The 72,089-nt window shown below is 45.6% G+C and overlaps 1 protein-coding gene across 1 annotated transcript; it reads left to right on the top strand.

Annotated features, from left to right (window-relative positions):
- Positions 1-18,631: 18,631 nt before the first annotated feature.
- On the top strand, positions 18,632-71,820 carry LOC147419292 (uncharacterized). Its single transcript, XM_086505514.1, has 6 exons — positions 18,632-18,879; positions 49,701-49,822; positions 50,038-50,127; positions 50,197-50,249; positions 50,349-50,451; positions 71,270-71,820. Exons 1-6 carry the CDS (start codon positions 18,702-18,704, stop codon positions 71,390-71,392), a joined length of 669 nt encoding a protein of 222 aa, XP_086361640.1. The 5' UTR covers positions 18,632-18,701; the 3' UTR covers positions 71,393-71,820.
- Positions 71,821-72,089: the final 269 nt, after the last annotated feature.

The following is a 72,089-nucleotide window of genomic DNA, read 5'->3' as shown; positions in this document are numbered from 1 at the left end:
AGAGAGAGAGAGAACTCCGTTGCTCTCATCAGCTCGCACCCTTGACGGGTTTTCACCCCCATTGCCTTGTGCTCCCCACGCGCTCGCTTGCTAGCAATTTGGTGCTGGTCGAGATCTTTGGCTCTGTCCTTACTAAGGGTGCCTGCACGTGCAACTCTCGACTCTCCTATTCCCCTCCTTCTTCCCCAATTGCATGAACATGCAGAAAACATGCAAGACCAGGGACCGCGCCCTTTTCTCTCAAAAACCCGGCGCTTTGAAACCAATGTAAGACCTAGGGGTGGACATGCATAATGATATCCTCCCAACATACCTACTCATAGCCCTTGGCTCTTGCAAGTAGGACCCCTTAACCTTATGCCCTTGCAGTACGCTCCTGGATGTAGCGAGCCATTCAGACCCCTTTGGCCCTTGGCATGACACTAGTTGTGGTGTATGCATTTTTGTGGGATCGCATTGGAGACATTGTGTGCATGGCCATGGTACATTGCTACATGGAAGAGCTTTGTGAATTTCTCTTGAGATTGATGGTTCTTTGGTAGTAGGAGTGTTATCTATGGCCCCACCTTGGTTAATGAAAGAGCGAGGTTTTGGTAGCAAATTGTGGATGCATTGCAGATTGTGGATTCATGGATTTTTGAGGGAGCCTTCAACAATGGAGAGAATTTTGGAGATTGATGGGGAGTCCTGATGCCTACACTACCATGTATTGCACCTCATACAAGAGATGCTTTGGATAGATTTCTTTTGCAATTTTTGGACTAGATGCCCAACATATTCCATATTTGATTCACACTCCCTATTCCTTGCAGTTTTCATGGGGTTTCAAGAGACAATCAGGCTGCTTGCTTGATGGACTATATTATTTTATATTGGCTCTTGGTTAGCATCTCATGGTGGGATAGTTACGATTTGGCCCACACATTGCTATCTGATCATGCCCGAGTTTGTTTAACTTTGAGATTTTAGACTTCCCATATGCCTTGATGAGGATCATACATTCTTGACTTGGTGGTTTAGGATGCTCTTTGTCTCAGAAAATTCAAGATTTTTGGCCACTCACTCTACAAATGCTGCAACTCATTTGGCTACATGCATTAATGCATCTTCTTAGGCTTGTAGGCAAGCACATGTGATGCAACATTGAGCTATGTCTCACAAGGAGAGAGAGTTACATGATTGTTTGGGTTGCATACATAGACAAATCTGAAAGGCACAGGGAACTGGAACATGCTCATCACTACCAGCCATGCCCTATATAGACCCATGGCCTGCTAAATATAGGGACCCCTTTGACTGCATGACGGTTCAGCAGGAGGTTCAATGAAACCAAGAGTAACACCTTGATTTTTCACATCGTTGTCCATTTGCAATCATCTTGTGTTATCGATCCTATCCAATCATAGTGTGTAGACTCCATTTAAAACACACACGAGCTATGCAAAACGAGTTATCACACCAAGATGTACCCTAAAGAGTACCTCTTTTCACTTTCCATGAAAGTAACTTGCTAAAATAACTAATCAGCCAAGTTTAAGTCCTTGAGTAGTAAACAACCCCACCATAACTAGTGTTCAAGGTTGAGAACTTGATTTATACATGAAGAGACTACACCTAGTCGCAAACATGCTTTAACTTATGGTAAGCAAACTCCAAGTAGAGCAATAAATGCTTACTAATTGGATTGCTTGTTTTTGGTGCTAACGTACGCACTTTGCATATCCTTCAGCACAATATTACACTTTGTTATCTTCCTATCCCCTTAGATAACTGAGGTGTTTTCCCCAAGATGTATAAACGGTCTTCCCAGATGGCCCGTAAACAATGATCACAATATCATACAACATTGGTGAGCAAATAGCGATGGCCTGATGAATAACCATCTTGATTAACGTGAAAAATCCACAAGCACCCAAACCGAGCCATGACCTCTATTTGTGATTGGTAGATCCAAAAGTAAGCTCAGAGAGAGACTCCACATAGAGTGCAAAATCCTTCATAAGCAACAACTTGATGAATATGCATGCCATTCCAAATGAGCCTTTGCTAAACACTAGGGCCCATAACACCTAGTGTGGATGCATTTAGCAAAAAATAGATCCGAACCTGTATATCCATGATCATCCTTGCCAATACTTATGGCGAATGTGATGTGCGTAGCACACAGTAAAGAGGAATCTAAATAGTTCTGAAAAGAAACTAAATACTTTATGATGCAATCATTTCCAAGCCTTGCTAAAACGTTTGAACCATATTAGAAGGTGAAACATTAATCACTTCTAGGGACAAACAATGAAAATTTTTCATTAACAACTTAGAGCCCTGCTATATGTATAAAAAACCATATGTAATATTGTTTAGTAGTACTTGTATATGAACAAGTCATTCTAAGTATCCAACAATTTTTGGCCACCGAAATTGCTCCTGATACGTCGTGCTGTAAATGGTCAAGAAAACAAATGTGACCAGTACCTAGGGACTTTGTCATGACACATATTTGAAATAGTGGGTGCCAGTGTCAGTCCCAGAGATTCATATCCGCCACAGGTGGAATATGTCTCAACTAAGGATGTCTGAAAAAAGAACATCCTACAAGTACAAGATGTACTTGTGTGTGGAGGTAACTGCAAACACTCTATGACAGGAGTGAGAGGGACCCTCATTAGCCTTGCTCCACACTGGCTAAACAAAACTCCTTGAGTCCCTAGACCATGTTGTATCCCATGTGACAACATGTGCCAAATCGAATCCAACAAGTGGGTTCATAACATCATAATGTTCATTGGACACTACGGCCCAAAATACTTGTTCCGACATGCCCTTGGCATGGCCCTAGGTATTGATCTAAAAGTTCAGTTACCCATATTCAAATGCACGGGAGCACGTCCCCCACCTGTGAAAAAACCAAGCAACATTGCACTAGAAACCCAGGGTGTTGCCTTTGCAACCCAAGCCCGTTGGGTAGAATTTACGTAGTCAAACCCCTTGTTAAGACCCTTTGTAGAAACTGCTCAACTAGCAGGTAACGGTAACCAACATAGTTAACCGTGTACAGAATGATGAGAATCAACTTGAAAAGTTGAATTTGTCCGCTACCGCGTGGTAGATTGCGTAATTCTTTCCTTGAAAGTGTAACGAGAATAGATCAAACTGTGATCCTCAATGCTTATGGGGTGATTTAGTAAGCACCCACAGGGTCTTACCCCAAAACTGTACTGCCATAGACACTCGTAGTGCCTGTGTTGGGTAGATCTGTTCGATCGTAAGAACAATCACCTAAGGAATGCCAACAGTTGGGTCGTACCCGAGATCTGACAATGACTCGTAGCCAGCGTGTGTGGCTCATAGTCCTTATGGCAATTAGTGTTCAATCGACAAAACGATGAAGACTAATGTAGAGGGCGTCTTGCCCAATTTCTAGCTGAGAGTTAGAGCACCTTGGCTTAGGCTGACTCATAGACAAGATATGTATCAAAAGCTTCTTATAAATTTTTTATTATTCTTGAGATAAATAAGAAAGAGAGAGAAAGAGGTAGCATGTTGGGTTGAGGAAGGTTTCTTAACCTAATGTAGTGCGTACCCAATCCATGTGCTTGTGTGCATCTTATGTCTGGGTTGTCGCTTATTCTATAAGCATACAACAATCTGTCTTTATGAAGCTCTCATTAATAGAGGCAACAAAAAACGCAAGTCAAATCTTGACCATCTATCGTGTATGGGGTCGTGATTGTACGAGGATGACTTGAATAGGACACTTTGCCGGTGAATCAAGTCCAAGTTTTAGGTTCTTTTTAGTGGTGTTGTGCGTTGACAATAACCAAAAATCATGTCAAACAATCCATAACTTATCTTGTCTGTGACAAAGTGTCTGGTGTTATAGCGGAAGCATATTGCATAAGGCGGTAGGATTGAATCTACCTAGCTAGCATGCTGTGCATGCAGAAATTTAAGCCCTTGGCAAAAGTGATGGTCTCAAACATGAGAGCCAAAACCATAAGTGCCTTGCATAGATGTATTGGTAGGGAGTGATATTCCCTATTTTGCCAGCTCCCCAAACTTGTGTGCCACTGCCCATGGTACCAAGTCATTGGGCAGTACCTTGGCTGTGGCCAATTGTCTGGAGATGTCGAAGGAAAAAACTTGCTCAATGTAGATCATAACTAGCTCTGTTGCGTGGGAGAAAGTCGGTGTATGTATCATATACACGCCTTGAAACATCCTGCAAGCATATGGAGAAATTCCCCAAGGGCGTGTGCTCATAGCATACCCCAAAGAGGAAAAAGCTCAATGCAAGATTCCTGAATTGAAGCCTTGCTCACAGATGGCTCATAGCCATATTTGGCTCTCAGACAGATGACTCATAGCCATATCTGCTGTCTCCTAGATGGCTCATAGCCATATCTGCTGTGCGAGGGGGAATGGTCGTATACACAAGGAGTGTAAGTTGTCGTATACACAACTCACCCTCTTGCTCCATATATGCCCGTCGTTCACGAAATAAAATAACTTGCAAGCCCATTGGCTAATCCCTCCCATAGCATATGCCAAACGAGAGAAGCTGCAATTGAAGACCCCTAAATTGAAGCCTTGCTTCACCAAAACCAGTTAGTTCTAATAGCCAACGGATGCGGCTATTGACATATAGAGAGCACGAGAAAAAGAATCGACCTTGTCGAGCAATTTCAACTGAAATGAACTAGTACTATGTAGCAAGCATCCTCTGGAAGCTGCTAGAAATAGTGACAAGGAGTCGGCCATGCCAAGCAACTTGCCCCCTGCATCAAGTCGAGCAACAGGATGTGCCAATCTCCTTGAGAGTCCAAAAACACTGCAAATTGGCTATGCATTTGCATCAAATTGAACTGCTGACGAGTTGTGGTTCAAGTCAAGGCAGTATAGACTCAAGCCATGCGTGAGTCTAATCGCTATGCCAAGAATGTAAGCCAGTAGCATCATACTAAACACATACATTCAACAAATACTTATCATTTGAAAAGTCAATACGAGCCGTGCTTGTCGGCAATCTTCAAAATTTTAATGCAGCATGGTACGCATTTAGGATCGGCCTTGCCAATCAAGGTTGCCTTAAAAGGCACATGCCATGCCTGAGTTGCCTCTACTACTAGACAATCGTGCCTCGTAGAAACCCTGTAGAGGTTATCTCTATTGGAGCCATGCTCCGTAGTCCAAATCATGGTAATGACTACCAAAATTGGACGTAATATGTTAACTTTGGTCATACTAGACACGTAGGTAATCTCTCAAGTGCACCATGGCCGAGATTAACATAAGAACATACTCTTGCAATACAATTTTGTACTTAAGGCTGTAAAAATTGCAAGAACGTGAAATTCCAAACCTCATAATCCGTTCGTGTCCCTGTCCGAGGTCAAGCACTTTCTTCAGCATTGCCTCCTGGGAAACTCGTAAACATGACCATAGAGCCTTCGCTATCGACTTCTGTCATTGCTATAGTCGAGTCGTAAGATTTTTGCACACCCTGCATAATCACCTGATGCGATTTTTGATGATCGACTGCAGAATATCAAGGTAAATCTCTCCATGAACCGGAGTCAAAATTCAAGGTGACCATCTATTTCTCGGCTGCAGATTTCAGCATGGATTCCCGTATTGTCCCCACTACTTGCATATGTCCTTGGATGCTCATCACTTGCTCGACGTGAATCCTCATCACTTGCTAGACATGGATGTAGAATTTCTCCTTGCAGCATCATGTACGTGCCAAGGTGACCATGCCTTGAAATCCTGCGCATGCTGTAATTGACTTGAGATTACTGAAATTATGCTACTGCATCATCGGTTGCGTCCCCCAACGTGGCGACCTGCCGAGGAACCGATGTTTGAGGCCGATTCAATGGGGGGGGGGGGGGGGGGGGGGGGGGGGTTCCATGGGTTCTCTCCCTTACCCTTTTAAAATTGGTGCCCTAAGGCCTTTGTCTTTGCGCGTTTAAATGGGAAAGAAGGCCAACAAAGCTATGGCGTTTTTCTAAAGACGGCGCAGCCAGAGAAGACAAACTCGTAGCATGGCCTGCACCGCATTTCGGCCCTCGTGGTAGAAACGAACCTTGGTCAACATGGCGAGGCCACCCTGTTTAGAATTGGTTGTGCTTCAAACCATGAAGGTCGAGCTCCTCCCTTGTGCAGTTAAGGGGCGCTTCCCACGGCCTCAACCTCGTCGGCTCTGTGCCTTCAAGGGGCCATGCCCACAACTTCTCTGCTTTCATGTCTACCTCGGCCTCCCTTTTGCAAATGAGCATGCATGGCATGCAAGCATGCTCTTCCTCCTCCTTCTAGGCATGAGAAAGAGAGAAAGTCTCCATAGCCTTGCATAGGCAAAGAGAGAGAGAGAGAGAGAGAGAGAGAGAGAGAGAGAGAGAGAGAGAGAGAGAGAGAGAGAGAGAGAGAGAGAGGAGACCTTTCTTCCATACCCTCCGCACTCCTTCTCCTTCCTCTCCCCTGGCTCTGACACCAGTGAAAGGCATAGGGAACTGGAACATGCTCATGACCATCCATCCATGCTCTATATAGACCCACGGCCTGCTAAATATAGAGACCCCCTTGACTGCATGTCCGTCCTGGCCCTACCCTTGGCATGACAAAATCAAGGATTTTTGAGGAGATGGGTTCCTAGGAGAGCACGAAATTGACATTCAAGAGTAGGTGCTGATCAAGAGACACCTCACCCCTCTAAAGCCAATGTGATGTGATAGCCATGGTGGTTAGAGTGTGCAATAATGAACACTTTTGTGACAACAATTGGGTGCCTAGATTCACAATCAAAGAATGCCCATTAGCCCTAATGAGTAGGTAAAATAGCCTATCTCCTTTGAGGGCACGCCAATCAGCAACAATACCCACATCAATCTGTTGCATATGCGCAAAACCCCCCTCTACAAATCCCATGGGTACCTCCAATGACCTCTGCACCAACCAAGGAAGCCTTTGACAAACAACATAAAGATGTTTCCAGCATGCCAACCTCCTTTCTAGCCCATATCTCCTCCAAGCAACAAGGCATATGTCGAATCAAAGCAAAACAAAAATCCATCCGAATCCTCAACACGCAACACATAAAGGGTGAAAAATGAGATATATCCAAAGATATATCCCATCAACTCCTACAATCCATTGCAAGGGGAAACCCATCCTCTATGTAGCACCCTCCAAAAAACCCTATCATAGAAGCATGATAGCCACTAGATGTCCTAACAATTGTGCCTACTCATCTGTGTTATAAAAGGTGAAGATCTTGTCCAAAATGCATCTATCTTGCACAAATTCTATATGTGAAGGATGAATGAGGTCAGTCAAAAAAGGTCTCAAACACATACTAATCATGCGGGCTAAAATCTTATACACGGGAGACATGAGAGTGATCAGCCTCCACTATTAAAAGGAAGATGCATCTTTGCCTTTCCGTACAAGAAAAATGAGCCCTAAGACCATAGTGGGAGGCATCTCCTTTGTAACAAAAATATGTTGCAAACTAGAGAGCATAATTGAATAGAGAGCATCCAAAAGTTGCAAGAAAAGTTGTGTAGTCAATCCATCCTCTCCCGAATAAGAGACACCATCAATACCAACCACTACATCATGCATCTCCTCCATAATGAAGAGAAGTCTGTAAACTGTGAGTCATAGCTTGTGTAACCACTAGCCGCAAACCTCCTCTCTGGCATGCATCACATGAATAGTCAATTGATCTACAATAAACAAGAGCTCAAAATAGTCTCAAGCAATGTTAGCAACCTCATCAATATCTGTGTGTAACTTGTTTGAAGAATCATGCATGGCCCTAATAGAAGTCCCCATTGATCACTCCTTGAAATGTGAAAAGAAATCCTTATTCATCCTATCAACCTTGGATATCAATGTTGATGCCAAAGCATGATAGGAGAATTCAGATTTTTGCATCTCAATGTTGGTATGGCAGCCTATTTGGGTGGTGGGCTCTTTAATTAAGATGGTGTTCTTGTGTTGACCTTGTTTTCACTGCAGAGGAGGCACCACTTTGGAGGTTGTGGATTTGGTAGGGACGGCCATTGGTTGAGCTAGATTGGGATCTTGGTGAGTGGCAGTGCCCTTATTTAGAGGTCAAGTCCTTTGGGAGAAGGACCATCTTGAGGACATGATGCCCAACTCACAGTCCACATTAGTTAGAGGTATAGTGCATCTCTCCAGCTTTTTAGCAAGAGATTTGGACATGCATTTGGAGCATCAGGATCAGCCATTAGATATGTTATTTCATGTGGATATTTGTGCATATAGGATTTCCTATTGGCACTTGATCTGAGATTACTTGTCATGATCCGACTTGCTAGAGATGTACTTTGAGTCCTTACGGCATTGTTTTTGGTCTTGTCCATATGCTCAACTAGTGTGGAGTGTGATTTTTTGTTTGTTCATTAGAGTGGGAGTTCATAATAGATTTATGACGTGGAGGGCAATCGCATGGCTTTTACAATTTTGGGGGTCACACACCCATTTTTAGGGCTCCTTGATAGGACCGACACTCAAGCTTACATTATTGGGTTGTAAATTGCACAATTTACACATGGTTCTAGATATTTTCCATGAGTTGGACTTCTTTGAGAGGAAAACATATTTTACTAAGATCTACAACATCACTTTATTGATAATGTGTAAGTTTATGTGTGCTCACAATCTTCCTCAACATGGATCAATTTGATAGCCATTCGAACCGAGCTGTTGTATACTCTCTGCAGCCTATGGGATACTTGAGCGGGCTCTTCAAGGGCAATGAAGACACATCGATGGTCTTTCTTGAAGACATGGGCACCAACTTCATTACTTTCTAGTATGGACCATGGACACATCACATGGCACTACGCACCTTGCAATGGTCCATTTTGTATTCTTGACACATTCCACCTTCATGTCCACGTTACACTCTGTACTTCTCATCTTGTACATCCTCTGGGTGATAGGCCTTTGAGCATCCCCAGTGGTCTCTTTGTGTACACAATATACAACCACTTTTTGTGCCAAAAAAAGGAGAGAGAGAGAGAGAGAGAGAGAGAGAGAGAGAGAGAGAGAGAGAGAGAGAGAGAGAGAGAGAGAGAGAGAGAGAGAGAGAGAGGCTACACCATACATAGAATGAGTGGGACTCCCGCCACCTCTAACAATGCTCTCCTACATAAGATTTATGTAATTTTTTAATTCATCATCATTTGTGAGCTTTCTCACAAAAAGTGGATATTCACTATTGTCTTTCTTTGTATATCCACTATTTAAAAGCGAGAAAACACACACAGAAGTAGGGGGGGGGGGGGGGGGGGGGAGAGAGAGAGAGAGAGAGAGAGAGAGAGAGAGAGAGAGAGAGAGAGAGAGAGATGTTACCATATACATGTGGTAGTGATGTGTGTGAACACACTAGGACCACCGTGGCATTTTTCCCTCTATAGGAGGTTTTTTCCCCTGTGCATTGTATATACGCCCATTCATTCTAGGGCTATCTATCTTTCCATTGCACACTAAGTAATACAATCTCTGTTATGTGCCTTGAGCTTCCTTCGTCTTCTCCAAGCTGTGTGCGTTTCTCTGCAACCCTAATTCCAACAATTGGTATCAAAGCAGGTTGCGTCCTCCGGGGCTTAGTCCCCAGCTTGCTCCAGCACACGCTTGCTCACTTTCTCCGATTTCAGTGAGGTTTGGCAAGCGTTCAGATAGGTCGACAAATATTCTGGGCAAACTCCTAGAACTTAGCCTGCTCAAATTTCTAATTCGGGCTTATTTCGGCCTCCGTTTCCACTACAGGCAGGTCTGCACGAGCAATTTCGTCATTGTGTGCAAAATTTTTGTCAGTGCCATTTTCTGCATAACATGTGCCTTACAGTCTTCTACGGTTTGTGCTATATAACACGTGTTGTTCCCGCTTCGTTTCTCCTCTTTTCGGACATTTTTCACATCAGGTGCAGTATTTACCATGGCTGACAACAACACATATGTGTTCAAGATGTTTGGTGCTGATGACAGGTTGGATGGGGATAATTACCCTATGTGGGCTTATATGATGCAACATGTTCTTGTCTCAAAGGGCATCTAGAATATTGTGCAGGGCATTGATGTACGTCCTGGTTCTGAGGATGTAGGCGATGTTGAGGATGTTGCAGGTCTTGCTGCAAGGATTGTTGCTATTAGAGTTGTTTTGCCTACGACAGAACAAGCTCGTTGGGATGTAAAGGATGCGCAGGCTCATGCGTTGATTGTGTTGTTTGTGAAGCACACCATTACTCCTCACATTTGTTCATCGAAATCTGCTGAACACGCTTGGGATATTCTGGCTGGTCTTTATGCAAGCCGGAATGAGGCAAAAATTGCTTTGCTCCGTAAAGAGCTAGAATCAAAGATTATGCATGAGGAAGATGATATGGACACTTTCCTTGCCGGTCTCAATGAGCAACTTATTTCTGCAGAGGTGAAGTCATTTCAGACAGTTCCCTTATGTAGACTGTTCTTGATGCCTTACCAGATTCTTACCAGACTTTTGCTAGTACTTGGAGACTTATGACCCAAGGAAATCCTGAAGTTGTCAAGTTTGATGCATTATGCACATTGTTATTGCAAGAGTCACTTTCTAGAAAAAACAGGACTAGGCAGCGTGCGGTTGAACAGGCTTTTATTACTTCTCAAAGAAAGGGTGGTAACAACAATCCAACCACTTCTTATGGTTCTGCCTACGAGTGGCAAAAATCCTGTTCCTAATGATTCTGCTGGCAGCAATTCGTCTAGAAATTCTGGTGATAAGGGAAAAAAGAAGATGCGTTGCCATTATTGTAAAGCTAATGATCACTTGATCAAGCAGTGTCCTAAATTGAAGGCCAAAGAGGCTAAGAAGAAAGAGGGTGGTTCCACTGCAAATGTTGGTTCCACTACAAATGCAGCCATTGTTGTGTCTTCTATGAAAGGAGACTGTGATGCTGATGTTGATGAGAATGGGCTTTTAGTGTAGAGTGCACTTACAATCCTGCTTTCCATGATGCATGCATGTCAGTTGCTGCAGATTCACATGTGTGGTATTTTGACACTAGTGCTACAAAGCACATTACCTCACATCGTGAATTGTTCACCTCTCTCGAGTCTGTCCCTTATGGGTATTCTGTCACTTGTGCCAACAATGCCTCTTATCCGGTTAAGGGAGTTGGAAAGATTCTGCTTACTGATGCAAATGGCAGTTCTTTCACACTTGTTGATGCACTTTATGTACCTGGGATCAAGAAGAATCTTTTGTCTGTATCTGCACTTGCTAGACTTGGACTTGTAGTCAAATTTGTGGATGACAGATATACAGTTCAAGATCTCCGTTTTGGTGATAAAATTGTTGCATCTGGCCTTTTGTGCCGTGGGTTGTATAAGCTCACTTTGTATGACAAGTGTGGACAAAGTTTTGCAAATGCAATTGTGGATTTAAAGGCTATTTCAGATGCAAAACTATGGCATGCACGTTTTGGTCATATGAATTTTGCCAATTTGCTCCGTTTGTAGAAATCTTATATGGTTGCTTCTTTGCCACCTCATGAAGCACTAGCCAAACATGTTTGTGAAGGCTATATTTTGGGTAAGATGCAGTGTTCTAAGTTTCCAAATGGTTCAGTTAGGGCCACATGCAGGTTGCAGCTTGTGCATAATGATGTTTGTGGGCCCATGCAAACTCCGTCCTTGGGAAAATACCTTTACTTCGTGACTTTTATTGATGATTACTCCAGGTATGCATGGGTATATCCGCTTAAAGCGAAGTATGAAGTATATATGTGCTTCAAAAAATTTCTGGTTGTGGCTGAAAATGTCAAGAAATGTACTATGGACACCCTCCATTCCGATCGAGGAGGGGAGTATATGTCTCATGAATTTAATGCATTTCTAGCTAGTCATGGGATAAAACACCAATGTACAGTGCTTTATACCCCTCAGCAAAATCGTGTTGCAGAGAGGAAAAACAGGTCACTTACGAAAATGACACAATGTATGGTCAAAAGTCAAGCGTTGCCGCATTCATTTTGACTTGAGGCCATCATGTGTGCCACTTATGTATTAAACAGGTGTCCTACGAAAGCTTGCAATCTATTACTCCATATGAAGCATGGCATGATAGAAAGCCTTCTATTGAGCACATGCGTGGTTTTGGCCCTTTAGGATATGCTTTGGTGCCACAAACACAGCGCAAAAAATAGGATGATAAGGCTGTCAAATTTATTTTTGTTTGTTATAGTGCTGAAAGCAAAGGTTACACGTTGTATCATCCACAAACAAAGCGTATTCTGGTTTCATGGGATGTTGTGTTTGTGAAGGATTCTATTCAGCCCTTGTTGTGGTGTACTAGAGACAATAGTGTTAGCTCACAAGACATTTATGACACTTTGTTGCCTCTTTTCAGTGGTGGAAGTACGAATGTAAATTCCAATGAGGCAAATGTACAACCTATGGGGGTTTTTAAAAATGTTACAGATCAGCCTATTACTGATGCAGATGTACATGATGTACTTGATAAGGAAAGGGCTGAAAATGAGCAGGCTAGAGGTATGCGAAAATGGCTAGTGCATACATTGCCTGACAGTAAATTGGATGCACCTTTGTCTAGTCATACTCGTTCAGGCTCTGGCCATGCATCCTATGTATCACATTGTTATGCTTTGGCTGTGTATAGCTTACTTGATGTTGAGGAATCTCTGTCTTTTGATGAAGCACAAAATTCAAAAAATTGGATGGCTACCATGCAATCAAAATATGATGCACTTATAGAAAATGACACATGGACTTTATGTGATTTGCCTTCTGGCAAAAAGGCCATTGGTACGAAGTGGGTTTACAAGTTGAAACGCAAGCCGAATGGTGAGATCGATTGCCATAAGGCTCGACTTATTGCAGAGGGTTATGCACAACAAAAAGGCATAGATTATGAAGAAACTTTTGCTCCCACTTTTCATATGACTACTATTCGTTTTCTATGTGCATTGGCACCTCATTTTGGTTGGGATGTACATCAATCAGACAATGTTACTGCTTTCTTGAATGGTGACATATTTGAGGAAGTTTATGTAACACAGGCTCGTGGTTTTGTCAAGAAAGGACGAGAGGACAAAGTGTGCAGATGTAAGAAGGCTTTGTATGGGTTGAAGAAATCTCCTCGTGCTTGGTATGCGAATGCTGACACTCATTAGGTCAAACGAGGCTTTTGCAACAGTCCAACAGAAAGCACATTGTATGTAAAGCGTGAAGGTGATGTACTTCTCATTGTTGTTCTTTATGTGGATGATTTGCTGATCACTGGTCCCAATGAGGCACATATTGCTGAATTTAAGGCTAATTTGAATGCTACTTTCAAGATGAAAGATTTGGGACTGTTGCATCATTACTTGGGCATACAGTTTAAGCAGTGTGATGGTGGTATTGCCTTATGTCAGAAAAGTTACATAGAGACATTGCTCTGTAAATTTGGACTTGAGGATTGCAAACCTATTTTTAACACTGCCATGGAAACAGGTTTGTAGTTAAGTCTACATGATGCTGGTGATCCTGCTAATGTCACTCTTTATCAAACTGCTATTGGCTGCCTCATTGTATGCAACACGAGGCCAGATATTCAGTTTGCAGTCTCACAAGTCAGCAGATTTATGCATAGCCCAGGGTCTAAGCATTGACAGGCCGTCGAGAGGATTTCTGCTACCTTAGTGGCACTTTACATCTTGGCTTGTTTTATCCCAAGGGGGGATCATTGCCGCTAGACTTACATGCTTTTTAGGACTCAGATTGGGCTGGTTTTTTTGACACGCCAGGTCCACAAGTGGTTTTTGTTTCCTGCTTGGCAGTTCATGTATATCATGGCTGAGCAAGAAGCAACTTACTGTGGCCACTTCAAGTTGTGAGGCTGAGTACAGGGCAGTCTTCACAGCTACGATTGAGTGTGTATGGCTCATACGCCTTATGGCTGATTTAGGTGTTGGACATGACACTGCCAACACTATCTACATTGACAGTCAGAGCGCATTGGCAGTTGCGAGGAACCCAATTTTTCATGCTCGTACAAAGCACATTGAGGTGCATTACCACTATGTCAGGGAGAGGCTCTCAGCAGGAGAGATCAGCTTGGCTTATGTGCCAACATAGGACAACCTTGCATATCTTTTCACAAAGGTATTGTCTTGTGAGAAGTTTAAAGCTTTCCGCAAAGCTTTGGGCTTACTCCCCTTTGTGGACTGATCATGTCCTCAGGGCATGGCACTTCCCTCTACTCATGTGCCAGCTCTTGAGAGTTCACCGCATCACTCCAAGGGGGATTTGTTACCATATACATGTGGTAGTGATGTGTGTGAACACACTAGGACCGCCGGGGCATTTTTTCCCTCTTTAAGAGGTTTTTTGGCCCGTGCATTGTATATATGCCCATTCATTCTAGGGCTATATATCTTTCCATTGCACACTAAGTAATACACTCTCTGTTGTGTGCATTGAGCTTCCTTCATCTTCTCCAAGCTGTGTGCGTTTCTCTGCAACCCTAATTCCAACGAGCGCGCGCACGAGAGAGAGAGAGAGAGAGAGAGAGAGAGAGAGAGAGAGAGAGAGAGAGAGAGAGAGAGATTTTGCTACTATGTGGTTAAACTTTGCTCAAAAAGCGAAAATGGTAACATTTTTAAAATGAAGTATATTCTTTGGGAGTAAGAAATAATAGCTTACATAGGGGAAAAGTGAAAAGAAAAAGAGATTTGAATAAATTGCTCACATTTTCAAGATGAAGCACAAAGAAAGACATGCTTACAGAGATGTGAAAAGAAAAGTTTGACACTCATTATCTAAACCCACAAATAAATGATGACACGACTCACATAAGGGCTAAAAGTTAGTTCACTCTAGTATGTGCTAGGACTCCTGCCTTTCATGTCTTAATACAAAATAGCGCTTAGTCCAAAATCATAGGTAGCAAACTTGAATTTGACAATCTATTTGGGCATTCATCAGCTATATGATAGTGAATGCCTTCCCTTCCTTTTTCAACACACACATCACATCTATTGTGATCTCAAAATACACACGAATTGTAATGGAATTGGCCTATTAACTTGAGAATAACGGAAATTAGTGACAATACTTTTGAGAAATTACTTTGTGAGCATAGCGGGTGAACATAATTGAAGATAACAACATAGGCATAACAATTAATTAACTTGGCATGAACAATACTTTTGCAAGAGAGAGAATTTAGAGTACATGACCACAGTTGAGGACCGGATTTATGTGGAGCCGGTCCCCTCTCGAATAGGCATTTGTATTATGATTTCTCCCATTAAGAGAGACTTGTTACAATACAATCTTTGTGTTGCTTGTGACCTAGGTGATGCAATGAAGATGAAAAGCTTCATGCATCACAAGCATAACATAAACTTTGAAGAAAGCTTTAACTATCCCAACCCTTAGTCCCAAGACCTCAAACACCTTTGAAGGTGGAGAGAGCTAGCAGGGAATGAGGGTAGGGAAGAGGAAGAAGAAACATTTCATAGGAGAAAGAATTAGCTCCTCACTTATCATAATTCTTCTTGCTAGCATACATAATAGTATAGTAATGAAGATGGAGAAGCTGGCAAGCTTAAGCATTGAAGCATGGCTGTTGGTTGGATTTGCACTCCATCGCCAAGAGTGTTGGTGTAGGCTCTCAACCTCTACTTGCTTGGAGAAGGAAAGGGAGCTTTCACTTTGCACAATGCATAATGAGAGTGTGTGTGGGAGAGTATATACCCCCTAAGCAACCCCCTAAGCAACCTTTGGTCGATCCCCCCTTGTAGCTCATGCTTGAAGCTCATTGGACCCCTCCAGGCCTAGCCAATCACAAGCAGGAGGCATTACAAGCAACAAGGGTAGCCTTGGGACAAGTGTCCCCCTTTCCCCTTTGAGAGAGAGGACTTGATAAACGCAAAGACAATTAATTAAATCTTCTAAATTATCATTGGACCCCTTGGGTGGCCAACCAATAGGTTTTAGACACACCATGAGGGCAACATGAGGAGGAACTTGACAAGTGTCCCTTATGATTTCTTTGTACCAAGTGTGCCTTGTGTGAGTGTTCTCTCTCATCCCCCCTCGTGTACGGCTCGTCCCCTCCTTATAGGGATTGGATCTTTGACTTTTGACACCTCAAGCCCCTCAAGCTTAGGCCCAATTCCCACTACAATCTTGGTCCTTAAGCACTTTAGACTTGGCTGGGTTCTCACCTCAAGTATAGCCCTAACATGTCAAGCACCTCAAGCATCTCAATCATCAAGCACCTCAAGCATCTCAGTCATCAAGCACCTTAAGCTTGGGCCAGATTCCCACCTCAAACTCAACCCTAGCTTACCTAAGGTCAAAGGACTTTTACACTAATTGTTGGAGGTCTTCAATAAAGATAACCCTATGGTCTTATGCTCCATTGGTTAGCCTTGCTCTTTGATAGACCATCTCTCATACGGATCCCTATACCATTGGCCCTGCGTTGAGATAGATCTAAAAGCACATGTCTATATCTTATTAAGCCTTGTTCCCATTTATTCTCCCACATTAAGTGATCAGTTTAATATGAAAAAATCATTTGGGTTGGTTAGATATTAGATTTTATGACTTGAATCGTGATTAAATTGGAGTCAAAAAGATTACAAAGTAGAGAAACAATAGATATATGATAATTGTGAAGTTATGCATAACATAGACGAGATTCATAACTCAGAGACGGTAGATAGAGTAGGGGTGATCATAAGGGTGTAATATTGTAACCGTCCACTGCCTTGTGCATGATTCAAAGGCAAGCAATATTCCTCCCAGCCTCCAATTGTGCCTCTCCAACTCTCTCCAACTATCCTCGTGGTAATCTTTTCATTCTTGGGAGCTCCTTTCAATCATGAAATCCCTTACATGTGACATTTGAGAATCCTCTTCTAGAACTTTGTGCCATTGCAAAGCACATGAAGCATCGCCGGCCATAGCTACTAGCTCTCCTCTTGTGTTTATTACACACATTGAAAAAACACGTGGATATAAGTGTGTGGAGAGAGAGAGAGAGAGAGAGAGAGAGAGAGAGAGCCCACACCTAGAGGCTAAGTGAAGATGCATATATAAAGCTATGAATGCAGAAGCAGGGCAGTCGTAGACTTTTATTGCTCCCATCTCTCTCTCTCTCTCTCTCTCTCTCACACCTAGAGGCTAAGTGAAGATGCATATACAAAGTTACGAATGCAGACGCAGGGCAGTCGTAGACTTGTATTGCTCCCATCTCTCTCTCTCTCTCTCTCTCTCTCTCTCTCGTGCTCACACCTAGAGGCTAAGTGAAGATGCATATACAAAGGTACGAATGCAGATGCAGGGCAGTCGTAGACTTGTATTGCTCCCATCTATCTCTCTCTCTCTCTCTCTTATATGTGGGTACACCCTGCATAGCATCCTCGAGTTGTCCATGCCTTGAAAACGCATGCATGGAAATTTCGGACTCAAGCATTTGAGTTCTAGAGCTCACCGAGCTCACCGGAGTTTGGAGGGTCAAGGGCTTAGTCGAGCTGGTGTTTGCAACGCTAAAGGTTGAGCACAACATGAATGGTAGGAGTAGCTGACCGAAGTATTAACTTGGAGGAGAGGGGGGATACAAATGGTGAAAAGCAGGAGATGGGCCCAGCAAGATGGAAGGTTGAGGGATGACTCCGCTCCTGCTGATGGCTAACTCATGGTGGCGAAGGGGGGCTGTCAGTGTTCCCTGCAGTTCAAGGCTGGGATTCGGCGAGAGCACCAAAGAGTTCTAGCTGTTCAAGGCTTTGCACTTTAATTGTTTGCCAAGAGAGAGCACACTTTCCGCGCGCGCGCGAGAGAGAGAGAGAGAGAGAGCGCACTTGCCTGCATCGAGAGAGACAGATCTCAACTCTAGGAGGTAGTTCTAGCAAGGCGCACTACAGGGCCACTTTCTCTTAATGGGAAAGATTGGCGCAAGGAATTGTAGGGCCGCTTCCATGCCCTAGCTGGCAAGATTGGCGCAAGGCAGTTTCTTGCATCCATTTTGTGGCGTCAAGCATTTGTAGCCACGTAGTTGCAAGCATTTGCAACAGCTTGTCTTCTCCATTCCCCTCTAAATATAGAGGGGAAAGGAGTATTTCACTACTCTGTGACCCTTGCCCGACGACTCCCCTACTTTGTTTCGCAGCTCCTTTTCCTTCAATGGGTATCTCAAAGATTCGTGCCAATCTTTATGGATTCTATAACGACAGAAAGAGTGCACTTTACATGTGTCGAAACTGCGAAATGAAGGCTACAGTCCAAAAATCCTATGTGCACGATAAGAGGGAGAGAGACGAAAGTAGACCATACTAGTTCTTCATTTATAATGATTGGGCCCCCTACTCATTTGATTTTTTATTTCCTAAAAAGCTTGGTTCATCAAGGCCAATAGGTGCTGTTGGATATTATTCATCTTTTGATGAATCATACCCTACTTTGTTTTGCAACTCCTTTCCCTTCAATGCGCATCGTCAAAGATTCGTGCCAATTCTTGATTTATAATGTTTGGCCAATTCTTGATTTATAATGTTTGGCCCCGTTTTCATTGATTTCCTGAAAGGCTTGGTTTATCACGGACTACATATACATATAGATGAATCAAGCCTCATTGTCAAGGTCTCAGTATTTATGGTGATCTTTCACTAGAATGTAACGTGATGCCCTCGAGCTGCTGGACTTGCAGCCCGAAGGCCTTGGCTTGGCCGTGGATGCCTTGCCCTGCTGGCGGCAGAGCACAAAAAAAGCACAAGCAGTTGCTTGTAGTGCCGCCCATCGGCACCAACAGCCCGCGTCACGTGAACATTCCTGCTCTTTCTGCGGTCATACCACCTACAGGTACGATCCGCTTCTTCATCTTCTGCTTAAATCGTTCTCGGAGACGAGATGTAGAGCACGATAACTGGGACAGGAAGGACTGAATAAGGGCCCCGTGAAAGAGGGGGGGGGGGGGGGTGGTGCTCCTTAAAGGTCCGGAATGGAGGCAGCATTTCTGAGCTGGAAAGGCACTGCCGAGTTTGTACGTGAGCACCATGGGAGAGGGCACAAACGCTTACACTCATGCTCAAAGGGCTCTTTGGAAATTGGTGATCTGTATTGAAATGTAACGTCAACTTGAAAAGAAACTGCAGACACTCACAGTGCATTTTGTTTAGCTGGGCAAACAATAGCATTCACTTCGTTACCACTTGGTATCTTTCCCAAAAGGTGTGGGATGCTTTTAAGGTCATTGATTCACCTGCAGCGATAAACCCGTCTCCTTCCAAAACGTTTAATCTGGAAGTGCTTTTTTAATGCAAGAGATAAGGATGTTGCAAACATGAGAGCAGTAATAGGAAGCATGCTGTCACAAAGTGATGACGTGGCATTCCCGATTGACCCCCCCCCCCCCCAACACACACACACACACATTTTTTGTAAATCTGATTTGATTAATTTACAAGTGGGAAACCTCAAAGCGAGGAAAACCCACCAAAAAGATCAGATACAAGGGGAAGAAAGAACACAACTGTGTTCTGCGATGTAAAATTGCTAAAAGCAAACATAGAAGAGTTGCAAGATTTCGAGGGATATGTCCCCAATGTCAAAGGCAAAATGTAACGATTGCCTCAGCGAAATCTTGAAGGATGTAAAGGGATCCGCCTCATGATGGTGAAACCCACGGAGATTGCAATGGTGCCACAGAAACCACAGCGACCAAAATATGACCCATGCCAAGAAGATGGCAAAATGTTGGAGGGAAGTCGGAAGAATGCCAAAAACCCAGAAACGTTTGTGGAAAACCATCGAGGGAAATCGAAGATTCATACAAGCAGTAACGCATCGAAGGAATGTCCTGGTGCAACGACAATCCCAAATTTGATGTCTGACAGTCTCATCAACAGCGGAGCCTTTGCAGCGCGTCACATTAGCTTCTCTCGTTGTGTCAGCTAGGGTTCCAACCGGAAGAACTCCCAACAAACAACACGAAAGAAACAGACCCTCCTTAAGAGGCAAGCGAGACTTCCAGATCGCAGTGAGAGCTTGTCTCCACCATTGTTCAGATTTGTGCAAAGCCCAGAGCGCATTACAGTGATCAGCCAGCCAAGAGTCTTGCACAAGAGAAGCATAGATATGTCGGGCAGAAATCACATCCATAGGAGTGTCCACTATCCCATAAATTCTAATCCTGCATACGACAACCACCTGTCAACGGTGGAATAGGGAGGAAGTCAGCCAACATATACCATCATGATACTTTGCAAATAAAATTGAACATATGCCATCATGATGTTGGGATTAAAGCCCAAGTGGCCTCTTATGCGGATATGGCCGCCCGCCCGTCTAACTCACTTCCTTCTAACTCTTTGTATATACTAACTTATACTTTGTGAATACTAAGGAATTGGGAGATAACCCTTCTAACAGTTCTCTGCGTACTGTGTACTGTGTAAGCTCACTGTGTATCACTGTGTGTGTGTGAGAGAGTCGACCCACGCTCCGCTCCGCGACTTCAATTGGTATCAGAGCCTTAGTTCAGTGCGGATTTGCGCAATCGCGCGCGCGCGCTTTTCCGGCAGATTCTGGATCCGGAGTTCAAAAATTCTCACTCGGCGTTCCGGGGGCGTTTCCACCAGGTGACTTGGTGTTTTACCCCCCGTTCGAAGCCGTTTATGCCCTCAGAATTTCGTTCTGAGCACTACAGCAGAAGATAGATTTCAGCCGTAAAGAAATCCGTCTTGTGTAGATTGGCAAGCAGGAGGTGGTCGACATCAATATCGGCATCGACATACATCACTCATTAGTCTTCAGAGCATCATCTATAGACCAGGTACACATATATATAATCAGATATATATATTGCAGTCTGCATTGTTACTTCTTGTGCTTGCCAGGTTCCAGGGGAGGTGTGGCCATACGACGGCTTGACACCACTGGCATGTATTGCAGATTGATGTACTGTGATTGTGGGTCTGCTAGTTGTGAGTCACGCTAGCAGACAGACCGCCGCAGCGGTTATAGGACAGTGATTGGTCTATTATAGGATGTATGCTAGTTCTGGGCAGTTTGCTGAGCCATCTGAGAGGGTCGTGTGTGAGGTTTTTTGAAGCCAAGCACTGGGGACTGGGTTACCCAGTGTGAGGTGGATTAGGTTGCTGGAGTTCCTCTCTATACGCATCCTCTTCGACGACTTTTATTCCTTAGGATGTATGACTTTGTGTAGACACTGGATTGCATCTTATGCGTCAGGCCGTTGAGGCATTGTTCAGGGTTCAGTCTTGAGACAGATACAGGTTTTGTCATCGCCCAGAGAGGAGACAGTGTATGCTTACAGGATTTGTCACTGGTCAGCTATTTATGATTGTTTTTTGAGCTATCTTTTGGTTCCCCAGTCTGAGAATGGCTGTGAAGTATGGGTTAGACTTCAACCATAATCTTAAGAAGAGGCTAGAGGAACTGATGCAATTAGATGAACTCAGGCAAAGGGCTATGTTGGAACAAGACCAGAGCTCAGTTTACAGGGGAGACTCTGTCAAAAATTTTCAAAATACTGACAGTTCCTGAGGAGAGGTGTTCAGCTTGTTGATTACAGCTTGTTTACTGTGTACAGAGGCCAGTTTACAGGGGAAACTCTGTCGGATTTTTCTCAGGAGTAAACAGTTTGGCAGATATGGCATCTTCTCAAAGTGAGACTCTTTACAACATAAAGAAGCTGGATGGCACAAACTTTCCATTCTGGAAGAAGCAGATTTGGCAGGTTTTGGTGCAGAAAAAACAAGTGAAGCCACTGAAGCTCAAAGGGGAGAGACCAGAAGGTATGGCTGAAGATGAGTGGGAAGAGCTTGACGAGTTAGCTTGTTCCACAATCATGCTGACACTGGCAGAAAATGTTTACTTCAACGTAGCAGAAGAGACTACAGCGTATGGCGTATGGCAAAAGCTATGTGGTATGTACGAGAAACAAAGTGCTGCTTCTCAGATTTACTGGCTCAAGAAATTGGTGGATTTGAAGATGAAGGAAGGGACAGCCATGTCAAATCATCTGAATGAATTTCACACAATTTTCAGCCAATTAACAGCACAGGAGATAGTCTTTCCAGATTCAGTGAAGGCTATGTTTCTCTTAATCACTTTGCCAGACAGTTGGGATACTTTTCGTACAGTGTTAAGTAATTCTGTCGCGCCAGAAGGTCTTACAAGTGCCAATGTAGAAGGCAGCTTGCTCACAGAGGAAGTGAACAGGAAGAACATTGACAAAGGCAAAGGCAATAGTGCTTTGGTCGTTCGAGGGAGACAACAGTTTAAAGAGAAGGGTAAGAAGACACAAAACCGAAGTAAGTCTCGTGATTCGAAGTCAAAGGATGACATAGAATGCTACCATTGTGGCAAGAAGGGTCACATGAAGCGAGACTGTACGAAGTGGAAACAAGAAAAAGGCAAAACAAAGAGTTCTGAGCAAGATGAAAAGAAGAGTTCAGTGAAGATTGAAGAGGTGAATGTCACAGGATCTGGTTCAGACAGTGATTCTGGTATAGCAGTTGGTGACATCTTCCTTACAAGCAATCTTGATTCTGTTTTCTTGACTGCAGAGGATGGACATGCTATGAGTGATTGGATTATCGACTCAGGGGCATCTTTACATGTTTCTCCGCACAAAGAGTGATTTACATCATATGTGGCTACTAAAGATCATGTCAGACTTGGCAATGAGCAGGTTTGTGACATACTTGGAGTGGGAGATGTGCAGTTGAAGTTTCAGAATGGCTCTTCTTTATGGCTCAAGAATGTCAGACATGTTCCAGCAATCCGAAAGAGCTTGATTAGTACAGGGAAGTTGGATGATGCGGGTTATGTGACAGTTTTTGGGAACAGTGCTTGGAAGATCTCCAAAGGTTCGATGACTGTAGCACATGGCAGCAAGTCAGGAACTCTGTACACTTTACATGTTTCAGAGGTTAAAAACCATGTAATTAATGTGATTGAGCAGCCAAGTGTGTCACTGTGGCATCGTAGGTTGGGACATATGTCAAAAAGAGGAATGGAAATACTTTCTCATTATGGTTATTTGCCTGGCTTTTCATTTCAAGATTTCGAGTTTTGTGAGCATTGTGTTTATGGTAAGCAAACACAGGAACCGCACAGATCAAAGAGGAATCGTAGGGACGAACGGTTAGCTCTTGTACACAGTGATCTATGCGGACCAATGCCTAGTTTGTCACTAGGGGGAGCAGCGTACTTTTGTACTTTTGTACATTCATAGATGACTATTTTCGCAAAGTATGGGTTTACTTCTTGAAGCACAAGGATGAGGTGCTCAAGGTCTTTAAGACATTCTTGCAGTTGGTGGAGAATCAGAGTCGTCAGAAGCTGAAGTGCTTGAGAACTGACAATGGTGGAGAGTACGTTTCCAAAGCTTTTCAAGACTTTTGTGAAGCAAAAGGGATTAAGCGGGAACTTACTGCACCATATAATCCTCCACAGAATGGGGTTGCAGAACGTATGAATAGGACCATACAAGAGAAGGTCAGAAGCATGTTGTCAAATGCTGAGTTGCCTGATGGATTTTGGGCGGAAGCAGTGGCTACAGCAGTCCATTTGATCAACAGGTCTCCTAGTAGGGTTCTGGATAAGAGTGCAGTGGCCGAGATGCTATGGACAGGCAAGGCACCTTCGTATAAGCATCTCAGAGTCTTTGGTTGTGAAGCTTATAGCCATATTCCTAAGGAGTTCAGAAATAAGTTAGAACCAAAGAGCAAGAAGTGTATATTTCTTGGCTACGGAGATTCGGGCGAGATGGGTTACCGCTTTGGGATCCTGAGTCCAGAAAGCTTATTCGTAGCACTGATGTACATTTCAATGAAGCCAAGTTTCACGCTAAGCCAGAGAAGACAGAGGAGATCAGAAGAGTTGTCTTCAGGGAAGATGGACCTAGTGCTAGCACATCAAGACAGCATGGTGAGGCTCAGGAACAGCCTATAGTGGCTAGAGAGGCAGAATTAGTTGTGGTGAGACGTTCTGAGCGTGTCTCCAAACCACCTGATCGTTATGTGCCATCTCTAAATTATGTCATGCTCACAGATTGCGGAGAACCATCTTGTTACAAGGAAGCATTACAAGTGGTTGACTCGAAAAAATGGCAGTTGGCCATGCAGTCAGAGATGACAGCTCTGCATAAAAACCAGACATGGAAGTTGGTTAAATTACCACAGGGCAAAAAGGGTGTACCTTGTAAATGGGTTTACAGGTATAAGATCACCGCTCATGATAGTCAGCCAAAGTACAAAGCAAGGCTTGTTGCCAAGGGCTTTAAGCAAGAACAAGGCATTGACTTTGATGAAGTCTTCTCTCCAGTGGTCAAGATGACTACATTGAGATGCTTTCTTGCATTGGTTGCTATATTGGATTTGGTGTTGTACCAAATGGATGTCAAGACAGCGTTCTTGCATGGTGATTTAGATGTGGAAATTTACATGCAGCAGCCAGAAGGGTTTGTTGAGAAAGGCATGGAACATTTGGTATGCCAGTTGTTAAAGAGTCTTTATGGCTTAAAACAATCACCGAGGGCATGGTACCATAAGTTCCACCAGTTTATGCTTTCTCAAGGCTACAAACGTAGTGAGTTCGATCACTGTCTATATACAAAGAAGGCTAAGGATGGCAGCTGGCTGATCCTTATTTTGTATGTGGATGACATGTTGATTGCTGGCAAACACTTGGAAGAAATTTCAGCTTTGAAGTCAAAGATGGCACAATCGTTTGACATGAAAGACATGGGTGAGGCAAGTCATATACTTGGTATGCGCATTGAGAGAGACAGATCAAAGAAGTTGATTTGGTTATCTCAAACAGAGTATATTGACAAGGTTTTGCAACGTTTCAATATGGAGAAGGGAAAGGCATTGAGTGTTCCATTGCCACCATATGTGAAACTTAGCAAACAAGATTGTCCTGTGTCTGAGGAAGAAAAGGCTGAAATGGATAAGATTCCATATGCGTCTGCAGTGGGTAGTTTGATGTATGCAATGATTGCTACACGTCCGGATATTGCATTTGCAGTGGGAGTGGTTAGCAGATATATGTCAAATCCCGGCAAGAAACATTGGGCGGCAGTGAAAGGTATCATGAGATACTTAAAACATACAAAGAGTATGCGCATATGCTATGGTAGTCAGGATTTGAGTGTCAGAGGATACACTGACTCAGATTATGCAGGAGACTTGGATAAGAGGAGATCTACATCAGGCTATGTCTTTACATTGGCTGGAGGTGCCATATCATGGCGATCTCGATTACAAGATTGTGTTACGCAGTCTACTACAGAAGCTGAGTATGTTGCAGCAAATGAGGCATGCAAAGAAGCTATTTGGCTTGGTAGATTGGTTGCAGACTTGGGAATCAAAGTAGATATGCCAGAGTTATATTGTGATAGTCAAAGTGCTATACAATTGGCAAAGAATCCAGTGTTCCATTCGAAGACTAAGCATATTGATGTCAAATATCACTTCATTAGGGAAGTACTTGAAGACAAGCAGATACAACTGCTGAAGATCCACACCAAGGACAATCCTGCTGATCTACTCACAAAGGGACTTCCAGGAGAGGGCTTTGTGCATTGTCGTGAGTTATTGGGCATTGGATAGATGGCAGCCATGTAAATCTTTGTACATTTATGTTCATAGATTTACAGTTACTTAAAGTGCCACATTGGACTTTAAGTGGGAGGTTGTTGGGATTAAAGCCCAAGTGGCCTCTTATGCGGATATGGCCGCCCGCCCGCCTAACTCACTTCCTTCTAACTCTTTGTATATACTAACTTATACTTTGTGAATACTAAGGAATTGGGAGATAACCCTTCTAACAGTTCTCTGCGTACTGTGTACTGTGTAAGCTCACTGTGTATCACTGTGTGTGTGTGAGAGAGTCGACCAACGCTCCGCTCCGCTACTTCACATGATACTTTGCACAATACGAAGTCGAACATGTAGCGGCCATGTAGACAGTTTCCAATAGTGCAATTTGACATTCGATCGTTGCATCACAATTTGTTGTGTATTAGTTACTTGCCAGCTGATAGGGTATCTTAAGTGCCTGACCACCACGCGGGGATCAAGAATCTCACTAGGCCACAACAGATGATGCCAGTCACAAACATCCAGAGGCAAGAGTTTGGATTTGTGAAAGTTAACCTTAAGGCGTGTTGCCAAATGTATCCAATGCCTGCATAATTTCACGCACATCATCCTGGTTATTGCGGGGCATGAACAATGAATCGTCAGCATAGGCTTGCCCTACGAAGTCTTTGCCAATTGGTAATTTCAGCCCATGAAGAGGACCGAGCTAAGTCAAATGATTTAAATACAGCAACAAGGGGTAAGTGGCAATGGCATACAACAAGGCGCTAAGCGGGCAACCGTGTCTCACAGAGCATCCAAGAGGCCAAGGTTCTGTCAGCTCCCCATCAAGGAGGCCTGAAGATGTACTGTGAGCATACAAGAAGTATACCACATTGACCATCTTAGGACCAAATTCAAGGCCCGGCATCGTGACAGCAATGAAATCCCATTGTATCGTATCGAAAGCCTTTTGAATGTCTACTTGCATCACAAGAACATCCTGTTGGGTATACTTTGCATATTCCATTCCAATCAATACATCTAGCGACTAGGAATAAAGCCATACTGCGCGGAGTGGATACCAGCCATAAGAGGTTCCTTGATACGGTTCACAATGATTTTAGCCAAGATTTTATATATAACCGGCATAAGAGTTATCGGCTGCCAATTCGAGAACCGCTCACAAAGCGCTTGTTTGGGCAATAACTTCACAGACATCGGCAAACATTGCTTCGCCCATGCAATGTTCATCATGTAAAGCAAAGGTTCTTTCAGAGGCTCCCAAAAGGGGAGAAAAAATTCCACAGTGAGCCCGTCCCAATGAGGCGAACGCCATCTACCAAGTGCAATTCATTTTCTGTAAAATCCGCCTCCATGGCCAAAGCATCATGAGGTGGGACAATTGAATGCACTATAGATAACAAAAGTTGACGTGCATTAATAACTTCAGCAGATGCCGCGTGGGGGGGGGGGGGGCGGCGAAAACATTCTTAAAATGTGACACCATGGCATCCGCAAGCTCACGCTTTGAGGTTGTCCAGGCTCCAGGTCGGAACATAACCCGCTTAATAGTTTGAGAAGCCCTTGAATGATGCAAGTGCTTAAAAAACTGTTTCGAGGCACATCCCTTGTCCACAAATGCTCGATGGCGAGCATGAGTCTGCCATTTAACCAATTTTCGTTTATCATTATGTTGCAAACTCACGCGGGCCTGACAAAGGGCTGTCAATTCACTTTCCGACAACGAACGTGTGTCAGCTAAGAGTTGAAGGTGTTGATACATATGTTTGGCGTTCTCAACATCGCCACGTAATTGAAACGTGTACTGCTTACCATAGTCCTGAATTACACTCTGCACTCGTACAACAAAGCGAACCCAAGCAACATTAGGATCAAGATACATTTGAGCAACTAAAGGGGGAATAACATCATAAATCATCTCGTGGAATGCTTCATGTGAAAGATAAGCATTGTTGATGTGCAGCATGCGTTTCTTAGAAAGAGGCTGATCAAATTGTGGTTGCCCATAGCGCAACAACATCACAACAAGAGTATGATCAGATAAAAGCAAAGAATGGTCTATGCGCATTTTGCATACAAACTCATCAAATTGTTGCATGCCAAGGACATACCACCGATCTAACCTTGCACGATATGTAGAAAAAGCATTATGTTGAAATGTGTACCCTGAAACATTAGGATGCAAGAGGGTCCACAAGTCCAACATCTGTGTGCATGCAACAAGATCTCTCCAGGCCTGCAATTCTATGCTCAACATGTGGGAATGTCCTGTGGTGTTATCCGATAAAGCGGGTGCTTTGTTAAAATCACCACAAAGCAGGGCATTGGAAAGCCATGTATAAGAAGATATCTCACGCCACAAAGTAGCTCATTGTTTCGAGTCTGTATACGCATAGACACCACCAAATTCATAAATCTGGCCATTGATCATGCATTGGACCACAATCCAACGACCCTCTGGATCATTATACGGGAGAATAGGTTGCAACTCATGCCTAACCGTAATCAAAACACCCGAAAAACCTGACAAACCAGCATATGCTATCCAGTATCTTGCTAAGTACGAGCATTGCCCAACATATTCATGTTGATTATGCTCTTGCAAAACCACAATGTCTGCCATACATGTATGTACATAGTGCTAGGTTAATCTCCATTTGTCAGGGTTACATAACCCACACACATTATATGAAATGCATTTAACAGAACCATGCATTGAAGAGATATGTACAGAGGCAAAGTAAGGAAGGAACTAAGTTGACGTGCCCATAAGCACATCAACATTAGTAGCCCGTGACTCAACCATAGTATTCTGCATGCCTGTCTCAGAGGCAACAAGGCTTGCAAGTGATTGAGAAGTCCCATGAACCACGACGTCTCTGTAAGAGTGCACCACCTTATTCCATGCATTCGCAAGAGTGCGATTATCATTACAGGGAAGAGGTTTTTGCCCCGCAGATTTCACTTCAGGAGGTACATAATTACGAGAGGAGAGCTGCGAATGCATCTGTCACAAAGTGATGACGTGGCTACGGACAACAGAAACCCTAAAAAAACGTGCAAACCCTAATTTTTGCCACAAACCCTAATTTCCGGAAATCGCGGAGGTTCTTCTTTTTTTTTAATAAAAATTTTGTGGATATTTTTGAGCGACGCAAATCTCAGCTTTTGGCCAGAAAAGCATAATTGCCTTTTGTTGCTCTCATTAAGAGAGAGAGAGAGAGAGAGAGAGAGAGAGAGAGAGAGAGAGAGAGAGAGAGAGAGAGAGAGAGAGAGAGAGAGAGAATTTGCTTTTGCTTTGAGAAACTCTCTGTGAGAGAGGGAAAAGAGCTTTTGCTTTCAGGGCTTTTGATTTTGAAGCTTTTGGGGCTTTGCTTTTGGGCATCCCTTGTAACCTTTAAATTAGTGTTGAGGGCCTCACTTCTCGGAGCATCTGGACGCAGAGTCTGAGAGTGAAACCCTAACCGTTCTCTTGTACTTTGAACTGATGAATACAAAAAGAAATACTGAAAGGGGCGCCAATCTTTGGGGCCAATATCTCTAGCATGGAACTCCGCCCGGCCAGTGCAAATCTATTGTGATCTGTGAATTGTTTTGAAGTGGTTATTTGGTGCTGTCGTGATTGATTCTTGACTTGGAGTGTCCAAGTTTGTTACAATGGTATCAGAGCACGGCGATTTCTCTTCTACGGGAAATCCGATCCCCAATTTTTTTTCCGCGGCACCTATGGCTTCTCGCAAGGATCAGTCGACTCCCTTTGCATCTGGAGATGCGGCAGGGATCACAACGAAGATTTTGACAGAGAGTATGGCCCGCCTCTGCCTACTCAGGCGGAGCAAAGAGAGATGAAGCGTCGTCAATTGATTGGCGATGCAACAAAGATGATGCTCAGTTTTGCGAAGGATCCGAAATTGGCAAAATATATGAGCGAGACTTCTTTTCAGGAAGTGCATGAACAGTGGCAGAAAACCACTACACCCCCACTGAAACCCGCTCTCAAGAAACTTTCTGATCACAAATAGTATGCAGAGAAGGAATTACAAGAGGTGGTTGATGCACGGATTGCTCAGCTTTTTGACGCGCAAAAGAAAGCCAAAAAGCACGGCAAAAAGCAGAAGAAAAGCACTGACTTTCCGGGATATTTGGGTCGTCAATCAACTTTTGATAAGGCAAAGAAATGGAAGAAGCGTGTTCGATTTGAAGGAGTACCCAGTTCTTCTTCTTCTTCTTCTGACAGTTCTTCTAGCTCTTCAGATTCGAGCGAAGAAGACAGAAAAAGTAAAAAGTGAAGCAAGAAACAAAGCTTCGGACAGGGCAAGAAAAAGGCAAAGAAGACTAAATCTCGCCCAGAGACTGACAGTTCTACCGAGGACTCGTCTACAGACAGCTCAGATTCTGATGATGGAAACTTCTATGCGAACAAGAAGAATTTTTACAAAGCCAACCAGTATGACTTTCTCGAAGATAAAAGCAAGAAAGTCCGAGAGTTTAAGGAAGGTGGCCACTCGATCAAGTTTGATACTTTCTCAGGATACTCAGATGCTTCGAAGGCTGTGTCTTTTATACAGCAGTTTGACATCGCTTTCGCGAGAGGACGCTATTGAGAGCACTCCAAGATTCGGAGAGCTACCTCTTACCTTAAGGGGAACGCTCGTACTTGGTGGTCAATGCTTCTTTTAAACAAGACTGCGCCAGTTAAATGGCTAAAATTTAAAAAGCTTTTTATTTCTTCTTGGTTGACGCAAGAATATGAATGAGATATACGAGCTGCTTGGAACCATCTTCGGATGACCAAGAAAGATACAATCAATGCTTATTGTGAAAGATTCTGGAGCTCTTTTCTACCCGCCTCTTCATTCAAGAAGATCTCGTTCAGAGAACAGATTGAGCGGTTCACCTTGGGTCTACCTACGAGATCACTGCTTGGAATAGAAGTCAGCTTCTATTCAGGAGTTGATGAGTCATGCGAAGCGGGGCTTTGCCATTCACTCTGGCAGTCTGACCTACTCTATAGATGAGGCCATGACACAACGAGCCGAACAGACTTCTGGGAATGAAAGTAGAAAGAAAAAGAGCAACCCAAAGAAAAAGGATGCATGACCCAAGCTTACTCCAGAGGAGAGAGCTCGCTTCATCAGAGAGGGGAAGTGCTTTGGATGCGGGGAACATGGACATATCTCCGCGAAGTGCGCTAAAAAGGCCACCTCACGTCGATTGGCCGGCTGCTAAGTGCACGCCGCTCTCAATGAGTGAAAAGAGGCACAAGGGGAGGCTGGAGAAGCCCTTCTTTCTTGGGTTTCTTGTCACTCTTCAAAAACACGATTAGGAATCGACACGCCCAAGAGGTCTTGGGTTACGTGCGACCGCAACAAGCAAAAAATATTCTGTGGTTCTTGTGGTTCCTTTCTTGAGTGATATAGAACACTGCCAAAGCTCTGATACCAATGTAAGGTGCAACGGAATGAATGTTTGAACTTTGCTCAAGATGAGTGCTCCATAATGTGCTCAAGGTTCCTTTTTGTTCTTATGGAAGCGAGAGCCTTCCGTTCTTAATGAGAGAGTGCAATGATCACAACAAAGTGGATGGACACTGTGCGTGCAAGTGTATGAGACTGAGAGATAGAGAGAGAAGAGAATACGACACCAGGAAGTTGTCAAACCCTCCTCTGAAGGCCCCACTCCCTATGGTGAGAGCGTTGTACTTATGATTGCACAAATCTCTACAATGCTTGGACTTGCCGACGATGTCGACGACGATGAGGACGACGACGAGACGGGCTGAAATCTGAAAGTGCTAATGGCTGAAATCTGTGAATCTTTATTTGCTGAATTCTGACTCTATGTCGGTGACGATGTCGATGACGACGACGTGCTGAAAACGCAGATGCTGAAATCTGCGTTTTCCGGGCTAAATCTGCAAACTTCGCGGGATCTGACCGTGTGGCGAGGATCTGCTGCGGGAAGGTGAGATCTGCGAGGTTCTGGACTTGTTCTGCGATGTCTAAGTGTTGAAAACTGAAAACGCTGGTGCTTGTGTTGGTTCCGTCGTGGTAGTTCTGCAAAACGTTGAAATGCCTGGCAGATGCAAAAACACTAGGGCTGAAAATCCGACTTGCGGTGGAAATCTGCTAACGCTAGGGCTGATTTGCTATCTACTGTTGCCGGCAATCTGCAATTGCAAAAACGCTGGCTGATTTGGTGCAAAAACGCTAGGCCTTCTGTTGAGAGAAAACGCCAGAGTTGTCGCAGGGGTTGGTCTTGTTGAGAAGTTGCCTGTTGAGCAAGGTGCTCCTGAAACCGGCCTATTCAATCCAAAAAGGGCGGTAGACTTTACTTTAAACCTTGATTTAGCTTTCACCCATTATTAGTCGTCTATTTTACCTGTACTTTCAAGACACATCAAAGGGGAGAGGGATACAGGCTGCTAGATTGCACCTGTATGAGTAGACGGACACCAGATTGGCCCCTAACTTAGGCGCCCCTTTCGGTATTTCTTTATTATTCAAAAGAGGGAATAAACGCTGTGGTTCCTACAAGCTGCCCCGCACAAACTCGGCTGAATTTCCACTGTTCCAGCCCGATTTCGGCAGCATAACTGTACTAGAACCCTTCACGGTCAGTATTCCCACGCATTGACTGACTTTCCCGACGCATACGGGCACTTTGCAAAACCTGGCGAGAATCTGCAGCACGCTGAATTCTCTGTTTTCAGCCCTGAAAATGCGCCAGATCGCCTGTACAGCGGTCCCCTTGCGTCCCCGAACCTCCTGGGGGTATTAGGGTCCGTTTAGGGCCAAAACCCTAAACCTGCAAAAATACACAGCAGGCTGTAATTCACTGTTTCGGGCTCCGTTTCGCGTGCCGGTCGCATCCCTAGCAAGTCCTCGAGCTCCCGCACCTGTAGGGCTACTTGCCCTTTGAATCGGACGAGATTTCTGGCGTGAAACCTCTCCGAATTCACCTGTACCTGCGGGGGGATTAGCCGCTAGCTAATCCAGTACCTGTGCAAGAGGCTCTTGCCTCGGCAATCGCGCATGAACCCACACAACTGTACATTGGTCAAATGAAGAGCCCACTAGAGGGGCATAACATACTGCCAAAGGGGAGAGAGAGGGCAGTGCGTAGCGTGCAGGGCATCACTCCTGGCACCGCACTGTGCATAAGAGGGAAAGCAAGCACTCCATAGCTCTTAACCTGTGACAAAATCTGAAAATGAGGCTCTCCCCTCTTCAAATTCAGCGCCACTTCTTGTTGCATAAGGCAAGTGCACCAGAAGGTGCCACTTGGCACTTTTACAAGCATTTTCCCGTTTCGGGGTTGCCGCCTAAAAATATCCCAACCGGTTGCCCAGTTGACTTCACGGCAGACTAAGAAAATGTTCCCTTTGTCATTCCGGAGGTAATGACGCCAACACATTTTCAGGTCCCAAAATAGCAGTTCCCTAAATTTTAGGAGATGCTGCCATTGTATCTTTCTAGGTCATCCGACCCTCTTTGTACACTGCGGCCACATCCAAAACTGAAATGTAGCCTCTGTAGCAAAGGATTCCACTTTGGCTAGTCAATGACCCACTTGGCTAACCATAGTCCTTGTCCAACCTTAGTGCTCTCTTGCCCTCAGGCCTGGACTCCCTCTGGACAGTTCCACACTAGCTATGCAATACAGGGCAGTTAGATTTCCCGAGGGGTGTTTCCAAAAAGTGAAAGTAAATAGATAATAAGAAAGAAATCAACAAAAAGGATAGATAGTAGTCACACGCTGGTGACATACCCCCCTCTTGAAATCTCAAACGTCCTCGTTTGCATCTATGTCGTCCATGCTTACTGTCAACACTGATGTATTCAACACCTGTCGACACATATACGACACATACATGCTCATTGTCAACCCTGGTGTATTCAACACCTCGTCGACTCATGTATTGCCTGCGTGTGAACCCTGTCCCAATGACATAGTGGTAGCTTCGCACTCTGCCATTGTTTTGAGTCACTAACTTTCCAATGACAAAATGGTAGCTGCACATTTACCCACTGTCTTATATAGTACACGTTGGATCCCGTAACACTTTCGAGCATACCCAAACCGACAGTTTAAGAATGCAGTTACACATGTACTCTTTAATAGAAGCAATCACTGTATCCTTGACAGACTGACAAGAAATACTCACTTCTATAGCACTAACCAAACTTTTGGACATTCCATAAGAGCAATTGCCAAACTGACAATCTGTACAGCTCTAACATTCATGTAACAGGTATTTGATTTGAGCTCACTTTAAATACCATGTACATCATTTGTTTCAAAAGCCATTGTCACACTGACAATCCATGTAGCTTTGAAACTCAAGGGGTCAAGGTAGGTTGCAAAGCGAAGGCTTCCAGGTAAAGTGATAACACAGTTGGTGACTCTGCAAGTTCACCTTCTTCCATCCACTTAGCATCCATTGGTGGATAGTTTCTGAACTTTACCAAGTAACGCCTAGCAACCTTGCCTTTCACTTTCCTTTCTTTGTGTGCCAAAATCCGTTCAGGGACCAAGATCTCGTTAAGTTCCTCGACTTCCGGCTGATCTTCAGCTGGCATATCTTCTGGCACATCACCCACATAGGGTCTGAGAAGACTCACATGAAACGCATTGTGAATCTTCCAACTGTCAGGCAATTTCAGCCTATATGCAACATCACTGATTATGTCGCACACTTGAAAAGGCCCATAGTAACGCATGCTGAGCTTTGGAAACACTCTTTCCTTGCCCTTCATCTTCTTTAACCTTGCCTTTTCAAAGCGTAAAAGCACCCAATCACCAAGTGAATATACCACTTCACGACGGTGACGATCAGCTGCTTTCTTTTGCTTTGCCTGAGTCCTTTCTAAGGCCACTTTGACCTTCTTGTACATTTCATCCATGTCTTGAACATACTTATCTGCTTCAAATATCTTGTCCTTTGTATGCAGTATGGGAGGAACTTTCTTGCCACCTTCAACTATCTCAAAGGGTGCCTTGCCAGTTGATGAATGCACTGTATTATTGTATGTATACTCCACCAATGGCAAATACTGCTCCCACCTTCCTTTATGCTCTGACACATAGCACTTCAGCAGATCTAGGACAGTAGAATTTGCCTCTTCTGACTGCCCATCTGTTTGAGGATGAAATGACGAAGAGAATTTGAGCGTGGTGCCCATATTCTCAAACAAGCCTCTCCAGAACAAACTAGTCATGCGTGGATCACGGTCGCTAATAATCGACTGTGGCATGCCATGATACTTGAAAATATTGCTCATAAACAAGCGTGCCATCTGATCTGGCTTTATCTTCTTCCTGACAGGAATAAAATGAGCCTGTTTGCTGAATCTGCAAATAATGGTCCAAATACCATCATTTCCTGTCTGCGTTGTTGGAAGATCAAAGATAAAATCCATAGCAATACTTTCCCATGGTTTATCTGGAATAGGTAGTGGTTGCAATAACCCTGGTGCCTTTTGCCTGTCAAACTTGACCTTTTGGCATATTAGGCATTCTCGCACAAAGGCATCCACATCCCTTCTCAATGTAGGCCAATAGAAGAATGTCTCTACCGCTTTAACTGTAGCATCGATACCACGATGCCCTGCATACGGTGGGACATGACTCTCTTCCATAACTTTGCGTCGCAATGGCTTTGTGACACACAATCTGCCATGCATCATCATGAACCCGTCTTTAAGAAGATAGTGTTCATGACGTTGTCCATCCATTAGTTGCTCGAAGACCCTTGCAAAATCTTCATCATTTGCATACTGTTCTCTCATATCATCAAGTTCATGATGATAAGGAATTGACACAGCTGAAATTTGTGGCTTCCTAGACAAGGCATCAGCCACAACGTTCTTCTTGCCTTCCACATGCACAATCTGAAAATGGAACATGGACAAGATATTTGCCCATCGCATATGCTTTTCAGATAACTTTGTCTGTGTCAAGAAGTATCGCAAGGTCTGATGGTCCGTTTGGACAACGAAATCTGCACCTAGCAGGTAGTGTTTCCAACTTAAGAGCGCATGAATCACAGCCAGTAACTCTTTCTCATAGACCTGCATGGTCATCTCTGGCCCTTGCAAAATTCTGCTCTCATAGGCTACTACCCTGCCATCTTGCATTAGCACAGCACCAATGCTACTACCGCAGGCGTCGCACTGGACCACAAATGACTTCCTAAGATCTGGCAACACAATGACTGGATCTGAAGTCATCTTTTCCTTTAAGAGATTAAAAGCTGAAATCTCTTTCTGTGTCCATCTGAAGGTGACTGCCTTCTTTTGAAGAGCATGTAAAGGTGAAGCAATCTCAGCGAAATTTCGGATAAACCTTCTGTAATAGGAGCATAGTCCCAAAAAGCTTCGGACATCATGCACCGTCTTCAAATTTGGCCATGACTTGATCGCTTCAACTTTTGCAGGATCCATTCTGACACCGTCCTTTGAGACAATGTGTCCCAGAAAGTGAATCTCTTCCAGAAAAAACTCACTTTTCTTTGCATTGATGAGCAACCTATGACTGCGTAGCTCTTTGAACACAATGGCCAAGTGATGCCTATGCTCCTCTTCATTCTTTGAGTAGACTATCATGTCATCAAAGAATGTACCAACAAACTGCTGGTGTGGACGGAAAATTCTGTCCATCATCCTATTGAACGTAGCAGGAGCATTTGTGAGACCAAAGGGCATCACTAAAAATTCGTAAAGGCCAAACGTTGTTCTAAAAGCAGTCTTGTGCACATCCTCTGATCTAATGCGGATCTGATGATACCCACTCTTTAGATCTATCCTGCTAAACATAGCTGCTCCTTCTAATTTGTCCATAATATCATCAATTCTAGGTATAGGGAACCTATTCTTGATGGTATTCTTGTTCAGTGCACGGTAGTCGATGCACATACGCCATGAGCCATCCTTTTTTTGCACCAACAATACTGGAGAACAAAATGGAGATGAACTGGGCTGAATCAGCCCTTTTTCTAACAGCTCCTGTACTTGGCCCATTATCTCTTTCTGCTGAGCCGCACTAACCCTGTACGGAGGCTTATTTGGTGGGCTACAGCCTGGCACCAAATCTATCGCATGGTCCTCGGGTCTCTCTGGCGGTAATTGAGACGGTAATGAATCGGAAAAACAGTCACTATACTGTTGTAAAAACATTGACCTTTCTTTATCTAGCACAGATAAATTTGATTCATCACAATCTGACACTTCACGTGCAAAAACCAAGTACGCAGAAAGATGCTTTTTCATTACAGAAGTAATAGCAGAAGCTGATACAGTAGGAATAGACTCCCCTTTAAGCTTTACATCCAGAATGTGAGTCTTTCCCCTGCTCTGTACAGTGATCTTTTTGTTGTAGGCATCCATGATTCCCTGTACACGAAACAACCAAGGAATACCTAACAACACATCACATCCGTCCAGTGGCATGATGTAAAATTCTTCAGCATCTACATAGGACTGGATATGTAGACGCAACTTTCCAATGATGGGTGTCACAGCCTCTGTATGGCCAGGACATGCCAAACCTACCTCTGCTGTATACCCCATCTCTTCAGGTCTGATTCCCAACTTTGAAGCCAATTCTGGGGAAATAAAGTTGGCTTTGGCACCTGGATCAAAGAAGATAAGCACTGTTTGATCCCTAACCTTTCCCCATGCTCTGCAAAGCTCACTTGCATCTGAATTTGGCTTGTCGCCCACCATATCTGGCACTAGACCAGCCATGGGCTTCTTTCCCTTCCTGTCCTCCTTGTCTTCAGAATCAGCTGGCCTTTTCTTTGTAGGACAGTTGTAAGCAATGTGGCCAGGCTGCTCACATATAAAGCATTTGTTCTCTGTCCTCAGGACCTTCTTTTGCTCTTCTGACTTGCGAGGAAAACGTCTTTTCCATTTCTTTGCTGGTCCTTTTTCTGATTCAGCCGTAGCTTTGTCTTTCCCTGTGTTGGCCGACTCCTGAGTCCCTTTAGGAGCCTCATTGGGAACGTGCTTCTTGGCTGAATTTTTCTTGCCTGATCCTGCCTTGACGCCAGTGTTAAATTCACAATCTTCTCCCTTGAGCAAACCATTGCCAGTGTTTGCTACCTCGATGAGCTGCGTCAAAGTAGTGACTTTTGTCTTCGTGCAGTATTTTCTCAATCCTTTGGGTAGGCCACAACAGTATTTTTCAATCTGTTCTGTCAATGGCACAAACCTATAGGAAGTTACTGGAAGTAGAGCTTTCCAAAACTTCCGATTGTAATCATCCAGAGTTCTGCAAGTGGCAGCATTAAGCTGGTGCCATTCTGTCATGACATCTGCTTCGAAATCATCAGATAACCATGCTGCTGCAAAAATCTGCTTGAAGTAAATCCATGTGGACGGAGCTTGCCCTTGAAGCAATAAAGTTGTCCACCATTGTCCCGCATTCCCTGTCAAGAAAGTGGCTGCCTTGCGGACCTTTGAAGCCTCTGTAAAGTTTCCCCCTGCATAGGCCTTGTCAAACTGCTGGAGGAATGAAAGAGCCTTCTTCCTGTCATCAAACCCTGTAAAGGTCGTGAATGACACACCTTTGCCACCTTCTTTGTATGGAGTTGGCCTCTCCAGCGGCGTTAAATTGTCATATGGAAGTGACTGAAACATGGGAACACTATTAAGGTTCATCTGTGTTCCTTGGCTGCTATTAACTTGACCTGGAAATGCCATATTTGGCTGCTGATTTGTAATTCCAGCCATACCAAAATTTGCTTGTGGCATCCCAAATTGTCCCTGAGTGCTTTGAAACCCTGGTTGCATACCCATGACACTGTACATGGGGTTAGGCATCATCGTTTGAGCACCCGCAAACACTGTTCCTGGCGTATAAAACTGATTTCCAGGTGCATGACCAGCCATGCTCTGAAATACCGATCCACCTCCAAAATAGCCAGGGTGTACTGAAGGTGGTGGGAAGACCTGTTGCATAGCCTGTAGGTTGCTTCCCTGCCCATTAGAACCAGCTATAGGTTGTTGAAAGGTGGCGGGCTGAATTGGTACAGCTTGAAAAACTGGCATCTCAGCCACCTGTTCTTGCACCTTAGGCATAGGTTGTGGAGACTGCATGTTCTCCGTCAAGTGTACAGGTGTTTCCATTGACTGTGCGGTATGAATCACCTGTGCTCGAGCCTTAACAGGCTTTTGAATATGATCCAGTGATCCAACTTGCTGAGACGGAACAGGAGGTTGCAGAAAGGCTAAAAACCTCGGATTCTGCATTACTTGTGTAAACATAGCCACAGCAGTAACCAACTGGGTCCTGAATATATCATCATCAGTCTGTGGTGGTCTTGAGGACTCACCCACTTCATGTGTCTGTTGACCCTGTGAAGAGGAAACCTCTTCAGTCACATCATCTGGTCTGTCAGCCATAATTGCAATTCCCTGTGTCTGGTCTATGATCCCCTGTGTCTTCAAGCCGAAAACTGCCCAAGGCTCACTTCTATGGGAAAAAGTGATTTAATCCCGTCGATGGAACCATGAAACCGGCCTATTCAATCCAAAAAGGGCGGTAGACTTTACTTTAAACCTTGATTTAGCTTTCACCCATTATTAGTCGTCTATTTTACCTGTACTTTCAAGACACATCAAAGGGGAGAGGGATACAGGCTGCTAGATTGCACCTGTATGAGTAGACGGACACCAGATTGGCCCCTAACTTAGGCGCCCCTTTCGGTATTTCTTTATTATTCAAAAGAGGGAATAAACGCTGTGGTTCCTACAAGCTGCCCCGCACAAACTCGGCTGAATTTCCACTGTTCCAGCCCGATTTCGGCAGCATAACTGTACTAGAACCCTTCACGGTCAGTATTCCCACGCATTGACTGACTTTCCCGACGCATACGGGCACTTTGCAAAACCTGGCGAGAATCTGCAGCACGCTGAATTCTCTGTTTTCAGCCCTGAAAATGCGCCAGATCGCCTGTACAGCGGTCCCCTTGCGTCCCCGAACCTCCTGGGGGTATTAGGGTCCGTTTAGGGCCAAAACCCTAAACCTGCAAAAATACACAGCAGGCTGTAATTCACTGTTTCGGGCTCCGTTTCGCGTGCCGGTCGCATCCCTAGCAAGTCCTCGAGCTCCCGCACCTGTAGGGCTACTTGCCCTTTGAATCGGACGAGATTTCTGGCGTGAAACCTCTCCGAATTCACCTGTACCTGCGGGGGGATTAGCCGCTAGCTAATCCAGTACCTGTGCAAGAGGCTCTTGCCTCGGCAATCGCGCATGAACCCACACAACTGTACATTGGTCAAATGAAGAGCCCACTAGAGGGGCATAACATACTGCCAAAGGGGAGAGAGAGGGCAGTGCGTAGCGTGCAGGGCATCACTCCTGGCACCGCACTGTGCATAAGAGGGAAAGCAAGCACTCCATAGCTCTTAACCTGTGACAAAATCTGAAAATGAGGCTCTCCCCTCTTCAAATTCAGCGCCACTTCTTGTTGCATAAGGCAAGTGCACCAGAAGGTGCCACTTGGCACTTTTACAAGCATTTTCCCGTTTCGGGGTTGCCGCCTAAAAATATCCCAACCGGTTGCCCAGTTGACTTCACGGCAGACTAAGAAAATGTTCCCTTTGTCATTCCGGAGGTAATGACGCCAACACATTTTCAGGTCCCAAAATAGCAGTTCCCTAAATTTTAGGAGATGCTGCCATTGTATCTTTCTAGGTCATCCGACCCTCTTTGTACACTGCGGCCACATCCAAAACTGAAATGTAGCCTCTGTAGCAAAGGATTCCACTTTGGCTAGTCAATGACCCACTTGGCTAACCATAGTCCTTGTCCAACCTTAGTGCTCTCTTGCCCTCAGGCCTGGACTCCCTCTGGACAGTTCCACACTAGCTATGCAATACAGGGCAGTTAGATTTCCCGAGGGGTGTTTCCAAAAAGTGAAAGTAAATAGATAATAAGAAAGAAATCAACAAAAAGGATAGATAGTAGTCACACGCTGGTGACAGCTCCTGCTGCCTCTTTTGCCAGAAAGTGCTAGCGTTAGGTTTCTACTTATACTTCCCAACAAAAGTCACTTAAAAATGAGTGAAAAATGTCAAAAATAGGGAAAATAGGTTTTAATGCACTGGAACATTCCCCTGATGCATTTTGATGATCATGCTGATGATCATGCTGTGTGCAACCGGAGGATATGCATCTAATCTAAGTGACTGCTCATGCACGGTCTGCAAACAGACTCACAAAAGTGCCAGATCACTTCCTATTCTAGACTGACTTGACTGACTGAACCCTGGTCATGCTTTAGCTTGTCCACGGACACATAGGGTTGGATGTGTCACGTGACATTTAGCCAATTTTTACTTATTATTTTTAAGTGACTTTTGTTGGGAACTAGATAGGGTAATTTAGCAAGCCAGTTTATAAGAAACCCTAGCGCTAGCACTTTTTGGCAGAAGAGGCAACAGGAACCAAGTGTTCAGCAGACACCTTCTCAGCAAGACCCCCCCCCCCCCGGCAATCAACCTTGCGTTTTCAGCCACAGACCATAGATCAGCCAGCGTTTTTCAGTTGCAGATCAGCCAACATTTTGCAACTTGCAGCAACCTGGCGACAGTAGGACCAAGCAGAACACATAGCGTTTTGTAGCAGACCCCAGATCAGCCCCTAGCGTTTTTGAATCAGCAAGCACCCTAGCGTTTTTGCAGATTTACTGCGACAGAGTCAGCGATAGCAGTAGCGTTTTCAGTTTTCAGCACATAGACACCGCAGAACAAGTCCCGAACCTCGCAGATCTCACCTTCCCGCAGCAAATCCTCGTCGCACGGTCAGATCCAACGAGCGTTTGCAAATTCAGCCCAGAATATGCAGATTTCAGCATCTGCGTTTTCAGTGCGTCGTCATCACATCGTCGCCATCGACATAGAGTCAGCATTCAGCAGATAAAGATTTGCAGATTTCAGTCCTTAGCGTTTTTAGATTTCAGCCCGTCTCGTCGTCGTCCTCATCGTCGCAAGTCCAAGCATTGTAGAGATTTGTGCAATCAATAGTGGGGCCTTCGGAGGAGGGTTTGACAACTTTCTGGTGTCGTATTCTTCTCTCTCTATCTCTCAGTCTCATGCACCTTCATTCACAGTGTTCACCACTTTGTTTGTGTCCATTGCACTCTCTCACTAGAGGAACGGAAGGCTCTCCCTTCCGTAAGTAAAAGGTACCTTGAGCACAGTTCGGAGCACTCATCTTGAGCAAAATTCAACATTCACTTCCGTTGCACCTTACATTCGGTGTCGTCTCCTTTCTCTCTCTCTCTCTCTCTCTCTCTCTCTCTCTCTCTTTCTCTCTCTTTCATTTAGTTCAATTCTTTCAAGTGAAGTAAAGTGTCGCTTGTGTTAGTGCGGAGTACTAAATCCGAGCTAAATCGTTAAACACTTCCATTGCACTTGACATTGGTATTAGAGCTCTGTGAGCTTCTACTTCACGAACTCAAGGGAAGAACCACCAAGAACCCCAAGTACACCAAGAACCCAAAGAATCCAAGAAACACCACGAACTTAAAGAACCTCTCCCGTTTTTTTCTTCCTCGACGAATCTTCGAGTCGCGATCATGGACTTATTAGCTCCCATCTTCATTGCCATGTCTTTGAAGGAAGATTGACTTCGGATACATGACAATCCAGACCTTGAATACGAGGATCTACTTGCCTCTTATGCGGATATGGAAGGAGTTGGAGACAGGATCCCTAACCTCTTTTGCGTTTGCATTTGCATGTAGTGTGCATCCACTACCGTCGACAAGAACCCTTGGAAATACCTCCTAGCACCCTTACCTTTCATCTTCACCCGCAATGTTTTCACAATAGGACTATTCAAGTGGTGTTTCTTGCTCGCAAGGCAGAATCAGCACCAAGGCTGGTATTCTGCGACAGTAGTAAGGCTACCTAGCAACTCGGTTGGTCAGTGTCTACATCGCAACAAGACTTACATCCACAGTACCCACGAGTTTGGAGGAGTTTTCATTGGTTATGCATCCACAAGCAATCAAGATCAGAAGTCTAGAAAGAATGCAAGAATAGAAGTTCGACAGTTGTGCCTTACCTTTAATGGGGGGGAAATGTCACGTGTGCACTTCCCTTGCGCTACGTGGACATGCTTCTGCTATAGTCTAGCATGAGTCCAGTCTAGCATGAGTCTTAGCTTAGGACCTAGCTTGGCACTTTTTGAGCCTCTAGCAGGACGTGCATGCCTAGGTTGCTCACAGTTGCATACCCTCTCTTGAGCAGAACATTATTTCAGCATGTAGGCATTTGCCGTGTGAACCACCTCTTAGCTTGCATATTATTAATAAGTTATTTTTCAGCTTATTAATTCCTTGGTCGTGGGGTTGGCTTTTTGTGCTTGCTCAAACCTGCATGTACCACCTATAAAAGCTGCCCTTAGGCGCCAGTAAGGAGTAGAAGAAGCAGAAGCAACAGCAACAGCAACAGAACCTGCAGACTCAGTGCTTGCAAGCCAGAGCAGCTATCATTTCCAGCCTTCTTCTCATCAGCGTTATTAGCCAGAAGACCAGTGTTTTCAACCAGCATGATCAGCATTTTCAGCCCAAGACAGCCAGCGTTTTCAGCTTTGAGCGCTAGCAGATTCCAGCTGTCGTCGTCCTCGACGATAGCTTTCAGCCCCTAGCCTCGTCAAGGTTGCAGTTCCTAGTCATCGACATTGCTAGCAGTATTGGCATTCGGCCATAGCATTGTCGTCGTCGACATTGTCGACACAGAACCCCGGCATCTAGTACCCCTTGTGCCTTGGCTCGGCCCTTGCCTAGCTCAACATAAGGATCTAGACCCATTAGAACCTCGTCGTCGTCGTCGACTCAGAACCCATCAAAACTTTGTCGTCGTTGTCATCGTCGTTGACACAGACCCCATCAGTACCTCGTCGTCGTCGTCATTGTCGTCGATTCAGAACCCATCAGAACTTCGTCGTCGTCGTCGTCATCGTCATCGTTGTCGACACAGACCCCATCAGTACCTCGTCGTCGTTGACACAAACCCCATCAGTACCTCGTCGACATCGTCGTCGACATAGAACCCATTAGTACCTCAGTACCCCCAATACCTTCAGCATCTCAGTAGATCCCAACATCAGTAGCATCAGTTGTGGTAGTATCCATTAGCGTTAGCATCTCAGCATTTAGTCATTGTATCAACATTGTGCAAGAATATAGAAAGTACTTGCTCTGGCAACAGAGCAAGGGGGCCCTTGAGAGTTTGGGACCCGACATTTGGTGTCATCTCTCTCTCTCTCTCTCTCTCTCTCTCTCTCTCTCTCTCTCTCGTGTCTCTCTCTTTCATTCAATTCAGTTCTGTCAAGTGAAGTAAAGTGTGCCTTGTGCTAGTGCCCAGTACTAGATCCGAGCTAAATCCTTCCGTTGCACGTGCCACTCTGCTTTTGGGCATCCCTTGTAAGAATAAAATAGTCCCTGGGGCCTCACTCTGCAGAGCATCTGGACGTAGAGTCTGAGAGCAGAGGTCCCTCGGGAGTTTGCAATGATCAATGATAAAGAAATACCGAAAGGGGCGCCGGTCTTTGGGGCCAATGCTTCGCTCTCTATTAAAGTTCAATGATTTTGAGATGTCAGGTGCAGCGGAAGAGAATAAGGATTTTGCTCGGATCTAGTACTCCGCAAACAAACACAAGGGACACTTTACTTCACTTAAAAGAAATGAAATGAACTGAACGAAAGAGAGGTGATGAGAAAGAGAAAAGAGACGACACAAGGGTGTCGGGTCCCAACCCTTAAGGGCCCCCTTTGCTCTGTTGCCAGAGCAAGTACTTTCTTTATTCTTGCACAAATGCTACTACAATGACTGGATGTTGAGATGCTGATGCTAAGGGGTATTGATGCTGTGGTACTGGGTACTGAGGTACTGAAGGGATACTGAGGTTCTATGTCGAAGACGATGATGCCAACGACGGGTACTGCAGGTTCTATGTCGAAGACGGGGAGGTCGATGACGAGGTCTATGTCGAAGATGATGAAGTCGATGACGAGGTACTAAGGGTCTTTGTCGATAAAGATGAAGTTGACGACGGTGTTGTGTCGAAGACCGTGAAGTCGACGACGAGGTAGTAAGGGTCTTTGTCGATGACGATGAAGTCGACGATGGTGCTGTGTTGAAGATGGTGAGGTCAACGACTGTTCTATGTTGAAGACGGTGATGTCGACGACGGGGTCTATGTCGAAGACGATGATGTTGACGACGGGTACTGCTGGTCTATGTCAACGACGATGACGACAATGGTGACTATGACGACGACGACGACGGTGTCGTCGTCAAGTTTGGGACTGCGATGACGATGACGAAGTCGATGACGACGATGGTGTCGACGATAACGGCGTCAAGGCTGAAAACTGAAACGCTGGGCTGATCTGGGCCTTCTTCTTCTTGAGAAAACGCTAGGGCTCCTGCTGAGGTGCTGCCTGACTGCTGGGTGCCTGCCTCCTTATGTCCCTGCTTCTGCTGCTTCTACTGAGTGCCCAATGGGTTTCTTTTATAGATCTTTAGCAATTTTCCCTACCTACTTTTCCAACAAACTTACAAAAAGAATTCCAAAAGTCACTTTTAATAAAATGGCTTATAAGAGGTGGTTCGTGCGGTAAAATGCTTGCATGATGAAATGACTATTCTTGTGCAAGAGAGGATATGCAAGTGTGACTGGCCTGGACATGCACGTCCTACCAGAGGCTCACAAAGGTGCCAGGCTCAGTCCTAAGCTAAGACTCATGCTAGACTATGGCAGAAGCGTGTCCACGTGGCGCAAGTGAAGTGCGCACGTGACATGAGATTTCTGTTCGTGTGTTGCTATTGATTTCTCGCTTTGGAGTGTCCAAGCCTGTTACATGCAGTGGTATCAGAGCTCAGAAAGATGCTTCTTCTACGAAGGATTCGATCCCTTCAGCAACACACATTGATTTTCGAGGAGAATCTTACAGAGCAGTCAAGATTATTTCGTGCCTCAATCCCGGACTTATTAGCCACTTCTACCCTCCGTCCATCACACATTGGGGACGCTCGTTCTGTCTTAAAGGGCATAAGCCATGAAGAACCCAAGAGTACACATGGGTTTTTACAGAGAATCTGATAGAGATAACACCTCTTGGTGGGTAGGCAAAGAAAAATTGAAATCTGGCTTGGGAATTGAAGAAAAGAATGAAGAATTGGGCAAATTTTTGGAAGGGAAGTTTGCGAGAGTGGAGTACAAACGTCAATTGCAGGTTGACATGTGTGTGAAAGATTGATGAAGTACTTTAGAGATTCGGGAAATACTTGAAGATTTACACGATGGATGAGTTTTCACGATGGATGAGATTCGCTCGAGATGACATGAGGCCATTGATTCTCCTCTAAAGTCGGAAGAAAGCTGAAAGGACAATGTAACCGGCTTGGACACTCCAAGCGAGAAATCAATAGCAACACACGAACAGAAACTTCATAATCACTGAACTTTAATAGAGAGAGAGAGTCGACAGGGCCCAGTGGAGTTCCGTGCCCAGAGGTATTGGCCCCAAAGTCTGGCCCCCCTTTCAGTATTTCTTGTTCATTAATAATTGCAAAGTACAACTCTCGAGGGACCTCTGCTCTCAAACTCTGCGTCCAAATGCTCTCCAGAATGAGGCCCCAAGGGCTCCTTATAAACATTACAAGGGATGCCAAAAGCAGAGTCGCAAAAGCTTCCAACTCAAAAGCAATAATCCTTAAAAGCAACTGGCTCAAAATCTGCCACTAAAATCAGCCAGTGCAAAAAGTGGAATTCCGTATTTGCACATCAGCACTGTCAGCCGTCCGTACTGGTGCCACTTCAGCTGTTTGTACAGTATCTGCTACGTCAGCGCTCCGTACAATTTCCACCACGTTAGGTGTTCGTATGTGTGTCTCTAGGTGGCATTGCCACGTCATCAGTTTGTGACATCCCCCCCTCTTGAAAGAATTGGAATCGCCCTCGATTATGCCTGCAAAACACAGAGGCCATAAACCATTTCAGTATAGCTTGACTCCAAGTACTGACGCACTAGACACGACACATCCTGCACATGTAGAAAGACGACAGTCACATGACATCACATGACATCACATGACAAGTCAATTATAGAAAAATTGATTCCAAATCTCAGACCATGATTGCCAGCAACGTATTTAGTAACCGCATCTAGATCCATCCTAGACCTCACTGATGCCGGATTAACTAATCCTTATTGCTATCATGTCTATAGAGATTTATGAGACCGAAATGATGGTCATTTCGTCTTTCAATTCTTGCACTCAAACAAGTTAGATGAGAGAGTGCAAATCATTCATGTTCAATTTGGGGAATTTTGTTTCATAAAGTCATTCAACAGAATACTGTCAGCCTAGTAGTGACTCCCCTCTTGTGCAATCCCTCTGCACCAGATTCAACCTTGTTGATATCGGGGGTCTATCAGAGTAGACGATGCTAAACGGAATGCTTCAAGGTAAAGTTCCAAAATTTGAGGAGTATCTGCTAGGTCCTCCTCCATCCACTTCGCATCTAATGCCGGATAGTTCTTGAATTTAACCAAGAATCACCGATTCACTTTACCTTTCGTCTTTCTTTCCTTGTGTGCCCAAATCTAATCAGGAACGAGTATCTTCTCGCTCTCTTCCACTTCGGGTTGCTCATCAGGCTCCCCATCAACTGGCACCGCACCTTTAAAAGGTTTCAAGAGACACATGGAATGCATTGTGAATCTTCCAAGTATCGGGCAGCTCGAGTCGAAAGGAGACATCATTATCTTTTCTTTAATATGGAAAGGGCCATAATACCTCATGCTAAGCTTTGGAAAAAGCCGCTCTTTTCCCTTTCGTTTCCTTAGGCGTGCTTTCTCAAAACATAAGAGCACCCGCACCCAATCTTCTTCCTTTAATTTCAAATTTCATCGATGTCGATTTGTTGCATTCTTATGTCGTTCTTGAGATTTCTCTAAAGCCTCACAGACCTTGGCAAAAGCAATGTCCAAGTTCCTCTTGTACTGGTTGGCTTCAAAAATCTTATCCTGGGTCTGGGGAATGTTCTAATCTACCAGTTGATTCCCTTTTTCCTTTCTTTCCTTGTGCTCAGTCAATCATCGGAACCTCAAGACGCACTATCCTCTGATCCCTCTTTCTGTGGAATCCTTTGATGAACTTGCACTTGGTTCCCTTAGTTCGACGGAACCCTCCGATTCTCCAGAATGTGGTGATGAGTTGTCATGTGGTTCCCTTGATTCATTCTCTTCACTGGCAAACTCTTCCCTTTTTGAGGCGTATACTATCCTTTCGGTCGCATAAGTCAATGAGCCGCCATACATTCCAAATCGTTGCTTAGTCATGTCCCATAAGTCTTTGAATGGTGTCTGACTTCTGGTTTAAAGAATAGTCTTGAATCTCTTTAGCAAATTACAGCAAAACCGCTCAGTTTGGTCTTTCAACCAAAACAAAGACACTGGCCACATATTCATCTAATATCAAAAATTTTAACCACGTTGCGACAGAGTAGATCACCATGCCTGCACAGTTCCTTTCGAGTAAGATGCCGCTGTTCGCTCCCTGGAAAGTTGTGAAAACCGCTCTCAAGAGAAGGCAACATCAAACTGTTGTACAAACCCAAGGGTTCAATGGGTGTCCTGATAGTCTGAAAACGTTTGAAATCTGACGGCTCGACTCCCTTCCTTGAACTCCTTGGTTTTCGTGTTGATCTGGTCATTGTCAAAAGAGGATGAGGTCTCCTCCATTGAACTGCTAGATGGCCTTCCATGCCTTCTATACTTTAAAAAAAAAATCTGCTTCAAACAAGTCTTGTCTTTGGTGCTTAGAAATTTAGGAACCTTCTTAGCACCTTCGAATACTTCAAATGGTGCCTTCCCTGTGTGTTGTAGGCAAACTCCACCATGGGCAAATACTTTTCTCATTAAGTCTTCTGATCCGAAATATAAGATTTCAGCCAATCCAAAACTATCTAATTGGCTATCTCACATTGCCCATCTTTCTACAAGGATGAGCACTGCAACCACGTGCCAATGTTCTCCTTGATTGCTCTCCAAAACAACCTGGTAATCCTTGTGCCTTATGCCTTTCAAACTTGGCCTTGTGGCATACTAAACAACTGCGAACAAAGTCGTCCACATCCTTCTTGTGTCTCGGCCAAAATAAATAACGCTCCACTGCCTTCAAGGTGGTGTTGATGCCGCGGTGCCCCGTAAATGGTGGACAATGGCACTCTGTCAAAACCTTTTCCCTCAACGGCTGTGTAACACACAACATTGTTTTGTTCATCAATTAGCCATCCTGTATGGAATATCCTGGCACTATCTCCCCATTCTGTACCCGAGTAAAAACATCAAAAAAATCCGGATTGGTGGCGTACTGATCAACCATATCCTTGAAGCTTCTATGATGGATTGCGGAAATAGCCACACATCTACTTGTATATGCAGCTTGATATCAGCATGGAGAGCCTTTGAGAGCCTTTCCCAAATCTCTCTCTCTCTCTCTCTCTCTCTCTCCTCAGATGTCTTGTCACTTTCTACCTCAATGATTTCTCTTCTCCACAGTTGCCTTGTATATGCATGCGGTCTTGTAGGAGTTCTTTAGTATCTTTAATTAGATTGGAGTCGAGGTGTCCACCGGATCAGAGGCCAGTCTGTGTCTTCTTTGCATCTACTGCTGCCAATTCTGACACAAGATTGAGCTTTTAATTGGGTGCATGTCACTTTTGCAAGAGGGGAACATTTTGGAATCTATCCAGGGAGTTTCAACCAACTGTAAGCCATCATCATGTAGAAGTGGACCTCTAACCAACTGTAAGCCATCATCGCGTAGAAGTGGACCTCTGGGTGTAGGGAATCTAGATGGCTGGATTTTTTTTTCCCTGTTGAATCTTCGACAAATTCTTAACTTAAGAGAAGCAAATTTATGTTCCTCTTGGTGTCTCATTGCATATTCATATTAAATGCAACAGTCAGGGTTTGGAAAATTGGAATTCTACTCATGTTTCTTATGCCACCTGCAGGCAAAGAAGAGGATGATGGTCAAAGATGTAACTTGTGGCTTCCAGAAGCTCCCCTTGTGCCTCGACCTAGAGCACATTATAATGCTGCGTCACTAGCCTATCTGGGTGACTGCATATATGAGGTACTCATTGCATCTTTCTTTTAGTCAAAAGCTTATACGTGAATTGGCAGGGTCACTTGTATGATCTCACTCATGTTGCTTCAGAGTTTATGATGATAGACTTGTGGATGCTTGTGTGTGAGTTCGGGCCTTTTCAACTAGTTTCAATGTGTGGTTCTTTAGTTAAGCTGGAAGACAAATGCTCATGTTTATTAATACCATATGAAGGTATGCAGCTGTATGTCCGGTGCCATTTTTTATCACCTCCACAGTCCATTGAGAAGTACAATACCCTTGTCATGGGTCTGGTTTGCTGCGAAGCACAGGTAGCTTTTTGACAATAGCCTTTTAAAACTTATTCAATGTTCAAGCTTGAATCGTTTGATTTTATGCAGGACATTTCTCTCAGGCTGCTGCTGAAAGATGATTTCCTTTCAGAGGAAGAGAGGTACGGGGAGGGATTTTGATTGTATTTGTCTCTAACATATTCCATTCAGAAATCTTTTGGCAAAAGAGCCTTGCTTAAGTTTTAGCTTCATTCTTTCAGAGATATTGTTCGATGGGGAAAAAATGTGCAGACTAACCACAAGAAAGCTACAAAACGAGCTGGTGCAGCCGTGTACAGCAGAGCGTCGTCGCTAGAAACCCTAGTAAGTAAAGTTTTGTAAACATGCTGTGGTTTACAAGGTCATGGTTGTTGTTTTTTTGGCTCTCGCAACACACATTTTAAATTACATATGTGAAGTGTTATGAGAGAGAGAGAGAGAGAGAGAGAGAGAGAGAGAGAGAGAGAGAGAGAGAGAGAGAGAGAGAGAGAGAGAGAGAGAGAGACGGCTCCCCACCTTAAGCAACCATTGTACTTCCGTTTATGGTGGCCTCTTAAGGTTTATAGAACTGCAGGCGCTCTACTTGGTTGCCTTCACTAGATGTCTGTTCTTCTCTTTATGTCGCCTGTGTTGCCTCCTTACGTTTTGTTTGCTATTCTTACGCAGGTTTTTTTTTCTTGCTTATCTTGGTTTCTGTTTGTCTAGCTTGCTTGCTTGTATACACCTTGTTTCTTTTGTATGTGATGCTTGTGCTTGTGGGTCTGCATGTGCTTGGGGTGAGTGTGTTCATGACTGTTTGTGGTTGAGGGGTGTGTGCACTGTGCATGCATGTTTGTTTGTTTTGCGTGTTTACTACTTATTCTTTTTCTGTTTTTTCTCTTATTTGATAGGTGATTTAGGTTTGGAATTGGTTGGGTGGGTGTGTTGGGCTATTTCTACCTCGCCTTCAGATTTGCACTATATACTCTTTCTACTTGTAGGTTCACGACTTCGCGATTCTCCCTCTCTCTTCATGCATGCACCTAAAATAGAAGCGGCTGCTTTTCATTTTAACTCAAAGAATAGCAGGTAAAGGAGAGTTCTATTTACATTTCTTCTTTTGAATCGTTTTTGAGAGTAAAACATAAGCGAAATTGATGAAATGTCCAAAAGTAGTAATAGTGATAGCAAGAAGAATGTCATAGTGAAACCGGCCCGTGGGGCGGTAGGCGTTGGCTTTCACCCGACATTCTTTACTTTAGACACACACACAGAGCACTTTGCAAAGGTAACTTGTTAACGGGGATTAACACCTAAGTACACACACGGCTCGGAAGCTAGAATGCTCCGAGCAGACGCCGACAACTTGTAGGCCCCAAAATTGGTGCCCCTTTCGGTATTTCTTTATTCTTTAACAGAGGGAATAAAACGTGTGATCTCCTACGAGCTGCCCCACACAATCTAGGTTAAGAAACACCTGTTCTGGCCCGATTTCGGCAGCATAACTGTACTAGGACGCTTCACAGTTAGTATCCCCACGCAATAGATGACTTTCCCGACGCATACGGACACTTTGCAAAACCTGGCGAGAATCTGCAGCACGCTGAATTCTCTGTTTTCTGCCCCGAAAATGTGCCAGATTACCTTTAGAACGGTCCCCTTGCGTCCCCGGACCTCCTGGGGGTATTAGGGTCTGTTTAGGGCCGAAACCCTAAACCTGCAAAAATACACAGCAGGCTGTAATTCCCTATTTTGGGCTCCGTTTCGCGTGCCGGTCGCATCTGTAGCAAGACCTCGAGCTCCCGCACCTGTAGGGCTACTTGCCCTTTGAATCGGACGAGATTTCTGCATCCATAGTGATGAGCGCGTGGCGGTGTGTGCAAGTGAAAGAGCACGCGAGGAAGTGTGTGTGCAGAGAGGGGAGGTGAAGGCCAACAGGAGAGGAAGCGCTAGCAGAAGAGAGAGGGCTCACGTTTTTGGGGAAAACTCAATAAGTGAGTTTTGGGTTTTCCCACTTTTATTATAAGTGACCTTTAAAAAATGTGTCCAGGTTCATATTGAACCTGGACAAAGTATAAAAATGTACAAAAAGGGGTTATTTAGGCCTTTAACCCAACAACCTCCCACTTGAAGGCATAAATGGCGCCTTTAAGCTACGTGACTCCCACTATCTCTATGCATAGATGATGTTGTGCTTTGGGTAAGCACTTAGTGAGAGCGTCGGCTGGATTTTGTGATATATGGACCTTAACCAATGTAATAAGGCCATCCTCAAGCACTTCTCGTATGAAGTGATACCGCACATCAATATGCTTTGTGCGTGCATGAAACATGGCGTTCTTTGCCAGACATATAGCACTCTGGCTATCATAACCAAGCATAGGTGCCTTGGCAGGCAAACCAAACTCACTGCATAGGCGTGCTAACCAAATAGCTTCTTGGAAGCCTTAGTGGCTGAAATATATTCAGCCTCTGTCGTAGACAATGCAACAATCTTTTGCAATCTAGAACACCATGAAACAGCACCTCCCGCAAGAGTAAATACATAGCCACTTGTGGATTTCCGTGTATCCACATCACCAGCCATGTCAGAGTCACAAAATCCCTTCAACTCCATTGGTCCTTTACCATAGCAAAGGCATTTGTTTTTAGTCCCTTTCAAGTACCTCATAATGGACTTCACTGCATCCCAATGTAACCTGCCTGGATTAGCCATAAACCGGCTCACAACTCCCACTGCATGGGCTATGTCAGGCCTAGTAGCAACCATAGCATACATAAGTGAACCACAAGTTGAAGCATAAGGCACACTTTCCATGTCATTGGCTTCTTCCTTTGACTTGGGACAATCATCCTTGGAGATTTTGACATATGGTTGTAATGGCACACCAAGAGGCTTTGCTTCAGCCATGTTAAATCTGTCCAGCACCTTTTCAATGTACTTTTCTTGCGACAAATACAATAGGCGCTTGTCACTTTGCCGTGTAACACGCACTCCAAGTATATGTTCAGCTACCCCAAACACAGATTTCAACTGCCCTTTAAGAGCATCAACAATGCTTCTTTTCTTTGCAGCTATCAACATATCGTCTACATAGAGCACAAGAATGATAGGGTTGCCATCCTCATCACGTTTGGTATACAAACAATGGTCTGCATGGCTTCTTTTGTAACCATGTTTAAGCATGAAGCGATCAAACTTCTTGTACCACTGTCTACATGATTGTTTCAGCCCATACAAGCTTCTATTGAGCATACATACCAAATGTTCCTTGCCAGGGATAACAAAATCCTCGGGTTGCTTCATGTAAAGCTCTTCTTCCACATCACCATGCAAGAAAGCGGTATGTACATCCATTTGGTCCATTTCCAAATCAAGAGCAGGAACAATGGCAAACAATACACGCAAACTGGTCATCTTCACAACAGGCCTCTTTATACGTAAGAGGCCCTCCCTCATCTGTCAACATAATGTAATGCAAAAAGGGGTCATATCGACTCACAGGCCGTCTTTGACGAGTAGACCGCCTCACCCAATGATCCACATTATCCGGCAATGGGTTTACATCAGGTGGCACGACAAAATCATCAACAATGGGCTGCGGTATACCATTTTCAGCATTGTTTCTTGGCTGCAAATGCCCTTCAGGAGCCTCAATTTACTGTCCAACATCATTTGGCTCAAACACCACTGGATCATCTACATTTTCAGCCATTTGTGGTGCATCCTGAGGGTCAAAAATAGGCCTAACAGGTGGCTGGTCATGCTGAAAGTTCACCCTTTTATGGTCATGCTTTGAGGCACAATTGTTTTGAAGCAACCTTGCCTCATTAAAAACAACATCCCGGTTGCGTACAACCCTTTTGAGCTGAGGTAACCAAATCCTGTAACCCATTTCGCCTTCTTCACCATATCCCATGAAGAGACCTTTAATGGACTTTGCATCTAGTTTACTCCTCAACTCAGGTCTAACATGCACAAAAGCTTCGCAACCAAAAATGCGTAAGTGATCATATGAAGCAGGCTTGCCAGACCAAACCTCTTCAGGGATGTCACCTTTCAAAGACATGTGAGGGGATCGATTGCATATATGCACTGCAGTTTTCAAAGCTTCTCCCCAAAATCCATGAGAGAGATTAGCTGTGGACAACATGCATCTCACCCTCTCACAAAGTGTCCTATTGAATCTTTAAGCCACACCATTAGAAGAGGGATTGTATGGCACAGTAAGCTTCCTCTTAATGCCCAAATTTTCACAAAACTTGTTAAATTCAGCACTTGTGGACTCCCCCCCATTGTCTGTACGCAAGCATTTTAGCTTTCTACCTGTTTGGGTGGTCACAAATGCATGAAATCTCTTAAACGCATCAGAGGCTTCATCCTTAGACTTAAGCAAATAAACCCAAATTTTCTTAGAATGATCATCAACAAAGGAGACAAAATAACATGCACCACCCATAGATTTAGTAGGCATGCTACATACATCAGAATATACAAGATCAGGCACACAAGATTTACGAGAGACACCAGAGTAATAAGAATGCTTTACTTGCTTGCCATATTGACATTCATTACAAAAGTCAAGCTTTGTGCCTTTAGCATCAAGCTTGTTCAAAGTACAAAGCTTAGAAAGGCACTTTTGGCTGATATGGCCAAACCTCTTGTGCCACAACTCCATGTGAGAGTTAATTTCAGCCAATGCAATAAACTTGCCCAACACGGCCTTTCCATGCATGCAGTAAAGTGTCCCTTTCTTTGTGCCCTCTACAATCAACCTTGAGCCTTTAGTCATTTTCCATGACCCTCTCTCAAACAAGATGCTGTAACCATGCATATCCATCTGACCAACAGAAAGCAGACTCTTCTTGATTCCCGGCACATATCGAACATCATGCACGACAAGCTCATTTGTGCCATCTATGGAGAGATGCACAGTGCCAATACCCTCAATGGAACATGCATGATTGTTTCCAAGGTATACATGGCCACGCTTGCCCGCATCAAAAGTAGAGAAACACTCCTTGATAGGAGTCACATGAAATGAAGCACCGGAATCAACAATCCAAGTCTGGGACAATGCATCATTGACAGTCAACAAAGCATCAATAAGACCACTCTTGGTGATCTGCATGTCCTGTGAATGAACGTTTAGAGAGGCATCAAAGTCATAAGCATCATCATCTGACAAAGTGGCACACAAGATGTCCTCTACATCTGACAGCTCCTCAATCACGACACTAGAAGCCACATTGGCCTTCTCTTTGTCCTTTGAGCTATCCTGTGCATCTGCCTTGACTTCCTTCTTCTCTTTCTTTTTGTCTCCACCATTCTTTTTCCTTTCTAACTCAACTTTATAGTACCTGCAATCGGGTTTCTTGTGACCTTTCCTGCCACATTGATAGCAAGTCACATCACCCTTGCCTTTGCTTGCATTTCCCCTTTCTTTACTCTTACTCTTACTCCTTTGTGCACAAGCATTCTTCTTTTCTGTCCTGCCTCTAACCATGTTGGCAGAGATGCCTCCCTCTCCACTTGCTTTCCTCCTGATTTCTTCATTCAAGATAGAACCCCTAACACCATCAAAGTTCAAATTGGGGTTATTGGACAACGAAACCACCAAAGTTTCCCATGACTTAGGTAAGGTCATAAGCAAGAAGATAGCTTTCAGCTTATCATCAAAAGGGGGCAAGCCAGAATCTTGTAACTCCGACAAAGTACCTGCGAATAATGACGAGTGCTCTGCTGCGCTCTTGGACTCATCTAGTTGCATGCCAATAAGTTTTCACATCAAGTGTACCTGGTTGACAGGCGTTGTATTTTCATACATTTCCTTTAACTTCTCCCACACATAAAAAGCAGTCGTGAGACCTTTCACATCAATGACGGTCTCATCGGTCATGGCCATTTTAATGTATGTAACGGCCTTCCTGTTCATGCTAACCCATGTTTCATCTGTCATATTCTGTGGCTTCACTTGTTCAAGTGCCCCTTCGCAATCCTTAAGAAATAGGATTCAAGGAATCCTGTCTTTCCAAAGATCAAAACCTGTACCATCGAACCTCCTAATCTCGAAGAGGTTCTTCACATCCGAAGAAGATGAGGCCATAGTTGCACGAAATAAGAGGGATAATATGCTGAATTTTTGGGCAAAATGCGCAAAAATCGGAGTATAGCCTCACAGAGATGTGCACTACAGCTCCAAATGGTCACAAGAGCAATTTGGGGCAAAATAGGTCGATTTGGACACAAAATTCAATTTCTGAAATTTATGCGCAGGAAATTTCAGCGAGCGAATTTGTGCTCGAAAACAACAAATTTAGTTGTTTTTAGCCTCAGAAGACATACATAAGGATAATACACAGCCTTTAGAAGCATGTAAGTACAAAAGCCCCAATTTGTAGCATCAAAATTGCATGAAATTGAGCCACAAATGATCATACATCGACAAAATTTGTCAAATGTGCGTAGATCGCATCAATTTGCACTTTCCCCAATGTAATCGCACCATAAAAACACTTGCAAAAACTTGCGTAAATCTGAAATTTGCTTAAAACACCTATTTTAGGGCTTGTTTTTCGGCAATTTCAGGGTTTTCGTATAGCGGGGACTTAGCAAAAGTATTCCCACTCCTTAATACATCATTTGCAAAGCCTGTATTTTGTTGTCATAACTTGTAATTTCCTGTTTTTGACCTAATTTCAGCTTGTTTTGGGTCAATTTGGGTTGCCGGGAGCTCTCTAGTGTCCGGGGACGAGTCCTTTGGCGACGAAATTGCAAAATCTCGCGTGAAAGTTGGCTGAAATTCAGCGTTTGCAGGTTTGGGGCAAACCCTAATCGAGGCTCTGATACCAGTTGATGAGCGCGCGGCGGTGTGTGCAAGTGAAAGAGCACGCGAGGAAGTGCAGTGTGTGTGCAGAGAGGGGAGGCGAAGGCCAGTAGGAGAGGAAGCGCTAGCAGAAGAGAGAGCGCTCACGTTTTTGGGGAAAACTCAATAAGGGAGTTTTGGGTTTTTCCACTTTTATTATAAGTGACCTTTAGAAAATGTGTCCAGGTTCAATATGAACCTGAACAAAGTATAAAAATGTACAAAAAGGGGTTATTTAGGCCTTTAACCCAACACATAGGCGGATAGTTCTTGAACTTCACCAAATAGTGTCTTGCAACCTGTCCTTTAACTTTTCTGTCCTTATGTGCCAAAACTTGCTCAGGTATCAGGATCTCATCAAGTTCCTCAACTTTTGGTTGATCCTCATCTGGCATATCTTGTGGCACATCACCCACGAAGGGTCTTAGAAGACTCACGTGAAACGCATTATGAATCTTCAATGCATCAGTCAATTTCAGCCTGTAAGCCACATCGCTGATCTTGTCAAGCACTTGAAAAGGCCCATAGTAACGCATGCTGAGCTTAGGAAATAGTCGTTCCTTGCCCTTCATCTTCTTTAACCTTGCCTTTTCGAACCTTAACAGAACCCAATCACCAGGTGATAGTAGCACAATCACCAGGTGATAGTAGCAATTCACGACGGTGACGATCAGCAGCCTTTTTCTGCTTTGCCCGAGTCTTCTCCAAGGCAACTTTAATTTTCTTATACATCTCATCCATGTTCTCAACATATCGATCTGCCTCAAAGATCTTGTTCTTTGTATGCAAAATGGGAGGAACCTTTTTGCCGCCTTCAACAATCTCAAAAGATGCCTTGCATGTGGACGAATGGACCGTATTGTTGTACGCATACTCAAGCATAGGCAAATACTGTTCCCACTTGCCCTTATTATCTGACACATAACATTTCAGCAGATCTAAGACAATAGAATTAGCCTCTTCTGATTGTCCATCAGTTTGTGAATGAAATGAAGACGAGAACTTGAGCGTAGTGCCCATGTTCTCAAACAATCCTCTCCAGAACAAACTGGTCATGCGAGGATCACGATCACTGATAATCGATTGTGGCATACCATGGTACTTAAACACATTGTACATGAATAAGCGTGTCATTTGATCAGATTTTATCTTCTTCCTGACAGGGATAAAATGGGCTTGCTTGCTGAACCTGCAGATAATGGTCCATATATCATCATTCCCTGTTGGCGTTCTTGGAAGATCAAAGATAAAGTCCATGGCAATGCTTTCCCATGGCTTATCCGGAATCGGCAGTGGTTGTAACAACCCTGGTGCCTTTTGCCTGTCAAACTTGACCTTTTGGCAAACTATGCATGCTCGCACAAAGGCATCCACATCTCTCCTCAAGGTAGGCCAATAGAAGAATGTCTCTACCGCTTTAATTGTTGCATCAATGCCACGATGCCCTGCATACGGTGGGACATGACTCTCTTCCATGACCTTATGTCGCAGTGGCCTAGTGATACAAAGTCTGCCATGCGTCATCATAAAACCATCTCTGAGGAGGTAGTGCTCGTGATGTTGCCCCTCTTGTAACTGTTCTAGCCTTGCAAAATCTTCATCAGCAGTATACTGTTCCTTCATGTCATCTAGCTCATGATGATAAGGAATTAACACAGCTGAACTTTGTGGCTTTCTTGATAACGCATCAGCCACAACATTCTTCTTGCCTTCCACGTGCATAATCTGGAAGTGGAACATGGAAAGAATGTTTGCCCATCGCATATGCTTTTCGGATAACTTTGACTGTGTCAAGAAGTATCGCAAGGTCTGATAATTTGTTTGGACAACAAAATCAGCACCTAAGAGGTAGTGCTTCCAGCTAGAAAGCGCATGAATCACGACCAAGAGCTCTTTCTCATAGACTTGCATAGTCCTCTCTGGCCCTTGCAAAATTCGGCTTTCATAAGCTACTACCCGTCCATCTTGCATTAGCACTGCTCTGATGCTACTGCCACACGCGTCACACTGGACCACAAATGACTTCCTGAGATCTGGCAAAACAATAACTGGATCTGAAGTCAACTTTTCCTTTAAGAGACTAAAAGCTGAAATCTCTTTTTGGGTCCATCTAAAAGTGACCTCTTTCTTTTGCAAAACGTGAAGAGGCGATGCTATCTCCGCAAAATTTCTGATAAACCTTCTATAGTAGGAACACAATCCCAAGAAGCTTCTACATCGTGCACAGTCTTCAAGTCTGGCCATGTCTTGATAGCTTCGACCTTTGTGGGATCCATTCTAACACCATCCTTTGAGACTATGTGGCCAAGAAAGTGGATCTCTTCGAGGAAGAATTCACTTTTCTTAGGATTGACAAGTAACCTGTGACTGCGTAGCTCTTCGAACACAATGGTCAAGTGACGCCTATGCTTCTCTTCATTCTTCGAATAGACTATCATGTCATCGAAGAACGTCCCAACAAATTGTTGATGCGAGCGGAAAATCCAGTCCATCATTCTGTTGAACGTGGCAGGAGCATTTGTTAGCCCAAACGGCATCACTAGAAACTCATAAAGACCAAATGTCATTCTAAACGCAGTCTTGTGCACATCCTTTGGCCTTATACGAATTTGATGGTACCCACTCTTAAGGTCTATCCTGCTGAAAATTGCAGCACCCTCTAAACGATCGAGAATATCATCAATTCTAGGAATAGGAAACCTATTCTTGATGGTATTCTTATTCAACGCACGGTAATCAATACACATGCGCCATGAGCCATCCTTCTTTTGCACTAGGAGCACTGGGGAGCAAAAGGGTGAAGAACTAGGCTGAATCAGCCCCTTCTCTAATAACTCCTCAACCTGGCCAAAAATCTCTTTCTGTTGCGCCGCACTAACCCTGTAGGGAGGTCTATTTGGTGGGCTACACCTTGGCACCAAATCTATCCGATGGTCCTCAGGTCTCTCTGGTGGCAATTGTGATAGTAATGAATTAGAAAAACAATCACTAAACTTTTGCAAAAATGTTGACCTTTCTTTATCTAACACAGATAAATTTGACTGATCACTATCTGAGACATCACGTGCAAAAATCAAGTACACAAAAAGATGATTCTTTATTGCAGAAGTGATAGCAGAAGCAGATACAATAGGGACTGACTCTCCTTTAAGCCTTACATCCAAGATGTGAGTTTTGCCCCTATGCTGTACAGTGATCTTTTTGTTGTAGGCATCCAAGACTCCATGCACTTGGAACATCCACGGGATCCCCAACAAGGCGTTACATCCTTTCAACGGCATGATGTAGAACTCTTCTGTGTCCACATATGACTGGATATGCAGACGCAGCTTTCCAATGATGGGAGTAACACACTCCGAGTGGCCAGGACATGCCAACCCTACCTCTGCTGTGTACCCCATCTCTTCAGCTCTGATGCCCAGCTTCATAGCTAACTCTAGTGAGATAAAGTTGGCTTTGGCACCTGGATCAAAGAAGATGAGTGCCGTCTGATCCCTAACTTTACCCCATGCCCTGCATAACTCACTGGCATTTGTGCTGGGCCTGTCACCCACCATGTCTGGCACTAAACCTGCCGTGGGTTTAGGCTTCTTGCCTCTCTGGTCTTCTTTATCCTCTGAGTCAGCTGGTCTTTTTCTTGGTGGACAATTGATAGCAAAGTGACCAGGCTGCTCGCATATAAAGCATTTGTTCTCAGCCATTAGGACCTTCTTTTCCTCGAGCGACTTGCGCACAAAAGGCTTCCTTTTCTGTTTCTTTGCCTGCGCTCCAGAAGTCCCGGCTGAATCCTTGTCTTTGGTGGCCTTTTTTGACCCCTGTGACGCATCAGGAGCCGTTTTCACAAAGGGCTTTTTCGCTGAATTTTTCTTTTGCTGCTCTCCTTTGTCGTTGCTCGGAAATCCACCGTCCTCTCCTTTCAACAAGGCAAGACCAGTGTTCGCAACTTCCATAAGCTGAGTGAGGGTAGCCACTCTGTTCTTTGTACAGTAATTGCGAAGCCCTTTAGGCAGCCCACAACAGTACTTCTCTATCTGCTCTGTCAATGGCACAAATCTGTAGAAGGTCACTGAGAGTAACGCTTTACAAAACCTCCTATTGTACTCCAGCAAGCTCTTGCATGAAGCTGAAGTAATCTGGTGCCAATCTGTCATGACGTCAGCTTCAAATTCATTTGACAGCCAAGCAGATGCAAACATTTGCTTGAAGTAAACCCAAGTGGCGGGTGCTTGCCTTTGCATTAACAATGTCGTCCACCATGTGAGCGCATTGTCCTTTAAGAAAGTGGCAGCTTTCCTGACTTTGGAGGCCTCTGTAAAATTCCCTCCTGCATATGCTGTATCAAACTACTGGAGGAAGGTAAGAGCCTTTGTCTTATCCTCGAAACCACTGAAGGTATTGAACTTTACAGCTGTACCACCTTCTTTGTAAGCCTTCGGCTTCTCTAGTGCCCCCAAGTTGTCATAAGGAATGGTTTGCAACATGGGCACCTTAGTAGGCATGATCGGCACATCTGGGCCATTGACATTTTGCCTCAGAGGTGCGATATCTAGCTGTTGTCCAGAAAAACCAGCCATGCCAAAATGACCTTGTGGCACCCCAAACTGGCCCTGGTTGCAGTGAAAACCCTGCTGCATGTCGATACTACCATACATTGGGTTTGGCATGATGCCTTGCATACCCCCGAACACTGTTCTTGGCATGTACGGCTGACTTCCAAGCGCATAACCAGCCATACTTTGGAACACTGATCCACCCCTGAAATACCCAGGATATACCGTGGGTGGTGGAAAAACTGGGTGCAGAGCCTGGTATCCAGTTCCCTGTCCATTCAAGACAGCATTTTGAAAGTTGCTACTGATAAAGCCTCTTAAGTTTGTATGTGTCGAAGACCACTGTCATAGTCGCTCTCTTGTTTGGTTGGTCTCCTACACCCATGCACTAACTGGGACCAATATCCCCACTCCTTGGCCTAATACTCATTGAGAAAACTGCATAAAATTGAGACTATGACTGCGGGACACCCTAGGAGGTCTCACCTCATGCCAGCCGGTTAGGTTGGGCACATACATGGATTGTACGGCCGGAGAAGGTACATCTACCACAATTACGGTCAGGGAAGCCACAAAACAACCCCCACTCCCTAAGTTGCTCTTGTGAGATACTAGATCATAGGGTCGGAGAAGGTACGTCTACCACAGACACGGTCCGGTAAAGCCACAAAACAGTCCCCACTCCCTAAGCTGCTCCTGTGAGATGCTAGAGCCACCACCAAACAAAAGATCGAACTCTAACAAAAACACTAGGGTATTCTGTGTTGTCGCCTTTGTTAGATTGTTCGACTTACATGTCTGTATAGATCCGTCATATCATAATATCAGTAACTGAGTTAGTAACCGTGCGTCCTCTTTGCATGGGGCAAAATGAGAGGGAGGGTCCTCTTTTATAGTCTACATCGCACACTCCTTGAATCTGACGGCACAAATGGGACACATACATGCTACTTACCCTAGACTGCATGCTGATGCCAATGTCCACAAAAGTGTAACAACACACTTGACCATGCTCCCCTACCATCATTTAGGGTAGGTGAGCCAGTAAGGATGCGCGCATGGTCGTCTGGCAAATTTCAGTGTTTGGAGTGAATGAAGTTCTGTAACAAGACACACTCTCGGACGCGCGCTCGCTGCTGCTGTGTAGTCCACGCTGCGCCATTGCTCCCCCCCCCCCCCCCCCCCCCCCCCAAGCGCTGCCTAATCTTCCCGCTGGCTGCCTCCCTCTCCCCCGCTTGCCCTCAGTCCCCGCTGCCCCCCTCGCGCTGCCCCTGCCCCTGCCCGTCCGCTCGCTCTCAACCGCCGCCCGCTGCCCTCTCCCCTGCGCCTGTTTCACTGCCCTGCCCGCTTGCCCCCCCCCCCCCCTTCTCGGCCCGTTCGTCCGCTCGTTTGGTTCCTCCTCCTCGGCAACTCCCTGTAGTTCGGCATTTTCGGCACTTGTTTCAATTCCTTGGAGCAGTGTTTGGCGCGCCCAATTGCAGCACCCTTCTTACGCCACAACAATAGACACAAATGGAGGCTCCAGCTTCGCCACAAAGGGACTCGCCAGAAGCCCCCTCGCCCGACTCCGCTGAGCCCACCATTCGACTTGCTCTCTCGCCGACAGAGCAAGCGAGCCTTGACGCAGAGGTAGAGCGATTGCAGGCGACCTTGGTCATCTGCAAGATTCTTGGCACCCGACTTAGCAGAGGAGAGCTGCGAGACCTTCTTCCAGGCCCGCCTTCTCGCAGAGGTGGGCAAGATCTTGGATGTCCAGATTCTCGGACGGGGTTACTATCAGATCGATTTTGAGTCCTCCGAGATGGCGTCCAAGGTCATAGCTATGAGTCCACTGGCCATCCGAGCATCACGTGCCCACTTTCGATAGTGGCGACATGGTTTTGACCCAGCTTCGGATGTTCTAGTAGAGGAGGCAGACATCCCCATCTCAGTCTGCTTTCCGGGTTTACGGAGGGAGTACTTACCACTTCTTTCCAGGATCGGTTCCGCCATTGGGACTGTCCTAGAGACACCTCGTACGGCAGCATCAGTAGCTGCCAAGGCGGCTGACATTCCCTCAGTTCGAGTTTTGGTCAGAGATACCCACACACTCCCGAAGGTTATCCTTTTACCTCGGGGGAGTGGGGGTTGGTTTCGACAGAGTGTGGAGATCTCGGGCCTCCCGAACCAGTGCTTCATTTGCCGACAGATGGGCCATCTAGCGAAGGCCTGTCCACGGAGGAGGCCGCGACTTGCACCACAGCCTCAACCCCAGCCTGCCAGGGCTGGCCCGTAGCCACAGTCAGCGGCACAGCGCACGCATGCAGAGCCACCCTCCGAGGCTGGGGCTCCAGCGGAGGAGGGGTGGTAGCAGGCCCGTGGTCGACGACGCCAGGGGCCACAGCGTCAGCTTGGCACTCAGAGTGGCCCTCAGGTGCCTACTCAGCAGCAGTGGGTTCCCACGGGGAACCGCTTTGGTCCTCTTGAGCATGAGGAGATCCCTGTGCCAGCCCCCACCTCCGCCTCACCCTCGGCAGCCTCTCCCCCCCCAGAGTTCCCCCCTTCTTCCTCATCCTCCCCCTCGCCTTCTGCTCCCGTCGCCTCTCCACCTCGCCCCTCTACCTCTGTCGCCCCATCCTGCCCCTCTTCTCCTTCGCTCCCCCTAGCTCCTTCTCCCCCCCCTCGTGCTCCAGTTCCACAGTCGACTCAGGAGACTGGTCCTTCTTCGGCGGCTAGGAGATCTCTTGGCAGTGCCTTTGCCACGAGTCGCCTAGCGAGAGAGGGTCAGCCCTTCTTACGGCCCCCCTTGCAGATTCAGACATCTTCCCTTGCAGCTATCCCTCGGGGTCTGACGAGCATTGACATTCGACGCCGCTGGGACTTCTTCGACTACGGGTTCACTCGTTTTCTCGGCGATTCTGCAACAGACCATGAGGCAGCCTGCTTCAGGGTCCATGCTTTGTTCCTTGCCGCTAGGGGGACAGAGGCTTTGGACTCGGCAGTTGGTTTCTCCTTCTCCCTTTGTGGTAGAGCCGAGACAGAGTGGTCCCTCGACTCAGTGTTGGGATGGTTGAATACACAGGTCCTAGAGTTCTCTCATCACATTGGAGAACTTGGAGTTACAGATATGCTGCAGACTTTGTGGCCATTGGCCAAGTTTGCGGTGACACCCCCAGACTTAGCAGGATGTAGGCACATTGTGGTGTACTTCTTTGCTGATACCATAGTTACCGGGGAACGCCCCCTAGCCCCCGTTCCGGCGTTCCGGGGGGGCAGTTCCCTTCCCAAACGTTCCGAAACGTCCCGAAACGTTTGACGTTCCGGGTGGCCAGTGCAAACCGGAACGGCCGTTCCGGAACGTTCCGAACGCCCCCAAAACGTTCCGGAATGCCCCTGGAACAGCAACGGCTACAAACAAATTTGGCAAAAATTGAAAAAATTGAAGTAAATGTTTGGGCTTCTTTTTGAAGTGTGCAAGGCCTCAAGGACTCATAAAATGCACCCCCCTCCCCCTTTCTCTCCACAAGCTAATCCTCAAGGCTCAAGCTCTCTCCCTCTCACACTCTCAAGATCTCTCCCTCTCAAGACTTACTCTCTCAAGGCTCAAGGCTTTAAGCCTTCAAGCTCTCTTCCTCTCCCTCCCACTCTCTCAAATCTCTCCCTCTCCCTCTCACTCTCTCGAGTCTCTCCCTCTCTCTCTCTCTCTCTCTCTCTCACACATCATCTAGTCATAGCAAGATTGAATGGTCTTCAAAACGAGTTTTTTGTGAGTATTATAGTCAAAGCACTCTAATACTCCTTGTATTTAAACACAAGAAGCTAAAAAATGCACTATTTGGGTGTTTTTTATACCTCCCGTTCCGCGCCGTTCCCGTTCCGAACCCCTAGCCGTTCCCCCGTTCCGCGGGGATCCCGTCGCCGTTCCCGTTCCGCGTTCTGGGTAACTATGGCTGATACGCAGTGTTTGGCTTGCTATGTTTACATTCATGAGGACTCGTGGACAGAGGAGGTTGCTTTACGCACGGCTCGCTCTGCTTGGGCTTGGGCTAGGCACTCATTGCAGTCACGCCTGTCTAGAGGACGCTCGGATGCGGATTACTCCCCATCCAAGCCAGCCTCGAAGATAGCCCGTCTTGCTGCTGCGGCAGTATCTGTTCTCCCTCGCTCCCCATGAGGATTGTCTCATGGAACGTGGAGGGACTAGGTGGGCCCCAGTTTCAGCGACAACGGGGCCGATTGCGTCAGGAGCTTCAGCGTTGCCTTGTGGGAGGAGAGATTGATCTCCTTATGCTTCAGGAGCACCATTTGTGTGAGAGCCGCATTCGGCGATGTGGTCAGATTTTGCGTGGACGTTATGATACCTTTTGGTCAGCTGGTTTTGGACCTGGAGGCATCCAGGGTGGGGTATGTATGACTATTGCGGACTCATTACAGCAGGCCATTGTGGGCAGAGGGATTATTGTGCCAGGCAGGGCTCAGTGGATTACTATGCAGGTTCAGGGTGGCCTTGTGGGTTTCCTGAACATCTATGCGCCCAATGTGGCGAGCGCTCGTGCAGAGTTTTGGTCATAGATTGTTGAGTCTTTGCGGCAGGCCGATCATTGGTGTATAAGAGGGGACTTCAACATGTTGGAGGACCCTTCTGACAGGATTGGTGGCAGCCATGCTACTGTGCATGGAGTCGAGTTGGCAGCTTGGGAGAGGTTGTGTATGACTTTGAGGGTCTCGGATACATGGCAGCACTCTGGTTTTGTGAGACCCCCAGACAGTCTTGCCTTCTCTAGATCGGACCGCAGAGTGGGAGGAGTGAATCTATCGCGGATAGATCGCTTCTACACTAGTGACCACTTCAGTGACTTGGGGGGATCAGTGGGCATCCTGGCAGGGACCTCCTTCTCGGACCATGCACTAGTGATCCTCACAGTGGCAGACAGACAGAGGAGTGGGAGCACGATGCTTCGCATCCCAGAGAGGGTCTTGTTGGACTCAGCACTCAGAGAGAGGGTAGAGGCTCTCTGGACAGAGGGTATGGACAGCCAGGATTCACCTGCAGACAGTGTGGCCTCAGGCCTAGCTCAGCTTAGCCACTTTTTTCTTCGGGAGTCTCTAGCTTGTCGGGCTGCAGCGAGAGAGGCGGAGCAGCGTCTCAGACGAGGCATTGCTTCACTACAGAGGATGCAGGAGCAGCATATAGACAGTCCATGGTTGGAGGAGCAGTTACAGCAGGCTCGACAGGAGCTTGCTAGCAGAGAGGAGAGGCGTCATGAGTTTGCCTTCCACCGACAGGCATCTTAGTGGACTCAGGTGGGTGACAGAGTGACTGGTGCCTTTTTTGAGACAGTGGGACCTCGACACTCGCATGCCAAGGTCAATCAGTTGAGGAGGCCCGATGGGTCAGTTGCTTGTGAGCCCGAGGATATGTGTGCAGTTGCTATTGACTTTTACCGTGAGTTACTGTCGGCTGAGCCCCAGTTAGAGCGGCAGGATGCATGCAGGGAGCAGGTTTGGGCACAGATGCCATGTCTTGTGACTGAGGAGATGCGCCAGAGGCTAGAGATGCCACCCTAGCTGGAGGAGCTGCACACGGCTCTTAGGGCCCTCCCCCGTGGTAGCTGGCTAGGTGAGGTTGGGTTGACTCCCAGCTTTTTCTTAGAGTACTGGGACTTGCTTGGCCCAGATCTCTGTCGTGCTTTCCAGTACATTTTACACACAAGAGTGATGCCTGACAGCATGAGTGAGGGCATGATCTACCTTATTCCCAAGGAGGGTGGCACCTTGGATGAGATCCGACAGTGACGCCCCATCACCATCCTCAACTCAGCCTACAAAATTCTTGCCAAGGCTCTGAGTTTGAGGATTCGGCCACTTTTAGAGAGCCTTATACATGGGACTCAGACAAGTTTTGTCAAGGAACGCAGTATCCTTGACAACATCTTTACTTTCTGGGAGGCTTCGGCCCTGGCACGGCTCCGTGGTGAGGACCTTGTGATTCTTCTTCTCGATTTTGAGAAGGCATACGACAGAGTTGACTGGGACTTTCTAGAGGGCACTACGCAGGATGGGCTTCTCAGATGCTTGGATCAGAGGGGTGTCAGCTTTGTACAGACAGGCTCACAGTCAGGTGCTCTTGGCAGGAGGTAGAGGTGAGCGCTTCATGCTTACACGCTCGATCAGACAGGGTTGTCCTCTCGTTCCCTTTCTCTTTCTGTTCTATGCGGAGGCGATGAGCAGATTTTTGGTGTCACAGCAGGTTGGTCTACGGGGCTTAGCACTCCCTATTCGGGGAGATGAGCTACTGGACGTTGAGTTTGCCGATGACTCAGCATTGTACTTGGATGGCCAGGAGGCCAATCTTCACAGTTGTGAGCAGGCTTTGGAGACTTTTTGTTGTGCAGCGGGAGCACTGATCAAGTGGAGAAAGACAGTGGCTTTCTCGGTTGGTAGTGCTCCTGTGCCAGATTGGATGCCAGGAGAGGGTTTCAGGTGGATTCCCCCAGGGACTGCAGTTCGGTACTTGGGTTGTCAGGTTGGTCTGGACTTGTCTCCCGAGCAGCAGATTGCTCCTCTTCTCCTGTCCATCAGGAGAAAGCTGTTACATTGGAGCTCAACACGACTTTCTCTGGCTGGTAGAGTAGTAGTTGCCAACCAGGTGTTGTTGGCGACTATGTGGTACATCACTTCTTGCTGGATTTTCTCGAGTTCTTGTATCAGCCAGGTAGAGAGGCTGGTCAGGAACTTCCTTTGGTCAGGACGTGACACTCAGATAGCCCGAGCCAAGGTGGCTTGGTCGGTCATCACGCTTCCTTGTTCTCAAGGAGGGCTTGGGATCATTGATCCAACACAGCAGAGCAGAGCCCTTCTTGGGACGTTAATAGTCAAAGGACTTCCAGGTGAGGAGCCCTGGAAGGAGTTCTTGCTGCAGAGGCTTCGCGCCAGGGTGCCTCAGTCAGGAGGCCCTTGGCAACCTTTGACCAGATGGATCTTTACAGAGATGCGCCGAGTTGGTTTGAGCAGGAGACGGGAGGACCGCTTCGCTGTGAGTTTGCTTCGATCTTGGGAGCTCTTACGGCGTGGCCTGGAGCAAAGACAGTCGACATGCACGGAGGAGCGCCTACGGCAGCCCCTCGTCTGGAACCCCATGGTTAGCACTCAGAGAGGTCACTTGGTTGGTAGTCGGCCTCATGTTTCCTGGGGTCCTATGGCAGCAGGTCCAGTGCGCTCTCTAGGTGGCTGGCTAGAGTTCGCAGATTTGTCGGAGGAGGTGCAGGGTCTCCAGCTACAGGGCATGAGAGGGGTGCAGAGCATGTGTCAGGACATCTCAGAGTCAGTTCCAGCTGAGTGGCTCACGCCTCTCGAGCCAGTAGCACCCCGGTGGATGGGAGCCTTCACACGACTGGAGGTTCTCATTTCAGTCAGGGCCTGCTCAGAGATTGTCCCAGACCTTTTCTTCGAGCTTCAGGGTGGGGGACGACTCCAGCGAGTTGCAATAGAGGCCCCGCAGGTAACAGAGTGCTGTTTCCAGAGGATCCGAGTTGTGGGCATCTGTGGGAGGACTTGCGTCATAGACCGTGACCTAGCAGCTCTTGAGACTGGACACTGGAGGCTATGGGCTTGGGAGTGTTGTCCACTGGCATGAGTACAGTGGGATCCTGGTGAGTGGCTTTGGAGGGACCCCTTCTCTTCTGCAGACCACCCAGGAGTCCCCTTCTTTCAGTACACTGTTCGGCTTGGACGTCATATACTTGCAGCACAGAGAGAGGCCCGCCCCGTTGCAACACGTCATTGGCAGGAGGAGGGCCCCACAGTCTAGTTCTTGACAGCCTTTTGGGAGAGGCTTTGGGACTCCCGACAGTCCAGGCGCGTCACCTTGTTTCAATGGCTGGTTGCACACAGAGCTACAGCAGTAGGGAGCTGGCTTGTGCATAGTTGTCTTTCGGCCGCATGCGCAGCCTGTGACCAGTTGGTGGAGAGTCAGCGTCACTGTCTTTGGGACTGTCCCTCGGCCCAGCAGGTGTGGCTACGAGTTCTTCGGCTGATGTCTACTCTCTCCACGGCTAGACAGTACACTTGGGGGGCAGCGGCTTGGTCCACTCTCACGGGCCCGACACTTCAATTTGAGCTATCTTCCACCAGCAGGATGATAGTGATAAGGGGGGGCGACCTACACTCCAGCCGCTACAGAGCTTACTCCACAGGAGTGGTGCAGTGAGAGAGAGGAGTGTTGGGAGCTCATCAGTGGCCTGACACTTTGGTTCATCTGGCGGGCCCGCTGTTTCCGCATTTTTGAGGCTCGCTCTGTGCCACCAGCAGAGACTGTTCATGACTTTTGGCTAGAGCTGATCCATACTCTCAGAGGACAGCTTGAGGGACTACAGGGCAGCTCCGACCGCATGCGGGAGCGCCGCGAGGCTTTCCTTCGACTGTGGCGCCCTGGGCCTTTCTACACCATTGTCCAGGGTGTGCTCAGATGGCACTACCGTCCACCTGTGTGGCTCTTCCCTCCTCCCATCTCTTGATTTAGCCTCACTGTATATATGTTGTTCTTTCATTGGGAGAGTCTCCCCATCATGTTTGTTGTAGCCCTCTCTTGCAGAGGTGGTTGTAGCCCTATGGGCAGTTTTCATTAACTAATAGAAGGATCTTGTTCTCGGAAAAAAAAAAGGATGCGCGCATGAATGGCCAAGTGTGTGAGGCCCATTAGAGAGCACTCCTTGTTCCAACAACTGTGCAAAATTGGTTGAGAGCCGACCTTTTGTGACCTTCTTTTGGAACAAAAGTGCCTCCTTAGAGTCGGTTTTCAAAATTTTGAAATACCGACTTGCACAAATTTCTAAAAAATATCAATATTGGTCTTGAAAAAAGTGCCTTGAAAAGACAAATCCAAATATATATATATATATATCTTCAGATGTCAGATTTGCATTGAATAGGCCCCCCCCCCCCCCCCCCTCCCCCCCCACCCCCCCCCCCCCCAAAAAAAAACGCTCTTTTTGTTAGGTGCACTTAGGCCGGTTCAGAGAAGCCCGCCGGTAGTTTTCATGCTTTCCTTTTGCCACCGGCTCCTTTGTTCAGTCGAGACAGAGGAAGATTTAGCAGCGAGGCATCCAATGAGTGTAGCTCACGTGGTGAGGTAGCTGACTTGCAGCCACTGGCGTGAGTTCTACCCTCGTAGTCTGCAGTTCGCGCTGACAAAGTGCTTTTTAAGTGGAACTCTTCCGGGTCGGGTGGGCGGGGGGTTTCGCCAATTTTTTGTTGTGCGTCCGGAAATGCCGCTCTTTTCTTCAGCTCAATGGGTGTGCGCCGCGAGGGACGCATGCCTCTTACTTCTTCCCCGTCTGAACCGGCCCTTATAGTGGTACAGTCACCCTATGCAAAAATGGGTTTTGCGGGTTTTTTTTCTTATCTCATGGATCTGTCTGGGCATGCATGACAAAGGTGCTGGACTCGGATCCCTTCGGATTTTCTAGCCTAAGAGTGGTTGTGATGTAGTAGTGGCATGTCTGCGTGACAACTACTAGACTTTAGATTGACATAATTGCTCGTGTGGTTTGGATCTATTTTGGCACTTCTTTTGTTTGTTGGATTCAAAGTTTACGCATGCACGGATGCTTACTGTGAGACCCCCTATTTTGGCACGTCTTTGTTTGATTCGAAGTTTACATGCACACGCACGTATGCTTAGTTTGAGACCACTCTAGCTACGATGTGTCAAACAAATGTGCTCTTATCATTTTGGTTGATTGTCATTAATTTGAATCTTGACCACAGATTGGCTATCTATACCTTACAAATCAGAGCCGGCTGCAAGAATTGATGGGAAAGCTTGGACTAACTTGGACCAATACAACAAATGCCAAGGAGATTGAGCTGGAAAAGAACCCTTCAAGCTAGATCAACATGTGTGGAAACTATGCGTCATGCTGCTTTATAATATATTTGAAATGGAAGGGCAAGGATTATGGAACCCTATAAGGAAAGGTTTTGATGCCACGTGGTGAGATGTTCATAGTGCAAGGGACGGCGCAAGTCGCATGCTCGGAGTTCAGGAGCTGGACATGGTCAGTAGGTTTTTTTTTTTTGGCAGGGGGGGGGGGGGACTCTACAAGAATGGATTTGGATGGTTTAATTTTGGAAGCTAACAGAAGCTCCCTAATTGGATACTTAAATCAAACTCTTGGACTTATCTGGTGTCAGATATCAAGGGTTTTAACAATCAAAGTTATTATATTGCTTCATCTTAGAAACGCCTCTTGGACATTGTAATATGTTTGTACTTTTGAAGAGATTAGTGTGAGACATTAGTAAGGTCAAGGGTCAAACTATGGCTGTAACTAAACTAGAAAACCTCTTGTTTGTTGGCATGCCTTTCCGCAGAAAGGGAGGGTGTATGCTGGAGGGAGTTTCAGCCCGTGTACGACGGACTACCCTTGGAATTTTGAAAGTTTAGTTTTCTTTCTAATCCATAGGGGCTCTCTCTCTCTCTCTCTCTCTCTCTCTCTCTCTCTCTCTCTCTCTCTCTCCATCCATGCCATGAAAGGCAGTGCTTGCATTTGTGTCGAGACGCCTTGTTTAGTTTTAGTAACATGAG

The sequence above is a fragment of the Adiantum capillus-veneris genome, chromosome 29, assembly GCF_014529385.1.
Source record: "Adiantum capillus-veneris isolate H3 chromosome 29, ASM1452938v2, whole genome shotgun sequence".
Lineage (NCBI taxonomy): Eukaryota > Viridiplantae > Streptophyta > Polypodiopsida > Polypodiales > Pteridaceae > Adiantum > Adiantum capillus-veneris.
This window is presented reverse-complemented; position numbering and strand designations above follow the sequence as displayed.

What these genes read in the sequence shown, in the direction of transcription:
- LOC147419292 (XM_086505514.1), top strand. Translation starts at nt 18,702, where the DNA reads ATGCCCTCGAGCTGCTGGACTTGCAGCCCGAAGGCCTTGGCTTGGCCG. An exon ending in TTCCTTTCAGAGGAAGAGAG is followed by an intron (nt 50,250 to 50,348) that starts GTACGGGGAGGG and finishes TCATTCTTTCAG; the next exon opens with AGATATTGTTCGATGGGGAA. An exon ending in CGTCGTCGCTAGAAACCCTA is followed by an intron (nt 50,452 to 71,269) that starts GTAAGTAAAGTT and finishes TCTTGACCACAG; the next exon opens with ATTGGCTATCTATACCTTAC.